Genomic DNA, 72,089 nt, shown 5'->3' with positions numbered 1-72,089 from the left:
TAAAGAGATATCCTAGGAATGGACTCCAAGTGTAGAGACAAAATTCATTTATGTTCGATGTATACCTTATACACATAGTCTGAAGGTAGTTTTATGCCATATTTTAAAATAATTTTGTGTAAGGGAGAAAGTTTGTGTACACTGAAACATCAGAAAGCAGGAGTGTCACAATCTCATGTCAGCACTCAAAAAGATTCCGATTTTGGAGTACTTTGGATATTAGATTTTTGGTTTAGGGATTCTCATCCTGCATGAGCTACAATTATTAAAAGAAAAGAGAATGTGGTCAAAACATTCAAATCACGTCCAGTTCTCATCTTTTACTTTTCTCCTCTGATTCCTATTCACTGTCAATTTCTTTCTCAAATCTAGAATACCAGGATATGAAAAACAAAAAATATTGTATTTTATACAATCTTTCATATTGATAAGCTGGGAGAGGTAACCACTCATTCTGCCTCAAGTTGTACCACATTTCTCAAAGTAATATTGCAAGAATAAAGTAGAACAATGTTTATAAAATTCTTAGCACACAAATGACGTAAGAAATGAGATCAATCATCACCATGTTCAGCAGAAATTTTCACACTAGCTTATAAACAGTCTTGTTGGGGCTTGGTTAACTTACCTCTTAGTACTGATCTGAATAGTGTGTATTTTCAATGAGACTGTAGGTTCCTGGGAAGGCAAAAATATATAAATATCTTACATGTCTTTATATTTCCATCATCAGAAGAAAAGCACCTAACTTACAATGGGTATCTTTATTGTTATTGAAAAATCAAAGGAGACAAAAACTTAAATTTTTAGCCCTTGGGGAATCCATTCCCTTGTCTTTAATTATCAAAGTTTGTATTTCCTTCTATCTCCTCTTCTAGGTCATGAAGCAGAATTAGCTTCCTTTTCTTGAAAATACTACAAAGATAATGATGACTCTTTCCTTGCAGATTAGTGTAAACTTTCTGAAACCTCTCCTTCCTCTCTCTCACATGATGAGGTAAAAAACACCAAGTGCTTTCTGTGCAACTGGCACTGTGGTTTAAAAAAAAACGGTTTGTAAATTCACATAACACCTACAACCATCGTGTGTATCAGATACCCTTATTAGACACCTGAATATATTGTTATATATTATCTTTAATTATATTCTCATTTTTTTGCATGATGAAACTAAGGGCAGAAGCTTAAGTAAATTGCCCGAAGTTGCAAATTCAGTAGCAAATGGCAGTCAGGGCGTTCCAGAGCTGGTTCGTCCCTCTTCTACGGCTTATCTTCACTCTCCCTTCTGCTCCATCATCAAAGCAAGATATGCTTAGGTAGAATTGGCATTTTTAACATCTTGATGTTCTCAACATAATTCTAATTTTATTTATATGTTCCTTATATGTTTTCTATCCCTTAAAACGACTGTATATATTTTCTGTAAAATTTATTCTTATTAAATAGAAATGTTCATGGGTATTTTATATTTTGTTGCTGTAGTGTATGGAATATTGTTTCTATTACTTCTTCTATTTGTTTTTGTTAATATGTAGAAATCTATTAATTGTTTGTAGATCTTGAATCTTAGAATGTCGTTTTTATTTTTGTATTTCTTATTGCAGAGAAAAATTTTACATACAATGGATAAAACAACTTCATATTTCTTTCCAATCTTATCTATTTTTTCTTACATCATTTGATTAAAATATATATAATTAAAAGTTTGAAGAATAATATTAGTGAGTAGGTGACCTTTAGCAATTATGGTTCACCGTTGGGTATAGTGTTTGTCTGAGGTTTTGGTAGATATATTCACCAATTTAGCAAAATCCCATTTTATTTCTTTTACCAATGCTTTGTTCAACAAATGTTGACTGAATCGTATTGAATGATGTCCTGCTTTTACTGAGATAGTTGTATTGTTTTTCTTAAATTGTTCTAAGCCTGAATTACAATGATAGCTATTTTGTATCTTTAGAAATATTTCACCGGAAGAAAATGTATAAAATACGAAATGCCAATGTACTCATCACCAGCTTAGAATAAAATATTAGAAGCTGGGCACGTTGCCTCACACCTGTAATCCCGGCGCTTTGGGAGGTTGAGGCGGGCAGATCACTTGAGGTCAGGGGTTCAAGACCAGCCTGGCCAATATGGTGAAACCCTGTCTCTACTAAAAATACAAAAATTAGCCAGCATGGTGGCACAGGCCTTTAATCTTAGCTACTTGGGAGGAGAATCTCTTGAACTTGGGAGGTGGAGATTGCAGTGAGCTGAGATGGCACGATTAATATTAAAGAGTATTAAACCACATGGTTACAAGGTCCCACAGTAGGTCGTCTGAAGCTGAGGAGCAAGGAAGCCAGTTCAAGTCCCAAAGTTGAAGAACTCGGGAGTCCAATATTTGAGGGCAGGAATCATCCAGCACGGGAGCGAGGTGTAGGCATGGAAAGCCAAGCCAGTCTAGGTCTTTCACATTCTTCTGCCTGTTTTTTATTCTGGCAGAGCTGGCAGCTGATTAGATTCTGCCCACCCAGATTAAGAGTGTGTCTGCGTTTTCTGACACACTGACCCAAATGTGCGTCTCCTCTGGTAACACCCTCAAAAATACACCCAGGATCAATACTTTGCATCCTTCATCCAATCAAGGTGACATTCAGTATTAACCGTCACAACAGAAAATACAAAACTGCAGTTATTACATTGATTTGTATCTAGCAACATTACTAAATTTACATTTAGTAATCTAAGTTTAGCATTTAAATGTAAATGCTAAAAGAATTTTATTATCTTTAGCAGTACTTTTTTTGCATCTTACTAAACTTTTAAAGCCAGGATCAACTAGTAGTCTTCAATTTTACATTTTCTAGTGGAGAAAATATAAATTGCTTCTTGTACTATGGAAAATGTAATTTTAATTTTATAGCAAATGATATCTTTATTCAGATATTATGTAGTTTTAAAGCTTTTTTGGAAACATTCTCAAAGTTATTCAAAAGTTGCAATAACTACACAAAATTTTTCTTCTCTGAACCATTGGAGATTTGATCCATTGCTCTCTAATATCTTAGTGGCTTTCCTACAAAAGAGATCTTTCTCCTACTGCCCAAATCTGAAGCTATCCTCAATACTTTACCACCCTCTGGTCCACAGACCCCATTAAATTTTTCCAACTATCCCAATAATGCCTCTCATATAGCAAAATAATCAAAGTCAGATGAAGAGTTGCCTTTCTTTGTTATGCCTCTTAAGTGTCCCTTACTCAGGAAAAGTACCTGAGTCTGTCTTTAATGAGATACTGTTTTTTAGTTTTGTTTTTTGTTCTTGTGATAAAATATACAGAATATTAAATAATCTTAATTATTTTTAAGTATACAGTTCAATAATGTAAAGTACATTGACATGGTTGAACAAACAATCTCCAGACATTTTTCATTATATGCAACAAGGGTCTCCAACCCTCGGGCCACAGAGGTGTGCTGGTCAATGGCCTGTTAGGAAGCAGGCTGCACAGCAGGAGGTCAGCAGAAAGCAAGCATTGCTGCCTGAGCTCTGACTCTTGTCAGATCAGCACTAGCATTCAATTCTCATAGGAGCCTGAACCCTATTGTGAACTATGCATGGGAGGGATCTAGGTTCCTGGCTCCATATGAGAAGCTAATAAATGACTGATGATCTAAGGTGGAAGAGTTTCATCCTGAAACCATCTCCTGCCAGCCCCTGCCACATAAGTGGAAAAATTGTATTCCATGAAACCACTCCCTGGTGCCTAAAAGGTTGGGGACTGCTGGTAGATGACATTGAACTGTACCCTCTAAACAAAAACCACACAATTCCTTTCTTTCCTTACCTTTGGCAGCCACCATTCTACTGTCCATCTCTATGAATTTGAGGTTCCCTAGGTACCTCATATAAGTAAAATCACACCATATTCGCCCATTTGTAACTGGCTTATTCTACTTTGTGAAACGGTTTCCTTGTCTCGGGTAAATACCTACCTGAGGTTCATTGTCTCAGGGTCAAGGAAATCAAGGATGTGGACACACAAAGAGTTAGGTTAAGAGTGGAACTTCAATAGGCGAAAGAAAGAGAATAGTTCTCTTGCTGCAGAGAGGGGTCCCGGAGAAATTAGTACCAGATCTGTGGTAAAAGGCAAGATTTTATGGATGCCTGGGGAAGAGATGGTGTTTGATTTACATAGGGTACAAATGATTGGTTGGACCAGGTGTGCTATTTGCATAGGGTGCAAAAAACTGGTTAGAAGTAAGTGTTCCATTTGCATAGGGCATGAATTGCTGACCACCTCCACTCTAATCTTTTATTATGCAGGCTAATTTTTGTATTTTTAGTACAGACAGTGTTTCACCATATTGGCCAGGCTGGTCTTGAACTCCTGGCCTCAATTGGTCTGCACCATGTAGCCCATTCCTTTATTGTACATGTGATAACAAAAAAAAGGGAGGATGGAGCCTCCATTTTGGACTTGCCTGGCCCCCAGGTAGCCCTTTTTCCTATTGGCATAGCAGCCAGCATTTCCTCGTGCAAGCTTCAGCTGGCATATCTGCGTTTGCAGCTCTGATTTTTCAGACTGCTCTTTGTTTAAAAAAATAATTTATTGGGCTGCTTTTAGTTAAAAGGAAAGCTCTACTGAGGACTCTTTTACCATCACTATCTGACTAAATAATTTCTTTCTAACTCCTGTATCATGATAGCCTCAAAGTTTACCCATGTTATATAGCATGTATCAGAATTTCATTTTTAAAGCTAAATATTTTTCCATTGTCTGGATCCACCACAGTTTGTTTATCCATTCATTTGTTGATGAACACTTGGGTTGCTTCCACCTTTTTGCTACTGAAAATAATGTTGCTATACTATTGAAAATAATGTTGCTATAAACATGAGTGTACAAATATCTCTTTTAATTCCTCCTTTCAAATTTTTGGAGTATGTACCCAGAAATGAAATTGCTGGATCATATGAAAATTCTGTAATATTTTTAATGTATCTACTATAATGTTTTCCCTAGCAGCAGCACCACCTTACACTCCTATATTTCCATCAACAGTGCACAAGTGTTCCATTTTTTCTACATCCTTGCCAACATTTGCCTTTTTCTGTATTGTTAGTTGGTTTTTATAGTAGCCATTCTTACTGGTGTGGAGTGTTATCTTACCGTGGTTTTGATTTGCATTCCCCTAGTGTCTTAGACTATTCAGACTGCTATAACAAAATACCATAACCTGGGTAGTTTATAAACAACAGGAAATTATTTTTCATAATTCTGAAGAATGGGAAGTCCATGACCAAGGTACTGGCAGATTGGATGTCTTCTAAGGGCCGACTTACTGGTGTATGGATAGTGACTTCTTGTATCTTCACATGGCAGAAGGTGCTAGCTAGCTCTCTGGGGTCTTTTTAATGAAAGCACTTATCCCACTCATGAGGGCATCCCTCATGAACTAATTGTCTCCCCAAGGCCTCATCTTCTAATACCATCACCTTGAAAATTAGGATTTCAACATATGAATGGGGGTGGGGGTATAAGTGGTGAGTACCTTGCACCTAATGATAAGAGATGTTGAATATCTTTTCATGTGTTTATTGACCACTTGTACATCATTTGTGGAGGAAATGTCTCTTCTGTCATTTTCCCATTTTGGAATAGGATTATTTGTTTTTATGTTGTTGAGTAGTAGCAGTTTGTTTTATATATACTGGAAATTATGCACTTGTTGGATATAAGATTTGCAAATATTTGCTTCTATTTTATGAAATTTCTTTTCACTCTATTGATTGTGATTTTATGCATGAAAAATTTAAATTTAATGTACACTAATTTATCAATTTTTTTGCTCCCAAAACTTTTGGTGTCATATCCAATAAATCATTGCCAAATCCAGTGTCATGAAACTTTCTCCCTATGTACTTTTCTAAAAGTTTTACACTTGTCATTATTAAATTTAGAATTTGGTCCATTTTTTAAAATCTTAATTAACACATAATAATTGTACATACTTATAGGATTCAGAGTGATACTTCAATACATGTATACACTGTGTAATGATAAAATCAATGTAGTTAGCATATTTATTAGCTCCAAAATTTTATTATTTATTCATGTTGTAAACATTCAATATCCTCTCTTCTAGCTTTTAGAAAATATGCATTATTGTTCATCGTATTCAACCTAGATAACTATAGAACACTAGAACTGATTCCTTTTCTCTAGCTGTAGCTTTTTATGTACTTTTTTAAAAATTTACTTCAGTAGTTTTTTAGGGACGAGTGATCTTTGGTTACATAGATAAGTTCTTTTGTGGTGATTTCTGAGATTTTGGTGGACCCATTACCCAAGAAGTGTGCACTGTACCTGGTTGTAGTTTTTTCATGCCTCACCACCCTCCCACCCTTCCCCTGACTCCCCAAATTCCATGATATCATGCTTATGCCTTTGCACCCTCATAGCTCAGTTCCCACTTGTGAGAACATGTGATATTTGTTTTTTTATTTCTGAATAATGATCCTAGAATAATGATCTCCAGCTCCACCCAAGTTGCTGCAAATGATATTTCATTCTGTTTTATGGCTGAGTAGTATTCCAAAGTATATATTTACTACATTTTCTTTATCCACTGTTTCATGCGTATCCGTGTGAAGAGACCAGCAAACAGGCTTTGTGTGAGCAATAAAGCTTTTAATCACCTGGGTGCAGGCGGGCTGAGTCCGAAGAGTCAGCGAAGGGAGATAAGGATGGGGCCATTGTACAGGATTTGGGTAGATAAAGGAAAATTACAGTCAAACGGGGGTTGTTCTCTGGCAGGCAGAGGGGGTCACAAGGTGCTCAGTAGGGGAGCTTTTGAGCCAGGATGAGCCAGAAGCAGGAAGTTCACAAGACAATGTCATCAGTTAAGGCAGGAACCGGCCATCTGGATGTGTACGTGCAGGTCACAGGGGATATGATGGCTTAGCCTGGGCTCAGAGGCCTGACATTCCTGTCCTCTTATATTAATAAGAAAAATAAAATGAAATAGTGGTAAAGTGTTGGGACAGTGAAAATTTTTGGGGGTGGTATGGAGAGATAATGGGCGATGTTTCTCAGGGCTGCTTCCAGTGGGATTAGGGGTGGCATGGGAACCTAGAGTGGGAGAAATTAAGCTGAAGGAAGATTTTGTGGTAAGGGGTGATATTGTAGGACTGTTAGAAGAAACATTTGTCATTTAGAATTATTGGTGATGGCCTGGATACGGTTTTGTATGAATTGAAAAACTAAACAGAGTAAGAGAAGGAGAAAAACAGGTATTAAACATCTAAGAATTGGGAGGACCTAGTATATCTAATTAGAGTGCCTAAGGAGATTCAGCATAGTCCTGCCAGCAAAGATTATTTATTTACTTCAAGAGTTAACAGTGGCAGTTTGGAGATAGCACGGGGAGATATCATCTGTGATGGCTTGGAGAAACAGTGTAAACCGGCAGTGTAAACAAGAGCAGGGCATGTATGAGTAGTTGAGAATGGTGAATACGAGCATGACTAGACAGAAGACAGTACGGATGACAAGATTTTTGGGGCACAGTCCAAGTTGGTCTGGTGTCTGGAATGAGACTGGGGCCTAATAAAAAGGAGTGTCCGTATAGGAGCTCAAATGGGCTGTACCCTGTAGCATTCCAAGGACAGGCCTGAATTCTGAGAAGGGAAAGTGCTGAAAGTATTGTCCAGTCCTCTTTAAGTTGGTGGCTGAGCTTGGTGAGGTGTGTTTTTAAAAGACCGTTAGTCTGTTCTACCTTTCTGAAGACTGAGGACTGTAAGGGATATAAAGGCTTCACTGAATACTAAGAACCTGAAAAAATGCTTGGCTGATTTGACTAATAAAGGCTGGTCTGCTATCAGACTGTATAGAGGTGGGAAGGCCAAACCAAGGAATTATGTCTGACAGAAGGGAAGAAATGACTGCGGTGGCCTTCTTAGACCCTGTAGGAAAGGTCTCTACCCATCCAGTGAAAGTGTCTATCTAGACTAAGAGGTATGTTAGTTTCCTGACTTGGGGCATGTGAGTAAAGTCAATTTGCCAGTCCTGGGCATGGGCAAATCCCCGAGCTTGATGTGTAGGAAAGGGAGGAGGCCTGAACAATCCCTGAGGGGTGGTAGAATAACAAATGGAACACTGAGAAGTGATTTCCTTGAGGATAGATTTCCAGGATGGAAAGGAAATGAGAGGTTCTAAGAGACGGGCTAGTGGCTCGTAATCTACATGGAAGAGGTTATGAAATGACGACAGAATAGAATGGGCCTGTGAGGCTGGAAAGAGATATTTTCCTGGGTCTAAGAACCTTTGCCTTGTGTGGGAAAAGATTGATAGGTGGAAGTTTCAGTGGGGGAGTAGGTGGGAGTGACTGATGTGAAGGAGAAAAACTGGCGTGAGGGACAGAATTTGGAACGCTAGCTGCTTCTTTAGCTACCTTATCAGCATAAGCATTGCCCTGAGCAATGGGATCTGATGCCTTTTGATGGCCTTTGCACTGAATGACTCCAGCTTCCTTTGGAAGTAAAGCGACCTTGAGCAGAGTTTTTCTTACAGAGGCATTAATGATGCAGGACCCTTGTGTAGTGAGGAAACCTCTTTCAGCCTATATAACAGCATGGTGGTGGAGAATATGAAAGGCATATTTAGTCAGTATAAATATTGATGCATAGTGCTTTTGCAAGAGTGAGGGCCTGAGTTAAGGCAACTAGTTCGGCTTGCTGAGAGTTAGTGGAGGGGGGCAGAGCAGTAGCCTCAATGATAGATGTGGAAGATACTATAGCATAGCCTGCCTTTGCTGGTGAGTGGCGATTAGGCCTGGTGGAACTGCCATCAATAAACTAAATGTGATCAGGGTGAGGAACAGGAAAGAAGGAAATATGGGGAAATGGGGTGAATGTCAGGTGGATCAGAGAGATACAGTCATGAGGGTCAGGTGTGGTATCCAGAATAATGTGGGAGGCCGGATTGAAGTCTGGGCCAGGAACAATGGTAATTATGGGAGACTCAACAAAGAGTGAGTACAGCTGAAGGAGCCAGGGAGCAGAAAGTATATGCGTCAGGTATGATGAAGAAAATAGATTTTGGAAGTTATAAGAAATGTAGAGAGTGAGTTGAGCATAGTTTGTGATTTTTAGGGCCTCTAAAAGTATTAAAGCAGTGGCAGCTGCTGCATGCAGACATGAGGGCTAGGCTAAAACAGTAAGATCAAGTTGTTTGGACAGAAAGGCTACAGGGTGTGGTCCTGGCTCTTGTGTAAGAATTCTGACTGCACTAACCATGCCTAGGAAGGAAAGGAGCTGTTGTTTTGTAAGGGATTGAGGTTTGGGAGATTAATCAGACACAATCAGCAGGGAGAGCACGTGTGTTTTTATGAGAATTATGCCGAGATAGGTAACAGATGAGGATGAAATTTGGGCTTGACTGAAGTAATGGGGGCTGTCTGTGAAGCTTGTGGCAGTACAGCACAGGTAATTTGCTGAGCCTAATGGGTGTCAGGGTCAGTCTAAGTGAAAGTGAAGAGAGGCTGGAATGAAGAGTGCAAAGGAATAGTAAAGAAAGCATGTTTGAGATCCAGAACAGAATAATGGGTTGTAGAGGGAGGTATTGAGGATAGGAGAGTATATGGGTTTGGCACCATGGGGTGGATAGGCAAAACAATTTGGTTGATAAGGCACAGATTCTGAACTAACCTGTAAGCCTTGTCTGGTTTTAGGACAGATAAAATGGGGGAATGGTACGGAGGGTTTATAGGCTTTAAAAGGCCATGCTGTAACAGGCGAGTGATAACAGGCTTTAATCCTTTCAAAGTATGCTGTGGGATGCGAAACTGGCATTGAGTGGGGTAAGAGTGATTAGGTTTTAATGGGATGGTAAGGGGTGCATGATCGGTCACTAAGGAGGGAGTAGAGGTATCTTATACTTGTGGGTTAAGGTGGGGAGATACAAGGGGAGGATGTGAAGGAGGCTTTGAACTGGGGGAAAAGGTGGCGATGAGGTGTGGCTGTAGCCCAGGAATAGTCAGGGAAGCAGATAATTTAGTTAAAGTGTCTCGGCCTAATAAGGGAACTGGGCAGGTGGGGATAACTAAAAGGAGTGCTTAAAAGAGTATTGCCTAAGTTGGCACCAGAGTTGGGGAGTTTTAAGAGGTTTAGAAGCCTGGCCGTCAATACCTACACCAGTTATGGAGGCAAGGGAAACAGGCCCTTGAAAAGAAGGTAATGTGGAGTGGGTAGCCTCCGTATTGATTAAGAAGGGGACGGACTTACTTTCCACCGTGAGAGTTACTCAAAACTCGGCGTCCATGATGGTCTAGGGGGCTTCCGAGGTGATTGGGCAGTGTCAGTCCTCAGCCGCTAAGCCGAGAAGATCTGGGAAGGAGTCAGTCAGGGCGCCTTGAGCCAGAGTTCCAGGGGCTCTAGGAGTGGCTGCCAGGTGAGTTGAACAGTCTGATTTTCAGTGGGGTCCCACACAGATGGGACGCGGCTTAGGAGGAATCCCGGGCAGCGGGCATTCCTTGGCCCAGTGGCCAGATTTCCGACGCTTATAGCAAGCTCCTGGGGGAGGAGGTTCTGGAGGAACACCTGGCCACTGCGGTTCAGGCGTTTGGAAGTTCTTGTGTGCTGGAGATGTGGCTGGGGTTTGTCTCACAGTGGAGGCAAGGAATTGCAACTTTTTTCTATTATTGTACACCTTGAAGGCCAGGTTAATTAAGTCCTGTTGTGGGGTTTGAGGGCTGGAATTTAATTTTTGGAGCTTTATTTAAAGTCAGGAGCGGATTGGGTAATAAAATGTATATTGAGAATAAGACGGCCTTTTGACCTTTTAGGGTCTAGGGCTGTAAAGCGTCTCAGGGTTGCTGCCAAATGAGCCATGAACTGGGCTGGGTTTTTCATATTTGATGAAAAAGAGCCTAAACGCTAACTGATTTTGGGAGAGGTCGGATAAAGAAAAAGGAGCATTAACCTTGACTATGCCTTTAGCTCCAGCCACTTTTTAAAAGGAAATTGCTGGGCAGGTGGGGGAAGGCTAGTCGAGGAACGAAACTGTAAGCTGGACCGGGTGTGAGGAGGGGAGGTGATAAAAGGATTATAGGGTGGAGGAGTGGAGACTTGCCGCTAAGGGTGAAGGACTAAGGCAGGCGTCCCTGCGTGGTCTGACACCTCTGAAACATGGGTGGATAATCAGAGACGTGTCCCTGCAATGATTAAACACCAAGGGAAGGCTGCCTTCCCAGTTCGTCACCAGTGCCAGAGTTTTGGGTCCACGGATAAAATGTGTCTCCTTTGTCACTACCAGAAAATGAAAGGAATTGAAATTAAGAGAAGGGAGAGATTGAAGTGTGGCACCAAGATTGAAAGGAGAAAGAGGTTGAGGGATAGTGAGGGAGGTTGGAGGAGAGAGTAAAAAGAGGCTGCTTACCGGATTTGAAATTGGTGAGATGTTTCCTGTGCTGGTCGGTCTGAGGACCTGAGGTCGTAGGTGGATCTTTCTCATGGAGCAAAGAGCAGGAGGACAGGGGTTGATCTCCCAAGGGAGGTCCCTGATCCCAGTCACGGCACCAAATTCCATGTGCATCCGTTTGAAGAGACCACCAAACAGGCTTTGTGTGAGCAACAAAGCTTTTAATCACCTGGGTGCAGGCGGGCTGAGTCCGACAAGAGAGTCAGCAAAGGGAGATAAGGGTGGGGTCGTTGTATAGGATTTGGGTAGATAAAGGAAAATTACAGTCAAAGGGGGATTGTTCTCTGGCGGGAAGAGTGGGGGTCACAAGGTGCTCAGTAGGGGAGCTTTTGAGCCAGGATGGGCCAGGAGAAGGAATTTCACAAGACAGTGTCATCAGTTAAGGCAGGAACAGGCCATTTTCACTTCTTTTGTGGTGGAATGTCATCTGTTAAGGCAGGAACCAGCCATCTGGATGTGTACGTGCAGGTGACAGGGGATATGATGGCTTAGCTTGGGCTCAGAGGCCTGACACCCTGTTCAGTTGATGGACATTTAGGTTGGTTCCACATTTTTGCAATTGCAATTGCAAAATATGGAACTACGCATCTTTTTCCTATAATGACTTCTTTTCCTTTGGGTAGATACACAGTAGTGGGATTGCTGAATCAAATAGTACTTCTATTTCTAGTTCTTTAAGGAATCTCCATACTGTTTTCCACTGTGGTTGTATTAGTTTACATTCCCATGATCTAGTTGTTCCTTTGTGTCTGTTAACAAACCTCTCTATTGTCTCCTCCCCCAACCTTCCAAGACTCTAATAATCACAATTCTACCCTCTACTTCTGTAAGTTAATTTTTTTAGCTCCCATATATTAGAAGGAACATATAGCATTTATCTTTTAGTGCTTGACTAGTTTCATTTAATATAATGTCCTCCAGGCTCATCCATGTTGCTGTGAATGACAAGATTTCATTTTTTGTGTGTGCCAGCATAGTATTCCATTGTGTATAAACATCACATTTTCTCTATTCATTTATGTGATGATGGACACATAGGTCAATTTCATATATTGGCTTTTGTGAATAGTGCAATCTCAGATCACTGCAACCTCTGCTTCCCAGGTTCAAGCGATTCTCATTTCTCAGCCTCCCGAGTAGCTGGGATTACAGACTTGTGCCACCATGCCTGGATAATTGTTGTTATTTCTAGAAGGAATGGGGTTTTGCCATGTTGGCTAGGCTGGTCTCTAACTCCTGGCCTCAGCCACCCAAAGAACTGGGATTGCAGGCATTAGCCATTGTACCTGGCCAATTTTTAGTGTTTTGAGGAACCTCTAAACTGTTTTCTGCAGTGGTTGCACCAATTTACATTCTTATGAAGTGTGCAAGGGTTTCTTTTTCTCCACATCCTCACCAGCATTTGTTATTGCCTGACGGTTGGATAAAAGCTATTCTAACTGGAGTGAGATGGTATCTCATTGCTGTTTTAACTTGTATTTCTCAGATAATTGATGATGTTGAGCACCTTTTCATACACCATTTTGCCATTTGTATGTCTTCTTTGTAGAAAATTTTCTCAGATCTTTTTCCCATTTTTAAATTGGATTATTAGACTTTTTCCTATAGAGTTGTTTGAGCCCCTTATAAATTCTGGTTACTAATCCCTTGTCAGATGGATAGTTTTAAAATATTTTCTCTCATTCTATGGGTTGTCTCTTTACTTTGTTGATTGTTTCCTTTGTTCTGCAAATGCTTTTTATCTTAATTTGATCCCATTTGTGCACCTTTGCTTTGACTGCCTGTGCCTGCAGTGAATTGCTCAAGAAATCTTTGCCCAGTCCAATGTCCTGGAGAGTTTCCCCAATGTTTTCTGTTAGTAGTTTCATAATTTGAGGTCTTAAAGTCTTTAAATCATTTTGATTTTTTTATAAGCCAAGAAATAGGTATCTAGTTTCATTCTTCTGCATAAGGATATACAGTTTTCCTGGCACCATTTATTGAGGAGACTGTCTTTTCGCCTATGTATGTTCTTGGCATATTTATGAAAAATGAACTTCCTGTATGGATTTGTTTCTTGTTTCTCTCTTCCATTCATTAGTCCGTGTGTTTGTTTCCTGGTTATCTCTCCTGTTCTATTAGTCTATGTGTTTGTTTTTATGTCAGTATCATGCTGTGTTGATTACTATAGCTCCTTAGTATAATTTTAAGTCAGGCAATGTGATTTCTTGAGTTTTGTTCTATTTGCTCAGGATTGCTTTGTGTATTCTGGGTCTTTTAAGGTTCCATGTACATTTTAGCATTTTTTTTTATTTTTGTGAAGAATGTTGTTATTTTGATAGGGGTAATATTGAATCTGTAGATTGCTTTGGGTAGTATAGACATTTTAACAATATTGATTATTCAAATCTATCAACAAGAAATATGTTTTCTTTCTTGTGTGTCCTTTTCAATTTGTTGCATCAATGTCTTACTGTTTTCATTGTGGAAGGATATCAGTTTTAATTTAGATGTTGGCCAGTTGTACATAAATTCCAAAGGGAAGAGAATATAAGGAGGCATTTTCAACCTGCACTGGCTTTCCATTATGGACTGAACTATATTTTCCACTTTAGGTTGGAATGCCCTTGGCAGAGAGGGAGGTTCATCAGTCAGTTGGTGGCTTAGGGGTTCTATAAGTAAAGATTGAGAGATTAGGTAATCGTCCAATTTGCAGCAAAGGTAGTTTTGCTGAGGTTTAACACAGTTTTTTCTAGATCATAACGTCTCAATAACATTTATGCTTTTCTCTTGCAATCCTTCTGAATAATGAGGTTGTCAAGGCTTTCTTCATTTTCTTACTACTGTGAGTGTTGAAAAGCCATGAATTTGAGAGATATTACATTTATCTGTGTTAGTATTTCCAGATGTACAAAACCAGTGTCCAAATGTACACTTTAATTTAACCAAATTCATTTAACATTGAGACGATGTTCTGAGCTCCTCCTGGGACTCTGGTGACTTGTAGAGGTTTAGGATTGTATTCCTAAAAGACTTGCTAGGAATGTTGTAGTAATTGCAACATACTTATATAAACGTAAACCTGATGACTGTAGTTACACAATAGAATTCGTACTGAAGTCTTTACATGAAGAAACACTGATGTTTCTGTCAGTCCTTTGAAAAATTGGTTGATCTACATTTGATCACTTTATGTGACAAAAGCTATTGTTAAAGGACGTGATCCTATATCTAGAATATGAACATAGTGAGTATTTATTCTTATTATTTATTATTAATATTATGATCATCATGCCTTTTCTTGACTCTATTTTTTTTTTCTTTTTTTGAGACAAGATCTCTGTTACTTAGGCTGGAGTGCAGGGTACAATCTTGGTTCACTGCAGCCTCAACCTCCCTCACTCAAGCGATCCTCCTGCCTCAGCCACTCAAGTAGCTGGGATCACAGGAGTGCACCATCACACACAGATAATTTTTGTATTTTTTATAGAGATAGGGTTTGTCAGGGCTTGTCTTGAACTCATGGACTCAAGGGACTGGCCTGCCTTGGCCCCCCACAGTGCCTGGATTACAGATGTGAGCCACTGCAGCTGGCCCCTTGCCTCTATTTGATGCTTTCTGCTCACTCCTTTGCATTCTTTTTAAATTCTATTCAGGAAGATATAATGAATTACAGTTGAAAGCAAAACTATCTAAAGTTGCTGACATAACTCATCTAGTTTACAATTTTAGTGAAAAATCACTCAAACTAGTCCATAAAAGTGAATGGTTCATTCAATGTGAAAAACAAACACACAGGTAAACTGTGGCCATGAGCTGGAATAAAGCAATGAATCAACAGGCCAAGTGCCACCCCCATTCCTATTATTTCTGAGACTGTGAGTTAACGCAGTTAAGGCGGCCAGAATAAAATAGGTAGTTTTCTTTCTGGTAACCGTCAATTAAAATTTAAAAAATCATTTATTGACTGTATGTAGTCTCTGAGCAGTGTAATCGGGGGAGTGCATCTAAGAAGACTTAGTCATCTAAGATTGAACTTGAAAAGGAAAATTATAATTTGAAAGTAAGACAAAGAAATATAATATACAGCATAAAAAGTAGAATATTGTAAATATTCTAAGACATTTTTAAGATGGGTTACATTGTGTGTATATAGCTGTGATTTAAATACCATGTTAAAAACCAGATTAAAATCTTATTCACTGTTCAATACCTTGCATCAGATCATGAAGTGAGAAATGTCAGACTCAGTCATAATTTGTTGAGTGATAAATAAATGAATATATGAGTAGATGAGTAATTTCATGAGTAATTTAATTAAAATTCTGATCAATTAATTTTCTTCTTTAAGTTCTACAAGATAGAAAAAAAATTCTTCTATATTGTTTCACAGAAGAGTATATGTATTATGTATTTATTTTCTATTAAGGAAAATGCAGTCTATTTAATGGCCATGTGGAGAACATTTATTCAATCATTCCACTTGGTCAAAATCACTACTTTAGGGTTTTTTTAAGAGAAAGATAAAAATATTATCTATATGGACAAATTTGCTTACCTAGAGTATTTAAGTTGTAATTGATCAATGTAGGAAATGAAATTTTCAAATATATAATTTGATCATTTTGTTAATTTGAGGTAAGAATTATAATTTATGAGGAAATACCTACCATACTACATGAGCGATAAGTTGAAGAATTTTCTTTACAGTACCTACCATTTTAATTGTATGATAGTTTTGGAAATGTTTATATATAGTAAAGTTTTAAGACCTGTATCACCATCATGTTTGATGGTTAAGATTATTGAGAATAATTTAGAGAGCTAGTAAGTGGTTTAGGCAAGAAGCAAACCCTATTTTTTAGTCCAAAATTTTCTACTCTTGGAATTATGTTATGTTGCCACATAGAAAGTCAAGTTTAAGGCCCCTATTATTATTGTACTGCAGTCTAGATCTTCCTTTAAATCCTTTAATATTTGTTTTACATATTTAGGTGCTCTGATGTTAGGTGCATAAACATTTACAATTGTTATATCCTATTGATGAATTGACCCTTTAATCAACAAAATAAAGTTTAAACCAGAGTTTATATCATAAATAACAAAATAGAAGAAATGAAATGATATTTCAAATGTTTAATGACTTCAACTTGTGGCAATGTGTAGCATTTTACCAACTTTAATATATTTACAGAGATTTAAGGTTGTGCTAGCAGAAGTCCATTTTCAGAAGACTTCAAACATCTACATATAAAAGCACAGAAATATAAGTACTTCTTACCAGGTCGAGTGATCTATTTTGACAAAACTAATGTAATTTGTTTAAATCAATTATTTAAAAAACAAACTGTTTACTGATGGTGAATGACTACGAAATTCAGAAAACTTTGAAGTGCAAATTCTATTTCTTTATTTTGATTATCAATAAATATTGCTCCTATGGAGAAAAATAGCTAGGTTGCTTAAATCTGGGATATAGGAATTACACATGTAGAGTAAAATTATAATTTATTCAAAATACAGGCACAAATGTTTGTATATATGCAAATAGCAACACAATATTCAATCTTAATAAATGTTACTGAATTCCACATACTAGGCTTTCTTCTCTAATCATGGATTTCCATACACTGGATGTGCTCAGTCTACACCTCTTCTTTCAATGGGGGCCAGTTGTAGTAACTTTTCTAGTCATAACAACTCTTTAGCTCTTAAATGAAAGGAATATAAGGTTATTTTCCATAAATGCAGAGATTTATAAGCAGTATAGTTATAGTGGTAATGTTTCAATAAAACAAATTGTGGCTTCATTTGAAAGTGTTCCAGTTAAAACTTAAAAAAATACTTGCAGAGTATCAAAACTTTAAGGTATACTAATTGATATAACAAGGGATTCCCTTGTAATTTTACGTATCTATCTATCTGTCTATCTATCTATCATCTATCTGTCTATTATCTGTCTAACAATCAATCGATTGATATATCTATCAGCATAAGTCTTCAGATTTGCCAATTCAGACTTTTACTAGCAAGAAGAAAAATCTTTAGAATAATAAAATTTTAGACTAAAAATTAATCAAATTTTAAAAGCATTATTTGTTGTCATAATCTTAGTTCTCTCAGGGTTAGATTATTATGTCAACGAGTGTTTTAAGTTTTATTCTAGCTTCATAATTCAGTCTCTCAAACTAATGTGTACAGAAGTCAAGTCAGAGTAGCAAAAGTGCGAATTATTATTTGGTTTGGAAATACCAAGTTTAGTATAATTTATTAAATCAACTCAACAGATACACAGTGTGCTTCTCTTTATATAAAGCAAACAGAAAACCTTAGTTTGGAGTGAGAGTGAAAATATGTGTTATATTTTCATAGCAGTTTGCTGGCTTCCAAGCACTTCCACTTAACTAATCAACTCCTGTTCTTCCCTCAGCCACACACACCCTTTCTCATCCAGCATGTTACCTTGTGAGTTTTTGTCAAAGCACTTAAAACTTTCTGGAATATTTTATTCTTTCTCACATGTTTAACAGTTCAGTGTCAGTATTTTCTAATAAAATTTAAATTTCATGAGATTTAGGCACTTATTCTGTTTCATTTATTCACAAAACTCCTGTGATAGCAGCGTTAGGTGTATATATTGATTGAACAATCAGTGAATCAAGGAATACATCACTGAATGAGCCCATATTTTTTAAATTGATCACAGTAGTACACACCATGATTCTGCTTTTACAGATGGAGGGAATTTTCCTTGGGTGAAGAATGTTGCCAACTTTACATGGCTGGTAAGTGGGAGTGATACAGCCCAAGCCTCCTGTCTCCCTCTTCTACAGTGAAGGTTCTGCTGAACCTTCCATGTGATAATTTGTCCTGCTTAAAAATATTTTGGACACATACTGTATTTACCTAATACAATAATACATGAAACTTATAGATGGTAAAATTCTAATTGGATCATCAACATAAAAGTATAAGAAAAAATTATCATTAGCTCATCATCATGAAAATATGAAGCCATTCTTTTTTCCCCCTTTTTTTAAAAATTAGCCTATATTTTAAGTTCAGAGGTACATGTGCAGGTTTGTTATATAAGTAAACTTGTGTCACAGGTGTTTGTTGTACAGATTATTTCATCACCCAGTTATTAATCCTAGTAGCCACTAGTTATTTTTCCTGATCCTGTTATTTGAAAACTGACAGTCATTCAATTGGGCACAGTCTCCAAGTTATCTGCTGAATGCAACTGGTGCATAATAAGCACACGAGGTGGATGACTGTGGTGAAAGAGCAGCTGTTCAATATGGACAGGTTTTTGCTTCCTGTGAAAAGAGAATAAAATACTAACTTTCAGGATTATTGAGAGTCTTAAATTGATATGTGAATTTTATCTAGAACACGTCTGGTAGTAGTATGTGCCCTCAAAATATTCCTACATAGCAATAACAATATCGATGTTTTTGAAAATAATAACAAGAGACATTTAAGGAACATTCATGATGTCCCAGACAATTTCCTAAGGATTTTATAAATATTGTCTCATCCTGACGAAGCACTATGACAGAAAGAACATTTTTTAGAGTTCTATAAAGGAATGGAGACTAAGCCTGTAACTAAAATGCCCATTTCACACTATGATGGAGACCAGTACTTTGAAGTAGCTAAGTAAAAATCAAAGCTAGGATTTTAATCACTACAAATTATTGTGTATTTCCCCTCTATCTAAAGAACCTCAAGAAAGTATCCAGAACATAGATTTGTTCATTCAATTCTTAAGCATATAAAGACAATATCTTGGTGATGTGGGTGAACAGTTTTGTTCTCTGTATCAGAATCTGTATTGATAAATAACTAGCGATAAGTATATTTGAGTGAAATAACTTATTATTAAAATATTTATTTAATATCAAATATAAGTAAATAACTTTATCTGACCCACGGAGGACACTAAGTTGCATAAAATTTAATTTTGAACAACTTCTAAACAGCAGAAACAACAACAAAGCATCTGCCCAATTTGAATATAAAGAATATTATGTAGGTTCATAGAGGACCACTTGATTTGCCTTCAAAAATGTAAGGACCAACAATGTAGATTACAACTAGAAAGGGATCAAGACTACGATATTTAAGGACCATCTTTCCATCATTTGATTCTTCGTGAGTGTTCAGGATTTCTGTTTCCCAGGTCCAAGCTGCATCATCCACCGATGCCCAATTCAACCACCGTGATGGAATTTCTCCTCATGAGGTTTTCTGATGTGTGGACACTACGGATTTTACATTCTGCATCCTTCTTTATGTTGTATTTGGTAACTCTAATGGGAAACATCCTCATTGTGACCGTCACCACCTGTGACAGCAGCCTTCACATGCCCATGTACTTCTTCCTCAGGAATCTGTCTGTCTTGGATGCCTGCTACATTTCTGTTACAGTCCCTACCTCATGTGTCAATTCCCTACTGGACAGCACCACCATTTCTAAGGCGGGATGTGTAGCTCAGGTCTTCCTCGTGGTTTTTTTTGCATATGTGGAGCTTCTGTTTCTCACCATTATGGCTCATGACCGCTATGTGGCTGTCTGCCAGCCACTTCACTACCCTGTGATCGTGAACTCTCGAATCTGCATCCAGATGACACTGGCCTCCCTACTCAGTGGTCTTGTCTATGCAGGCGTGCACACTGGCAGCACATTCCAGCTGCCCTTCTGTCGGTCCAACGTTATTCATCAATTCTTCTGTGACATCCCCTCTCTGCTGAAGCTCTCTTGCTCTGACACCTTCAGCAATGAGGTCATGATTGTTGTCTCTGCTCTGGGGGTAGGTGGTGGCTGTTTCATCTTTATCATCAGGTCTTACATTCACATCTTTTCAACCGTGCTCAGGTTTCCAAGAGGAGCAGACAGAACAAAGGCCTTTTCCACCTGCATCCCTCACATCCTGGTGGTGTCAGTCTTCCTCAGTTCATGCTCTTCTGTGTACCTCAGGCCATCTGCGATATCTGCAGCCACCCAGGATGTGATCCTTTCTGGTTTTTGTTCCGTAATGCCTCCCCTCTTTAACCCTATTATTTACAGTCTTAGAAATAAGCAAATAAAGGTGGCCATCAAGAAAATCATGAAGAGAATTTTTTATTCAGAAAATGTGTAAGAAACCCGAGACGCTCACCCTAGGCTGTTTTGTGATATTCATGTTTGCAGGAATAAGTTGTAATAATTGATTGTGGTTATTAGATAAAATTAGTGTAAATTTAATAAATAAGGCTACTAAAATCATCATGTATCAAAATCGATATTTCCTTTCAAAAGTTTTTGAATAATTTTAATATGCCATTGGGTAAAAAAATCTGGTGTTATGAAGAAGACAATTCTAATAGTACATGTTTTTCAAGTTAATGACTCACTAAAAAAAATCGTAAAGCCTAAAATATTATCTTTAAAAGTATTTTGTGTTAAAGTTCTGTTCTGTATTCATCCACTCTTCAACTTTGGTAAGTCCAAAATAAAGATGGTGTCAATTAATTTTCAAAAGCCATATTTAGTATTATAGAAGAAATGAAAACATTCAGTTGTGCATTCATTCAAAGTTAAAGATGAGAAATGTATGTTCTTTTGAGGACCATAAGAATATGAGTGAAATGTATACTGTGAAAAGATAAGTGGATTTGGCAGGTCATAGATGAGGGGATTAGTAACACTTTACATAGCTTCCTTTTATGTTAAAGAAAAGCTCTAGATACATCATACTTATCAGCCCACGATTTTACTAAAAATGCATTCAAGTGCTTTGGGGATACATTTATTTGATTATATGTTTTAAGTGGCTCACACTGTATATTCCAATTTATTATCACCTTCTTCTCCATACATCCATTAAGGCCTTTGAGGAGTTAATAGTATTGTCTTGTTTTGTGATGGTGTCATGTATCTGAAAGATTTATTTTGATGGCCAATAGTAACAGCCGTTATCTGGTAGCTTATATTGCAATAATCAGTAATCCCAAATTCTTAGTAGGATAATATAACAAAGGTTTACTTCTAGTTTATAGTATCTTTCAAATTCAGATCGTAAGCAGGGCTCTCTGTACTGTATATCCTTGAAAAATAAAATGCAAGATAAGAAGCCAGTCACACTGAAACATGATTTTAAGCATTGACCCAAAAAATGCCAGTTGGAAAAGGTGATGGGAGCACCCACCTCAAAGCCTAAGCGACTATTTCATCTTAGAGCTGAACACATCAGCTTTATGAGTTCTTTTGTGAATATGGAAATAACCCAAAGTATCCCCCTGCATGCCTTACCTGACTGTTTTGGCATCTGCTGTGGAAAGAGACCCTTGAGCTCACAAGCAAATGAACAATTGATAATATTTAAAAAGCAATCCAAGTCTTCATTTTGACAATAAGAGTTAATAATGAGTAATGTAAAACATATATTTGAAATAAAGATTTGAATATACATTATGACTTCAAGGGTCATCACAGTTAAAGGATAAAGCACTCAGGTGAAATGAAATCCTAATGTACCTTTGAAAACAAAGGAAGTCATAAAGGAGTTTTAACTTTCAGAAAATGATATTCATTTATTTTGAGTATTGGAAGGTAAATTTCCACAGGCAGGAACTGGTTACCCAAATGAAGAGAACACGGAAAAGTGCACACTGGTTTTGATGCCTGTCCCAGTCATTTGACCCAGTGCATTACATGGCCGTACCTCCTGCAGAGGCGAGGGTGTTGACAGTTTCCCCACACCTGCAAAAAAAATGGTGGGGATCAATGATGCCAGTGAGTGCTGTGAATGATCAATATCGCCCTAAATGAAAATATAAAATGTCAGATTCTGAATGTCTGTTGCTCATGCAATTCTACTATCCTGTATCCTGTATGTATCCTGATACAATGTGCGCATTTGTATCAGCAATTTTAAACCGTAAAATCTTTAGCATATTGCGACAAGAACTGTGCAACGTTCTTCAAATGCATTATCTTAGGCAACACTTTGATAACTTCATGTGATGGATAATAATGCTACCTCATTGAGCAAATGAGTTTCTGAGTTTAGAAATATAATGCAAGATAGTCAATAGTACTCAGTTTGGAAACAGCCATATTTTGGATTCCTGATGCTGTTTATTGCCATGTAAGCTTCATCTTTTAACTTCTCTTGTTTTTGCTTATTTCTGTTGTTGTTTGTGCTTATTGAATATATGTTTCATCCAGAAGTGACAGTCACTCCATTGAGGGTAAAGATTAGGGAGGTTTAGCCTCAACCTTTACACTTTTCTTTGAATACCATATAACAAAGTGAAATTTCAGTTTTGAATTTTCTCCAAAACTCTTAAATTTCATTCCAGGCTCATTGATACAACTATAATGTTGGCTCCAACAATAAAATTTCACCACATATGTTCAGTTTCACTTGAAGAACACGGGGATTTAGGAAATCAATGTCTTTCTATGAATTCCACTGTGAGTCCAACATGGTTCTCCAAACTTATGCATTATCTCATCAACCTACACAGTGGCACTTTGTTAGAATAATCATCTTTAGCATGCATATGAGAAACAGGAGGCAATAGGAATAAATTTGTTAGAAGTTGAATAAAACCAAAATTTAATTTTACTCCAAATCTCCTTCTTTAGAGAATGCAATTTATTGGTTACATCCTGAAATATATATATACACACACATCTTATATATGCAAAATATGTATAACATTACATATATAACTATATTACATATGTTTATATACATATTTACATACTATATATTTACATATGTAATATGTATATGTAGATATATGTAATATTTATGTATTTAAGTATTTACATATGTAAATATGTGCAAATACATATTATGTATTACATATATAGGATGTATATATATTATATCACAGAATGAAACCAATAAATTGCATCTCTAAAGAAGGAGATTTGGAGTAAATTTAAATTTTGGTTTTATTCAACTTTAACAAATTTATTCCTATTACCTCCTGTTTCCCATATGCATGCTAAAGATGATTGTTCTAACAATGTGCTACCATGTGGGTATGTAAATGTAGATATGTACATATATACATATAAAACATATAATATTACATATTAATATGTAGTAGAATTATATATGTGTATACGTATATTAGATTATGTATAATTATCTATGTTCTCTGAAGTCCACTGATACTCAATGTCATGACTCAGGGTATCAGTAGAATTTAGAGATGAGGACGTAAAAATGTGTTAGGAGAGAAACAACTCACAAGGGGAAGACAGAAGGGAAGACACAAGGGAAAGACAAAGCACCTATTTATAGTTTCTTCTTGTGGCTTGGAAATTTTCACCACGTGGTGGCCTAAGTTTAGGAAGACTACTTTACATGATCGCTAAAAGTTTTAGGAATTGCTGTTCTAGTGAGTGAAGCAGAAGTTGCTTCATCTTTATAACCTAGTCTTGGAAGTTACAAAGTATATTGTATTGGCTCAAACAGTCACAAAAACCTGACTAGTTTTAAGGAGACAGGTCATAAAATGATGAAGATTTTTATAATCTTTAGAAACATCAAAGTGCCTCAAAACCCAAAATAGGTAAAAATAGATTTAGACATAAAACAATAAGCAAAATACTACATTTAAAATGTCACTTTTGAGAGATAATATCATACTATTTGATATATATCAGGAGCCAAAAACATAAATTTGAATTTTAAGGATCCATGTCCATCAGTGCAAATTATCATAGTACTAGGCAAAAAGAGGAATTTCATATGGCTTTCTTAGCATAAAATGAAAATAACTTGGTAATATTCTATATATATATATTATAATAAGTCATAGAACACTAGACAAAGAATGGAAATAAAGTCCGGTGATGCTTAACAATGGGATATATTTGAGGAATGCATTGTTAGATAATTAAGTCATTGTGTGAGCATCATAGAATGTACTTACACACACCTAGATGACATAGCCTACTACACATTTGGCTATACGGTATGGCCTAGTATTCCTAGGCTACAAACCTGTGCAGAATGTTCCTGTACTGAATATTGTACATAATTATAAAACCACTGTAAATATATATATATATACACACACATACCTAAACATAGAAAAGGTACAAGAAAAATATGGTATAAATGACATAAAATGATGTGTATACCTGTGTAGGGCCACTCCATTATATTCTTATGGGGCACTTCGTACATGTGGTCCATTGTGGACAGAAATGTTCTTATGCAGTGCATGCATGTACTTAAGGTACCAAAGTTTACATAAAGATTGATACATTTATTTTACAATTAGAATTAAGATGGGAATGATCACTATGACCACCATTGCTTAAAATTTTGATGAATGTCTTTTAGAGAAAAACACTAAATTAACAGATACTCTATTAAACCAAGAAGATAGTTTATCAAGACCAGTCTATAAAATGATGTAACATTTTTTCTATGCCAGCGATAATGATTTGAGAAACATATAATACAGTACTTGATAACAAAAACAAGTGTATAATATATAAAAATTAATATAACATAGAATGCAAAAATCTGCCTCAATAGATACAATTTAAAAGTGTAATAAAAGACTTACTAGAATATTGGAAGAAGTAGGTATTCTGTATTCAAGGATGGGATCACAATATAACCTTGTAAATTCCACTCAATACGAATTTCTAAATATTTAATTATTTTAAAGATCTAATACAGCTTACTACATTATTCCTTATTATAAATTAACTAAGAGATAATAAACGTCCAAAATAACTTAGTAAATGTTGAAAAGTAAAGAACAAAGATGAGTAGTTTTCCTAATACCTATTGCTATATAACATAAAGTCATATTTATAACATCATCCTGATACATCGTAATATACACATCTCTATAATCAAATATAGAGAAACAGTTGGGACACTATTGCTCTCAAAAGTCAACTTACAATATATGAAACAGTATCTAATAAAGGAGAAATTTTATATTGAAAGAACAAAACATGCTATTACTCAGTGTAGGGAAAACTTGCTCAACAACTAAAGAAAAAAATTATATTTCTATTTAAAAATATATAGAAACTAGACTTCAGATTAAGACTTAAATACATAACGTAATGCTATACAGTTACTTGAACATAATAGAAAATAATCTCTTTCTCATAAAGTGGAAGGGACACATAATTTCAACAGCAAAAGATTAATGAAATATATTTAATTACATAAAAATTAATAATATTTATCTAGTGAATGACATCATGGGCAAACAACATACTAATACAAATTGAAAGAAGATAATTTGCATCTCAGAGACAAATAAGCCAATAAAACCTAAAATATTCAATGTATTCCTACACATCTTAGGATGCCCATTTTAATTAGTAATCAGATAATTACTTAATCAGAGAATTAATTACTTAATCAGAGAATTACTTAAGACGCCCAGTGTAATTTGTAATCAGAGAAGGGGCAATTAAACACAATAAAATATTACTTTAGATCCAATAAATTAGCAACATTTCAGGAGCTGAATAATGCTAAATGGTGCAAAAGATGTGAATGAATAAGAACACTTGGAACTACATTTGAAAACATGATCCGATGTTGGTATCTTTCTTTTTTTTTCTTTTATTTTGAGAAAGTCTCACTCTGTCATCCAGGCTGGAGTGCAGTGGCACAATCTTAGCTCACTGCAACCTCCGCCCTCTGGGTTCAAGCGATTCTCCTGCCTCAGCTTCCCAAGTAGCGAGGATTACAGGTTCATGCTACCATGCCCAGCTAATTTTTGTATTTTTAGTAGAGACAGGGTTTTGTGATGTTGATATCTTGAAAAGCAATCTGCTGGTGTCTAGGAAATTTATATTTTCATATCAATTAGAAGTCAGCAATTCTGCCTAAGCTCATTTATACCAAACAAATTCTCAGAAAGGTCCAGAATAAAGAAAGTAATCCAATCAAGTTAAATATTATTTTTAGTTATAAATAAGTTATCAATAATAACATGGAATTAAAGCACAAAATTGTGATTTTTTAAAAACAAAGCCAAGATTTAAGTAGCTTACGATGGAAAATAAAGCATAAAGAATGCTTAATGCATTTTTTTTTTGACATGGGGTCTGGCTCTGTCACTCAGCCTGGAGTGCAGTGGTGAGATTATAGCTCATGGCAGCCTAGAACTCCTAAGCTCAGTCTCCTGAGTAGCAAGGACTACAAGTATGCGCCACCACACCCAACAAATTTTTAAATTTTTTTTGTAGAGATGGGGTCTTGTTATGCTGCCCAGCCTGGTCTCAAATTCCTGGACTCAAGTGATTATCCCACCTCAGCCTCCCCAAATAGTAAGATTATAGATATAAGCCACTGTGCCCAGCCTGGAATGCTTAATACTGTAAAAGCAAATAAAATAATGACACAAGATAACACATCTTCAGTAACATCAAGATTTGTTTATAAGCTACAGAAATAAAAACCAGGTAGGGGGTTGGGGGAAAGAGGAGGGAAAGCATTAGGACAAATACCTAATGCATGCGGGAGTTAAAACCTAGATGATGGGTTGATAGGTGCAGCAAACCACCATGGCACATGTATACCTATGTAACAAACCTGCACATTCAGTACATGTATCCCAGAACTTAAGGTAAAATATAAATAAATAAATAAATAAACAAACCAAGTAATACTCTAAAAATAAGACTCTTAGGCACGCCAGGCACGGTGGCTCACACCTGTAATCTCAGCACTTTGGGAGGCCGAGGTGGGCGGATCACCTGAGGTCAGGAGTTCGAGACCGGCCTCAACATGGAGAAACTCCGTCTCTACTAAAAATACAGAGTTAGCCAAGCGTGGTGGTACATGCCTGCAATCCCAGCTACTCAGGAGGCTGAGGCAGGAGAACTGCTTGAACCTGGGAGGCGGAGGTTGCAGTGAGCCAAGATCGCACCATTGCACTCCCTCCTGGGCAACAAGAGCAAAACTCCACCTCAAAAAAAGAAAAAAAAAGACTCTTGGGCTACAAATCTGTACAGAATGTCACTGTACTGAATACTGTACACAATTATAAAACAATGGCAAGTATTTGTATATCTAAACATAGAAAAGGTACAGAAAACATGTAGTATAAATGATATAAAATCATACATATGCCTGTATAGGGCAGCTTCATTATATTCTTATAGGGCCATCCGGATTCTTATATGGATCATAGATTGCAATTGCATGGGAATGTAATCAGTTTTTTAAATAGAGAGAAGCCTAGACTTTCTGAAGTCTAGTTATATTCTATTATCCATAAGTGTGTTATGGCACATACAGTATAGGTGTTATTGTAATTTTATTATTCTTTATATAAAATTTAGTGCAATTCCGGTGGTTTGTATATTCTTATGAGAAACAACCCCTATACTTTAATAAGGTTTTAACTGTTCTCTTAAAAATTTGTTGTAACATCCTCATTATATTCATTTTATTTTGCTGCATTAACAATTACCACCAACCTAGCAGCTCTAAATAGCAAGTAATTATCATGTCACAGTATACATGGGTCAAAAGTCCTGGCAGGCTCAGCTGGTCTTCTGCTTAGCATCTTCAAAGGTTCAATCCAGGGATTGGCTGAGGTTGCAGTTTCATGTGAAGCTCAGGGTCGTCTTTTAAGCTCAAGTCATCGTTTAAATAATTTATTTCATTGCCGATGAATACCTCATGGTAGTCTGATTCTTCAAGGCCAGCAAGAGATTGTCTCTGTCCTTGTGGAAGGCTTTAATCCACTTTTTTTTTTTGGGACGGAGTTTTACTCTTGTTGCCCAGCCTGGAGTGCAGTGGCATAATCTTGGCTCACTGCAACCTCTGCCTCTGGGTTCAAGTGATTCTCCTGCCTCAGCCTTTTGAGTAGCTGGGATTATAGGCGCGCACCACCAAGCCCAGCTAATTTTTTGTATTTTTAGTTGAGATGGGGTTTCATCATGTTGGCCAGGCTAGTCTCGAACTCCTGACCTCAGGTGACCCACCTGCCTCGGCCTCCCAAAGTGCAGTTATTACAGGCATGAGCCACCAGGCCCGGCCACCTCAATCCACTTGTAAAGGTTCATTGACTGGTCAGATCAAGCCTATCTAGGATAATCTCTCTTAGATTACTCAAAGTTAACAAATTTGAAAACTTAATTACATCTTTACACTTCAATCTTGCCTGATGGTATAATCTAATCATGGGAGTAACATCAGGAAATATAGATGATGGGGTAAAGTTCAGAATTCTCCCTACTGCATACACACAGATAACTTATAGAATTTTGTCTATAAAAGACACAAAAATATATAATTGCAATAGCTCTTCTTGTCATATATGTAAGAAAATTTTGGTAATGTCCTAATTATTGACTAAAGTATGTCAGTTTTTAGAAGCTATTTTATGGACAAAAGGATAGAAAATAAAGGTTGTGGTCAAGGTGAAGGGCTTGGAGTGGAAAAGTTTGACTAAATTTGAGTCTAAGTAAAGTGTTTTCTAGATGGGTGTGGTGGATCACACCTGTAATCCAATCACTTTGGGACGCCAAGGTGGGTGGATTGCTTGAGCCTGGGCAACACAGTGAGACTCTGTCTCTACAAAAAAAAAAAATAAATTAGCCAGGCATCATGGCACGTGCCTATAGTCCCAGCGACTTGGGAGGCTAAGGTGGGAGGATCGCTTGAGCTTGGGAGGTCGAAGCTGCAGGGAGACGTGATCATGCCACTGCACTCCAGCCTGGGCGAGTGACAGATTGAGACTGTCTCAAATAAGTAAATAAATAAATAAAAATTTGAAAAGAGTTTTCTACTTTCTTGTCTTTTCCTCTCATAATGAGGTCTGTGTAGAGGCATGTGAAGACTTCTGCTCAAGGCCTGACAGAGACCCAGAAAACAATTCACCAGTGCTAGAAATGCAAACATGTGTAAGAACATGACCGGTCTGTGGGTTCTGAGTCTTTGACTTGCAACTTCCTGCAGAGACTGCAGTGTATTGGCTGTATGGGGAGAGCAGCTTTCTTTCTTTCATGTGTAGAGTATATACATTTTCTTCAAATACATAATTCAAATGCATAATTTGGATATATAAATATATTAATATTCATAATGTTATAGAATATTTGGCAGCGGTGGCCTGTCTAGAGCAGCTGCTGCCATGATGTTGGCTGCAGGGAGGGAGGCGCAACTGGGGCTGAGCACTCCATGGAGCTGGCAGGACCCAGGAATAGGCGGAAGCCCCACCCCCTTCTGAGTTGGCAGGATGGGAGCTTCGCTCACTCCTGGGAGAAGCTGCAGCTGCTCAGCTGTGGCTGCAGACCTAGTCCTCCTTGTGTTCTTGGGGGCCAGGTGCAGACAGGATCCCCACTCTCCTGGGCACAGCTTCAGCCAATCTAGCCACAACTGTGGACCCAGGCCTCCCTGTGCTCCTAGAGGCTGGGAGCAGGACTCCAAGCTGCAGCTATGGACTCAAGAATCTTTGCACTCTTGGAGGCACAAGAAGGTCTCCCCTGCCCCCACAGGCTCAGAAATGCCTGCTCCTGCTGCCTGTCCTCTCCTGGCTCCCAGTGCCTGCTCCATCTCTGAGCAAAGTTGAGGCCAAGCCAGGGCACTGTTGCAACCTGGCCAGGTGTGCGCACCCTTGAGGCACTGCTGATATGCCAGCCCTCTGCCAGCTTGGCCCCCCTCTTGACTTTGGGTTCTGAGGAGCACAGGAGGGAGGCCAAGGGGGTGCTGAAGGCCTGCAGGTGCCCCTCAGCATGAACAGCCTGGGTACCATCAACAGCTGCAGGAGGAAGGCAGGTTCCTGGGTGGAAAGTGGTGGGTCCCTGGTGAAGCCCCACCTTCAAGCCAGGGAAGGCCTGAAGCTTGGGGACCAGGCTGTCAGCCCCATGGATGGGATTGAGAACTTATGGTGCTTTTTCCAAACCCACCCATGGCCACTTATGGACCAATCAGCACACACTTCCCCCGCTCTGAATTCCATAAAAACCCTGGACTTAGTCAGACTCGGGTAGATGATAATGATGACCAGCTGCAGAGAGGAGCTACTCGTCCCAGGGCCTCCTCTCTGCTGATTGCCTAGGAGACAATGGGACAACCAGCTGTGGAGAAGAGCTACCCACCTCAGAGTCTCCTCTCCGCTGAGAGCTGAACAGACAGTGGGACAACCAGCTGTGGAAAGGAGCAACCCACCCTAGGTTCTCCTCTCTGCTGAGAGCTGATGGGATGACCAGCTGCAGAGAGGAGCTACCCACACCACGGTCTCCTCTCTGCTATGAGCTGAACACTCATCAGGACACCCTGGCTGTGGAGAGGAGCTATCCACTGCCAGTATCCTCTGAGCTATTTCATCACTCAATAAAGCTCCTCTTCACCTAATTCACCTCCACTTCACCACATACCTCATTCTTCCTGGGCATAGGACAAGAACTCGGGATCCATCAAATTGCAGGTCTGAAAGAGCTGTAACACAAACAAGGCTGAAACATGCTCCTGGCTCACCACATCATGGGTGACAAGAAGGAGAGAATAGCTGCATCCCTTTCAGGATCCCAGATCTAGGAACTCCCTGAGCCAGAGCTGTGACATCTTCTTTGGGGCTCTGTGGTTCCTGGTGTCTCCAAGTTCCTGGACACCACCATATTCCCTGGTGCCAGCCATGGAAGCTGCTTGCTTGATGCCTGGTCTGGCCGCAGCCTTGCAGAGGGCCACACCTGTGACACCTCCTAGAGCTGCCCACCCCACTGCAGTTAGCGTGCCTGGCTGTGCACAGTGGCTGGACCCCGCACTTGCTCGCTCACATACCCATCACCACTCCACTCACCCTTGGCAGGCATGGGATCCAGGCCAGTAATGCGAGCCAAGTGCAGCCTGCCAGGCCAAGTGAACACAGCAGGCTCAAGCAAAACTCAGGCAAAGGCACTACTGGCCATAGAGGTTTCTAGCTGAGGAACTGACATCCCTAGGAAGTCATAACAGTATAATATTGAAATATATACTTCAAATACATGATTTTCTTCAATTTTTTGGTTTTGTTGCAATTGCTGTTGGCATTTTCATCATGAAATATTTGCCATTTCCTTTATCCAGAATGGTATTGCTTAGGTTGTTTTCAAGGATTTTCATAGTTTTGAGTTTTACATCTAAGTCTTTATTTAATCTTGGTTAGTTTTTGTATATTGTGTAAGAAAAAGGTCCAGTTTTGATCTTCTGCATATGGCTAGCCAGTTATTCCAGCACTGTTCATTAAATAAGGAGTCCTTTTCCCATTGTTTGTTTTTGTCAGGTTTGTCAAGGATTAAACATTTGTAGGTGTGTGGCTTTGTTTCTGGGCTCTCTATTCTGTTTCATTGGTCTGTGTGTCTGTTTTTGTACCAGTATCATGCTGTTTTAGTTACTGTAGCTTTGCAGTATAGCTTGATGTCAGGTAGCTTGATGCCTCAAGCTTTGTTCTTTTTGCTTAGAATTGTCTTGGGTATTCAGGCTCTTTTTTGGTTCCATATGAATTTTAAAATAGTTTTTTCAAGTGTGTGAAGAATGTCTTTTGTAGTTTAAGAGAAATAGCATTGAATCTATAAATTGCTTTGAGCAGTATGGGCATTTTATCAATATTGATTCTTCCTACCCATGAGCATGGAATGTTTTTCCATTTATTTGTGTAATCTCTGATTTCTTTGAGCAGTGTTTTGTATTTCTCCTTGTAGAGATCTTTCACCTCCCTGGTTCACTGTGTTCCTAGGTATTTTATTCTTTTTCTCATGATTGTGAATGGGATTGTGTTTCTGATTTGGCTGTCAGCTCGGCTGTTGTTGTTTCATAGAAATGCTTGTGATTTTTGTACATTGATTTTGTATCCTGAGACTTTGCTGAAGTTATTTATCAGCTAAAGGAGGTTTTTGGCCAGGACTATGGGGTTTCTTTAAAATATAGAATCATAACATCTGCAAACAGGGATAGTTTGACTTCCTCTATTCCTATTTGGATGCACTTTATTTCTTTCTCTTGCCTGATTGCCCTAGCCAGAATATCCAATAATATGTTGAATAGGAGTGGTGAGACAGGGCATCCTTGTCTTGTGCCTATTTTTATGGGAAATGTTTCAGCTTTTACTCATTTGGTATGATGTTAGCTGTGAGTTTGCCATAGATGGCTCTTATTATTTTGATGTATGTTTCTTTAATTTATTGAGAGTTTTTAACATGAATGGGTGTTGAATTTTATCAAAAGCCTTTTCTGCAGCTATTGAGGTAATCATGTGGTTTTTGTGTTTAGTTCTGTTTATACGATGAATAGCATTTATTGATCTTTGCATGTTGAACCAGCCTTGCATCCCAGAGATAAAGCATATTTGATCATAGTGGACAAGATTTTTGATGTGCTGCTGGATTCAGTTTGCCAGTATTTTGTTGAGGATCTTTACATTGATGATAATAAAAGATATTGGCCTAAAGTTTTCTTTAGTTGTTTTATCTCTCCCAGGTTTTGTTAACGAGACAATGCTGGCCCCATAGAATGAGTTAAGGAGTGGCCCCTCCTCTCTAATTTTTTGGAATAATTTCAGTAGGAATGGTACCAGCTGTTCTTTGTACCTCTGGTAGAATTCAGCCATGAATCCAGCTGGTCCTCGACATTTTTTTTTTTGGTCGATTTGTTAAGGCCCAAATTTCAGAATTCATTATTGGTCCCTTCAGGGATTCAATTTCTTCCTGGTTCAGTCTTGGAAGGGTGTAAGTACCTAGAAATTTATCCATTTCTTCTAGATTTTATAGTTTATGTGCATAGAGGTGTTCATAATATTCTATGATAGTTATTCACATTTCGGTGTAGTCAGTTTTAAATTATATATATTTATTTTTGTGGTGAGGGCACATAACATCCACTTTCTTTACATTTTGAAAGAATACAGTCATACATTACTTATGATGGAGATACTAAGTAATGCATTGTTAGGCAAGTTTATCATTGTACGGGAATCCTAAAGTGTACTTTCACAAACCTAAATACGGTGTCTGTGTGTGTGTGTGTGTGTATGAAAATCAAATGTCCTGGCATCATTACTATCAATTATTTCTCTTACTTGATCTGCAATGCCAATGTCAAGTGCTACATATGCTGCATTATAATCCTATGGGATCGCCATCATATATACAGTTGGTTCTTGACCAAAATATCATTGTGCAGTTCATGACTGTACAATATAATGTCATTTACTACAGTCACTTGTTGTACAATAGATCTTCTGTAATTTACCCCTCCTATCTAGCTGTGACTATGTATTTACTGACAAACATCTATTTTTCTCTCATTGCAGCCTCTGGTAATCACTATTTTGCTCTTGACTTCCATTAGATCAACTTTTTTAGATTCCACATATGAGTGAGAGCATGTAGTATCTGAAATTCTATTTCTGATTTAGTTTACTTAATATAATGTCTTCTAGGTTCATCTATGTTGTTGTAAATGGCAAAATTTCATTCCTGTTTATGCGTGAATGAAAATCCATTGTGTATATATATCATGTTTTGTTTATTTCTTTATCCATTGATGGACATGTAGGTTGATTTCATATTTTGGGTATTTTTAAGCTGCTTCAATAAACATGGGAGTGCAAGTATCTGTTCAACATCCCAATTTCATTATCCTTGGATATATACCCAGTAGTAGTATTGCTGGATCATATACATAGTAGTTCTATTTTTAATTTTTTGAGAAACTGCCATATTGTTTTCCATAATGGCTGTACTAATTTACACCACCAACAACAGTGAATAAGGCTTCCCTATCCCCACATTCTTACCAACACTCGTTATCTTTTGTCTTTTTTTAATAGACGTTCTAACTGTGAAGCGATATCTCTTCTGTTTTTGATTTGTATTCTCCTTATCATTAGATGTGGACCACTTTTTATTTGCCTGTTGGCCACTTGTTTGCTTTCTTTTGAGAAATGTCTATTTAAGCCTTTTGACCATTTTTAACTGGGTTTCTTGCTTTATTTTCATTTTTTTTTGCTATTAATTTTCATACATATTTTGGATATTAACGCCTTATCAGATGTATATTTGGCAAATATTATCTCCCATTCCATAGGCTGTCTCTTCACTGTGTTGATTGTTCCTTTTTGCAGTTTAATGTAACCCCATCTGTCAATCTTTGCTTTTGTTGCCTGTGCTTTGAGGTCTTATTAAAAAAAATCCCCATATCAATGTTATTAAACATTTCCCTTATATTTTCTTCTAGTAGTTTCATTAATTGGAGTTTTCCATTTAAATCATTAAGCCACATAGAGTTAATTTTTGTATATGATGAAAGAAAAAGAGTATAATTTCATTCTGCATGTGGATATCCAGCTTTATACGAAAGCATTTATTGGAGAGACTGTCCTTTCCCCAGTGTATGTTGTTGGCATCTTTGTTGAAAATCAGTTGGAGATAAATGTTTAGATATATTTCTGGGCTCTCTATTTTGTTCCAATTGTCTATCAGTCTGTTTTTGTGTTAATAGTATGCTGTTTTGGTTATTATATCTTTATAGTATATTTTCAAGTCAAGTAGTGTAATGCCTTTAGCTTTGTTCTTTCCCTCAAGATTGCTTTGGCTAGTCAGGTTCTTTTGTGGTTCCATATGAAATTTAGACTTTTTTCTATTTTTATAAAGAATGCCATTAGAATTTTGTTAAGGATTTTATTGAATCTGTAGATTGCTTTAAGTAGTATGAACATTTTAATAATACTAGTTCTTCCGTTCCATGAACATGAGATATCTTCTCATTTAGTTGTGTCTTCAGCTTCTTTCATCAGTGTTTTATAGTTGTTATTGTAGTGACTTTTCACCTTCGGTTAAATTTATTTATTCATTGTGATGAGCTCCCTTATCATTTGTTTGTCTTCATCTGCCACTTGCAGAACAGATTTGCAGGGTACAGTATGCTTGGTTTGCAATCTTTTTTGTTTGTATACTTTGAATATGTCTCCCCACTTCTGATTGCAACATTTTTGTTTAGAAGTTCACTGATAGCCTTATGAGAGATCCTTTATGTGTGATAAGTTTCTTCTCTCTTGCTTTTTTCAAGAGTCTCACTTTGTCCTTGACTTAACAATTTGATTATAATATGCCTCTTAGTATTCTTTTTTAATTAATCTTGCTTTGATCCTTTGAATTTTCTGAATCTTTATGTCCATATTCCTTCCTAACTTCAGAAAGTATTCAGATAGAATTTTTTTCATAAGCTTTTTCTCTCTCTCTCTCCTCTCTTTCAGATGCTCCCATAATTTGTATATTTGTACATTTGATGGTGTCCCATATATTCCTTATTTTTGTTAACTCTTGAAATTTTTTGTTTCTCTAAATGACCTGGTTTTTGAATTCATTAATACTTTCTTCTGCATGATTGTGTTTCATGTGGGAACTCTATTGAAATTTTCAGTTCTGTCATTGTGTTCTTTAGCTCCAGTAATTCTTTTAGTTATTTTTTAAAAAGTTTTCTATTTATTATTTTAGAATTTCATTTGCCTCTTGCATTGTTTTTCTAAGTTTATGTAGTTGTTTATCTGTATTTTCTTGTATCTTAGTGAGCTTTGTTAAGATGATCATCTAGAATTCTTTTCCAAGCAATTTATATATCTCCATTTCCTTAGGGTTTATTATTGGAGCTTCATGAGTTTCCTTCGGTGGTATCATGTTTGTCTCATTCTATGTTAACATGTAGCCTTGTGTTGGCCTCTGAGCACACGAAGAAGCACACTCCTGTTTTAGTCTTACAGACTGGTAACAAGTTAAGTCTTTTCCAACTAGGGCTCCTGACTGTTGAAATTGCTTCTGAGATTGCAGTTGAGTGGGACTGGATCTGGGTATTGTGGTTGATACTAGTTCCATAGTGGAGGCCACAGTTGGTGGGGTTATTCCCATGAACTATACTGAGTGTATGTTGTATCTGGCTCCTGAATATACTGAAATGTCTCCAGGACCTTGGTCTGTGGGGCTGGTGGTCTGCTTCAGGGTTCACAGATGGCTGGATTTTATTAGGTATGCTGATAAATGTGACTTTCCCTAGATGTCTGGGAAGAGTCCCACTGAATCACTGGATGGGCCACTGAGCTGGTTGCACTGCTTCAGTCCATGCTGAGACATGCTGGAGCTGAGACACAGAGATGTTTTAGGTCCACAGCAACAACGATCTTCTATCCTGTCTCTTGGTTTGAGGATAGTTATGCCTCCCAGTGGGTTCTTGGGTGAGTAGCTCTGCTCTCAGGCTGCAGTTGAGAAAACCTGGAGTCAACATATATGGCCACTTCAATGTCCACAATGTGAACAAAATTCGGGCATTATCCTTCAGAAGCACTACCAGATGTGCCTCCCTCTGAGTCCCCAGGCAGGCAGACGTGGTCTCAGTCTGCAAACACAAGGCACCAGAACCAAAATCAATGACATTTGAGAACCTGGTGAGAAACAGAGGTTGGCAAGCCTGCCACAGGGACTCTGATTGTTGCCTCTCCCTCCAGGACTCTGGCTGTATATAAATGCTCCCAGACCATAGCTGGGAGGTGCTAAAACCAAGCTTCAGGACTAATTCAGAATCTGCTATGGGTTCTATGTTGACAAGCTTGACATGGCTGCACCAGCAGGCAAGACTCCAAGAAGTTCCCTATGTAGGCAGGATTGCATGTAGACTGCAGCTGAAAGAGGCTAGATCTGATAGTCAGGGCCCTTTCTAGAGCTGCTATCTTAAAAAAGCCAGAAATCTTCCCCAGTGATTCAGATGAGTGATTCTCCAAACAAATTCTCATGCCTTTGGGATAGCTTCCCAACTGCAGCAAGAGGAGCTGGATCTGAGATTAGACCCCTTTAGAATCTGCTGTTGGATGAAGGCTGGCAAGCCTGTGCCAGTGGATGAGAATCACACATTTCTCTGCAGTTTTCTGCATAAGTGGGAGAGTTCCCTGGCTATGGCAAACAGTGGCTGGAATCATGACAGGGCTTTTGTCAGGATCTTCTTGGGGTCAGAGATCAGCAAGCCTATTTCAGTGGCTGAGTCTCCCAGTAGTTTCCTACACAGGTAGGCAAACTCCCTGGGCTGAAGCAGAGTGGGGCTGGAGTTAAGACAGTATCTATTCAGAGTTTACTCTGGGACAGAGGCCAACAAGCCTGTCCTGGTTGCACAGAGGAGTGAGTCTCCCTTTTAATCCTCTTGTGAACAGTACAAAGCTGGGATTACACCCAAGAGCAGCTGGAGGCAAGTTACAGGAAAGCTTTCAGGCCCACGGCTGGGACTGATGCAGGCACGCAGATGAGCCTGTCTGCTAAGGCACTACTGGGCATGATTCCTTCTGGACTCCTTGGCAGATGGTTTTGGTCACAGACACAAGGCTGAACAGGGCTATAACCAAGCCCTTTGGGGGAATGGGGCGATTTCCAGGTTCGTACCTGGGAGTCTAATTGGTGTGTCTGCCACCTAAGTGTGGGTCTTCACTCTCAAAACAACCTCCTCTGTCTTGGGCTCCACCAGGATTTCACAACTTCCCACCCGAATTCCAAGGCTCTCACAAAGAGACCTTTATTTGCAGATGTGTGCAAAATTCTTGTGGTGGTGGTGGGATACAAGTGGGTGACCTCCTATTCTGCTTTCTTGCTTGGAAGTTCATATTATTCATCAAAAAAGTGACAAAAGCTTCTTTATTAAGCATGGGTGAATCATATTTTCAAGTTGGAAATGCAATTACATGAAGCTTTACAAGAAAAAGTGAATGTTAACTTAAAGTACTGTAATTAAAGCCAAGGGACCAAATATCCTGGAGGAATTGGAAAAGTAAATCACAGAGGACTCAGTATAATTGTGTTGCAAGGGTTATCTCTAGAAATTTAAACATTTTCAGCGATTTTGAAGCCATATATCCTGTTGAAGACATCTGGAAAGTAAGATTTTAGGGATGGAGTTTAGTCCAAAATATCTAAGGCATTCTGGAGTTCAACCACAATGAATGAAATTGCATTTTGTTCAAAGGTTCTATATCAAAAATTATGCTATTTTAAAGTCCTCAAAAGAGGAAAGTAAATGTTTCATGTTAATCTGCAACACATCTCTTTATAGTCTCTGTGAAATTAAAGCAGTGTATTTCTATATTTCTCACAGTTTTTGAAAAAGACTAAATGAAATAATACCTGTGAACGTGCTAAGTCAATGTAAGGTATTATTTACAGCAAATAGAAAATACCATAAGTTAAGAATCATTGTAAGACTCCACTGGATCTTTTCTATTTGTTTGTGCTTTCAATAATTATGGAGGATGAATAGACTCCATCACTGTGTAAACCTCTTGTTTAAGAGCACATAAGAAATAAGCATATAGCTTACCAACAATCTAGTAAGAAAAACAGTATATCTTCAAAAATATTTTCTGTTGAGTAACAGTGAAGCTTATTGCAAGATTACCAAAAAATGTGTGACAAGATGTATATAATGACGGTAACAGTCAGCTGATGAATGCCTACTGTGATACAGTTATTTTAAGGAAAAAAATTTAAAGAAATAATTCATTATTCTTCATAGCAATTCTGTCATTGATGAGAAAATTTTTTTAAAAATCTCAGATATATTATTTAACTTGCCTGGTGGCAAGATTGTTGGTTCTAGAGCAGAAAGGTAAGCCCAGGTTTATCTAATTTAAAGGTTTTTGACATTTGCAATTTGTGTAAAACAGATAGTGTCCACATGTCTTCTGTGAGTTGAATAAGGCAGAGCTTGCTATCTGCAGAATGATGAAACAAGCATGGAGAAAAATGCATGTGTGCTGTAACTGGAAGAAGACATATGATTTACAGAGGTAAAGGATTATGGAGAAGAAAGATAATTTCGAGCAAGACAACCCTTCTGAGAAAGACCTAAGCTCATATTTTTGTATCATAGAGATCTGTAAGTAGAAATGCAAAGGAATTGTATTAGAAAAAGAGAACTGATGACTTGAAATAGAGGCTTGAACAATTTTCTGAAATTCCTCACAAACAAGATCAATAAGGAATGTAATCTGTTCTGTAAAAAAATTGAGACATTGAATGCCTTTGAGGAGAGTGCTATTAATAGAATCAAATGGTGTTTGGAGAAATTTAAAAATAATGTATTGTGATAGACTGAAGAATGTAAGATTAGTTTTATCCATAATCTCCAGGGGGTACAGATGCAAAGATTTTTGTCAAAGTACTTATGAACCTTTTTAAAAGACACCAGCAATCTTTTTTGTGAAATGTGATTTGAGGTTTCTGTCTGTAGGCAGCGGGGTGTATGTGATGGATAATTTCTAAGTTTCAGCAAGGATATTTTTTGCATGGCATTTTTGTCTAGAATGTAGTACCTGGTTTTCGCATCTATGTTTGGAAGTGGGGAGTGATTTGTCTATTGGCACAATGAAGCACATCTAGGGCAGACATGGAGCTTAGTTACCAACATTGAAGGACTGCTTCTTGCCTCATTTTCCTCTCCTTTGCTCCCTGTTCCTCTCAGTTTCTCTACAGCACCAACATTTCTTCTTTCAGTGTGAATTGCCTTTTGATACTCTGTCTATACTCAGTCAACATTGCTTCTTTTCTCTCTTCTTACTTCACGAACTTAAATTCCCCTTTCCTCAGACTATCTTTGTAAAACCCTTTTTAGCCTATATTTATAATTATTAAAAACCCAAACAAGCTGTTTAAAGTTGAATCTTAGATTCAAAATCTCATTAAGATATTTGGGACAAAGGTTACTAATTCCACACTACAAGAGATTTCACAAGAATCTATGATATGAACTTGTGACTAAATTTTCACAAAATTTATAAACAATGTTGTATTATACATTACGTTTTAAGCGTGCAACTCCAATGTCCATACTAACCTTTCATGCTAGTATAGCTCTAAATAAATGCGTCCTTCCGAATATCACTTAACTAGCTTTCACTAAGACATTGCTTATGTGAGGCTGAAGTGAAGGAGACAGCTGAGTGCTCAGAACTAAGTGCCTTGACAACCAGGAAACACTATTTACTTTAGTCTTCCACGATAGGACAGTAAAGAAAAGGATAATTTGTAAGATTGGCTTTGGCAAAAAGTGAGGTAATACAATGTAACACAATATAAATATATTCTTCTATGCAAACTAACCTTGAAAATATCTGAACTATGAAAATATTAGAGGAATATATAGGTTGAATCTCTCCATCTGCTACACTGTAGATATGTATTTCTTTACTAGGAACTAACAACTGAAAAATGTTTCTCAATTAATAAGAGAACAGCTCGGCTTGATCAGCTCTACCATCCCACACTGCTATTCTTCAGGTGGGTCCTAATATGGACTAAAGTGAACAGATAATTTTACATAAGTAGACAGAATGTGACAAGGTATACATTTAAAATATGCTGCAGTTTGTTGTTAATACAGTTGGCATGAAAAACAACTGTCAGCAAAAATGCGGATGTAAAATTAAACCTAATTAGAGTCAGGTCCTGTAATTGGTTAATAATGGGGACCAGGACATTTTAGTTCCCTCTATGATTCAAGCTATGTGTGTAGGGTTGTGATGAAACAGAAGAATAAGTCCCTGGCTAGGCAAAAACATAAATAAGGAGACAAATACAGGTCAAAAGGAACATGATCTACGGCGTTCCGCAGGATGCACCGCTTCCTTAAATTACTAATCTAATTTAGGTACAACTGGAAAGAATTGATGTTTAAGGTTCTTATTGTCTTTCAAGGATGCAGCACATTGGATTGAATGTTTTTTTTTTCTTTTTTTTTCTTTTTTTTTATTATTTCTTTTTCTTTTTCTTTTTTTTTTTTATTATACTTTAAGTTTTAGGGTACATGTGCACATTGTGCAGGTTAGTTACATATGTATACATGTGCCATGCTGGTGCACTGCACCCACTAACTCATCATCTAGCATTAGGTATATCTCCCAATGCTATCCCTCCCCACTCCCCCCACCCCACCACAGTCCCCAGAGTGTGATGTTCCCCTTCCTGTGTCCATGTGATCTCATTGTTCAATTCCCACCTATGAGTGAGAATATGCGGTGTTTGGTTTTTTGTTCTTGCAACAGTTAACTGAGAATCATGATTTCCAATTTCATCCATGTCCCTACAAAGGACATGAACTCATCATTTTTTATGGCTGCATAGTATTCCATGGTGTATATGTGCCACATTTTCTTAATCCAGTCTATCCTTGTTGGACATTTGGGTTGGTTCCAAGTCTTTGCTATTGTGAATAATGCCGCAATAAACATATGTGTGCATGTGTCTTTATAGCAGCATGATTTATAGTCCTTTGGGTATATACCCAGTAATGGGATGGCTGGGTCAAATGGTATTTCTAGTTCTAGATCCCTGAGGAATCGCCACACTGACTTCCACAATGGTTGAACTAGTTTACAGTCCCACCAACAGTGTAAAAGTGTTCCTATTTCTCCACATCCTCTCCAGCACCTGTTGTTTCCTGACTTTTTAATGATTGCCATTCTAACTGGTGTGAGATGGTATCTCATTGTGGTTTTGATTTGCATTTCTCTGATGGCCAGTGATGATGAGCATTTTTTCATGTGTTTTTTGGCTGCATAAATGTCTTCTTTTGAGAAGTGTCTGTTCATGTCCTTCACCCACTTTTTGATGGGGTTGTTTGTTTTTTTCTTGTAAATTAGTTTGAGTTCATTGTAGATTCTGGATATTAGCCCTTTGTCAGATAAGTAGGTTGCGAAAATTTTCTCCCATTTTGTAGGTTGCCTGATCACTCTGATGGTAGTTTCTTTTGCTGTGCAGAAGCGCTTTAGTTTAATTAGATCCCATTTGTCAATTTTGTCTTTTGTTGCCATCGCTTTTGGTGTTTTAGACATGAAGTCCTTGCCCATGCCTATGTCCTGAATGGTAATGCCTAGGTTTTCTTCTAGGGTTTTTATGGTTTTAGGTCTAATGTTTAGGTCTTTAATCCATCTTGAATTGATTCTTGTATAAGGTGTAAGGAAGGGATCCAATTTCAGCTTTCTACATATGGCTAGCCAGTTTTCCCAGCACCATTTATTAAATAGTGAATCCTTTCCCCATTGCTTGTTTTTCTCAGGTTTGTCAAAGATCAGATAGTTGTAGATACGCAGCATTATTTTTGAGGGCTCTGTTCTGTTCCATTGATCTATGTCTCTGTTTTGGTACCAGTACCATGCTGTTTTGGTTACTGTAGCCTTGTAGTATAGTTTGAAGTCAGGTAGTGTGATGCCTCCAGCTTTGTTCTTTTGGCTTAGGATTGACTTGGCAATGCGGGCTCTTTTTTGGTTCCATATGAACTTTAAAGTAGTTTTTTCCAATTCTGTGAAGAAAGTCATTGGTAGCTTTATGGGAATGGCATTGAATCCGTAAATTACCTTGGGCAGTATGGCCATTTTCATGATATTGATTCTTCCTACCCATGAGCATGGAATGTTCTTCCATTTCTTTGTATCCTCTTTTATTTCCTTGAGCAGTGGTTTGGAGTTCTCCTTGAAGAGGTCCTTCACATCCCTTGTAAGTTGGATTCCTAGGTATTTTATTCTCTTTGAAGCAATGGTGAATGGGAGTTCACTCATGATTTAGCTCTCTGTTTGTCTGTTGTTGGTGTGTAAGAATGCTTGTGACTTTTGTACATTGATTTTGTATCCTGAGACTTTGCTGAAGTTGCTTATCAGCTTAAGGAGATTTTGGGCTGAGACAATGGGGTTTTCCAGATATACAATCATGTCATCTGCAAACAGGGACAATTTGACTTCCTCTTTTCCTAATCGAATACCCTTTATTTCCTTCTCTTGCCTAATTGCCCTGGCCAGAACTTCCAACACTATGTTGAATAGGAGTGGTGAGAGAGGGCATCCCTGTCTTGTGCCAGTTTTCAAAGGGAATGCTTCCAGTTTTTGCCCATTCAGTATGATATTGGCTGTGGGTTTGTCATAGATAGCTCTTATTATTTTGAAATACGTCCCATCAATACCTAATTTATTGAGAGTTTTTAGCATGAAGGGTTGTTGAATTTTGTCAAAGGCTTTTTCTGCATCTATTGAGATAATCATGTGGTTTTGTCTTTGGCTCTGTTTATATGCTGGATTACATTTATTGATTTGCGTATATTGAACCAGCCTTGCATCCCAGGGATGAAGCCCACTTGATCATGGTGGATAAGCTTTTTGATGTGCTGCTGGATTCGTTTTGCCAGAATTTTGTTGAGGATTTTTGCATCAATGTTCATGAAGGATATTGGTCTAAAATTCTCTTTTTTGGTTGTGTCTCTGCCAGGCTTTGCTATCAGAATGATGCTGGCCTCATAAAATGAGTTAGGGAGGATTCCCTCTTTTTCTATTGATTGGAATAGTTTCAGAAGGAATGGTACCAGTTCCTCCTTGTACCTCTGGTAGAATTCAGCTGTGAATCCATCTGGTCCTGGACTCTTTTTGGTTGGTAAACTATTGATTATTGCCATAATTTCAGCTCCTGTTATTGGTCTATTCAGAGATTCAACTTCTTCCTGGTTTAGTCTTGGGAGAGTGTATGTGTCGAGGAATTTATCCATTTCTTCTAGATTTTCTAGTTTATTTGCATAGAGGTGTTTATAGTATTACCTGATGGTAGTTTGTATTTCTGTGGGATCAGTGGTGATATCCCCTTTATCATTTTTTATTGTGTCTATTTGATTCTTCTCTCTTTTTTTCTTTATTAGTCTTGCTAGCCATCTATCAATTTTGTTGATCCTTTCAAAAAACCAGCTCCTGGATTCATTAATTTTTTGAAGGGTTTTTTGTGTCTCTATTTCCTTCAGTTCTGCTCTGATTTTAGTTATTTCTTGCCTGCGGCTAGCTTTTGAATGTGTTTGCTCTTGCTTTTCTAGTTCTTTTAATTGTGATGTTAGGGTGTCAATTTTGGATCTTTTCTGCTTTCTCTTGTGGGCATTTAGTGCTATAAATTTCCCTCTACACACTGCTTTGAATGCGTCCCAGAGATTCTGGTATGTTGTGTCTTTGTTCTTGTTGGTTTCAAAGAACATCTTTATTTCTGCCTTCATTTCGTTATGTATCCAGTAGTCATTCAGGAGCAGGTTGTTCAGTTTCCATGTAGTTGAGCAGTTTTGAGTGAGATTCTGAATCCTGAGTTCTAGTTTGATTGCACTGTGGTCTGAGAGACAGATTGTTACAATCTCTGTTCTTTTACATTTGCTGAGGAGAGCTTTACTTCCAAGTATGTGGTCAATTTTGGAATAGGTGTGGTGTGGTGCTGAAAAAAATGTATATTCTGTTGATTTGGGGTGGAGAATTCTGTAGATGTCTATTAGGTCCCCTTGGTGCAGAGCTGAGTTCAATTCCTGGGTATCCTTGTTAACTTTCTGTCTCGTTGATCTGTCTAATGTTGACAGTGGGGTGTTAAAGTCTCCCATTATTAATGTGTGGGAGTCTAAGTCTCTTTGTAGGTCACTCAGGACTTGCTTTATGAATCTGGATGCTCCTGTATTGGGTGCATATATATTTAGGATAGTTAGCTCTTCTTGTTGAATTGATCCCTTTACCATTATGTAATGGCCTTCTTTGTCTCTTTTGATCTTTGTTGGTTGAAAGTCTGTTTTATCAGAGACTAGGATTGCAACCCCTGCCTTTTTTTGTTTTCCATTTGCTTGGTAGATCTTCCTCCATCCTTTTATTTTGAGCCTATGTGTGTCTCTGCACGTGAGATGGGTTTCCTGAATACAGCACACTGATGGGTCTTGACTCTTTATCCAATTTTCCAGTCTGTGTCTTTTAATTGGAGCATTTAGTCCATTTACATTTAAAGTTAATATTGTTATGTGTGAATTTGATCCTGTCATTATGATGTTAGCTGGTTATTTTGCTCGTTAGTTGATGCAGTTTCTTCCTAGTCTCGATGGTCTTTATATTTTGGCATGATTTTGCAGCGGCTGGTACCGGTTGTTCCTTTCCATGTTTAGCACTTCCTTCAGGAGCTCTTTTAGGGCAGGCCTGGTGGTGACAAAATCTCTCAGCATTTGCTTGTCTGTAAAGTATTTTATTTCTCCTTCACTTATGAAGCTTAGTTTGGCTGGATATGAAATTCTGGGTTGAAAATTCTTTTCTTTAAGAATGTTGAATATTGGCCCCCACTCTCTTCTGGCTTGTAGGGTTTCTGCCGAGAGATCTGCTGTTAGTCTGATGGGCTTCCCTTTGAGGGTAACCTGACCTTTCTCTCTGGCTGCCCTTAACATTTTTTCCTTCATTTCAACTTTGGTGAATCTGACAATGATGTGTCTTGGAGTTGCTCTTCTCGAGGAGTATCTCTGTGGCGTTCTCTGTATTTCCTGAATCTGAACGTTGGCCTGCCTTGCTAGATTGGGGAAGTTCTCCTGGATAATATCCTGCAGAGTGTTTTCCAACTTGGTTCCATTCTCCTCATCACTTTCAGGTACACCAATCAGACGTAGATTTGGTCTTTTCACATAGTCCCATATTTCTTGGAGGCTTTGCTCATTTCTTTTTATTCTTTTTTCTCTAAACTTCCCTTCTCGCTTCATTTCATTTATTTCATCTTCCATTGCTGATACCCTTTCTTCCAGTTGATCGCATCGGCTCCTGAGGCTTCTGCATTCTTCACGTAGTTCTCAAGCCTTGGTTTTCAGCTCCATCAGCTCCTTTAAGCACTTCTCTGTATTGGTTATTCTAGTTATACATTCTTCTAAATTTTTTTCAAAGTTTTCAACTTCTTTGCCTTTGGTTTGAATTTCCTCCTGTAGCTCAGAGTAATTTGATCGTCTGAAGCCTTCTTCTCTCAGCTCGTCAAAGTCATTCTCCATCCAGCTTCATTCCATTGCTGGTGAGGAACTGCGTTCCTTTGGAGGAGGAGAGGTGCTCTGCGTTTTAGAGTTTCCAGTTTTTCTGTTCTGTTTTTTCCCCATCTTTGTGGTTTTATCTACTTTTGGTCTTTGATGATGGTGATGTACAGATGTGTTTTTGGTGTGGATGTCCTTTCTGTTTGTTAGTTTTCCTTCTAACAGACAGGACCCTCAGCTGCAGGTCTGTTGGAATACCCTGCCGTGTGAGGTGTCAGTGTGCCCCTGCTGGGGGGGTGCCTCCCAGTTAGGCTGCTCGGGGGTCAGGGGTCAGGGACCCACTTGAGGAGGCAGTCTGCCCGTTCTCAGATCTCCAGCTGCATACTGGGAGAACCACTGCTCTCTTCAAAGCTGTCAGACAGGGACATTTAAGTCTGCAGAGGTTACTGCTGTCTTTTTGTTTGTCTGTGCCCTGCCCTAGAGTTGGAGCCTACAGAGGCAGGCAGGCCTCCTTGAGCTGTGGTGGGCTCCACCCAGTTCGAGCTTCCTGGCTGCTTTGTTTACCTAAGCAAGCCTGGGCAATGGCGGGTGCCCCTCCCCCAGCCTCGCTGCCGCCTTGCAGTTTGATCTCAGACTGCTGTGCTAGCAATCAGCGAGACTCCGTGGGCATAGGACCCTCTGAGCCAGGTGTGGGATATAATCTCGTGGTGTGCAGTTTTTTAAGCCGGTCCGAAAAGCGCAATATTCAGGTGGGAGTGACCCTATTTTCCAGGTGGGTCCGTCACCCCTTTCTTTGACTCGGAAAGGGAACTCCCTGACCCCTGGTGCTTCCCGAGTGAGGCAATGCCTCGCCCTGCTTTGGCTGGCGCACGGTGCGCGCACCCACTGACCCGCGCCTACTGTCTGGCACTCCCTAGTGAGATGAACCCGGTACCTCAGATGGAAATGCAGAAATCATCCGTCTTCTGCGTCGCTCATGCTCTTGATTGAATGTTTGTTCAACTGAAATATTGTTTTGTACAAAATGGAAAAAGTAGCACTTTTAGGAGCTGATATGTTAAATGTTGATTTTCCATAAATTTTTAGTATTTATGTTTCAGAACATGGGGAGAGAGATAATTTCACACAAGTATAACAACATGGATGAACTTGAAATAAAAAATACATATTGTTCATTAGAGGGACTGTAATTGAGCCAAGCAATGTGGTAATTTTCACTGGGCAATAAGTGTTAATCAACAAACATAAAAAATTATGGATATTTAAAAATGTTTTGGCCGGGCGCAGTGGCTCACGCCTGTAATCCCAGCACTTTGGGAGGCCGAGGTGGGTGGATCACGAGGTCAGGAGATCGAGACCATCTTGGCCAACACGGTGAAACCCCGTCTCTACTAAAAATACAAAAAATTAGCCAGGCGTGGTGGTGGGCACCTGTAATCCCAGCTACTCGGGAGGCTGAGGCAGGAGAATCGCTTGAACCTGGGAGTCGGAGGTTGCAGTGAGCCAAGATCGCCACTGCACTCCAGCATGGGCGACAGAGTGAGACTCTGTCTCTCTCTCTCTCTCTCTCTCTCTCTCTCTCTCTATATATATATATATATATATTGCAGAGTTTTCTGTGGGATGTATATTGAAAGGTTTGCACTAGGATGAACGATAGAAGAACATTTTAGAAAATATAATTAGTGATTGTTTTAAGAAAAGTGGGAGAAGTCAAAATATCTGAAAAAATTAAGTAGCATGTGTTTACACAATATGGGTTGAGTTTTTTAATAGCACTGTAAATGTGAAAAACATTTTAGAGAATTTAGAACTGATTAGGAATTTAGGATGTGGTGAACTCTAGAGTTATAACTAGAATATTGTTATATTCACAGAACTGGTGATTACTACATAGATAAAAATATTAAAAATTAACAAGACAGTGTGAACAATTTGTTCAAAGGGTATCAGGAGAGAAATAAAGGAAGCCAATTCCTTAATCCATGGAGAAAGAGGCACAAGAAGGAAACAAAATGAATGTAAAAATAGAAAATTAAAAGGATGCTACTTTTTAGCCACAAGAATGCTCTTAAAAGTGTCTTTCTAAAGACAACGAAGATCTTTTTTTTCTTAAACTAGGAATAGACTGTACTCCCTCCAATAGTATTTAATTTCAAAGGTTTGTGTTGTACAAACCATATCCCATGTAATGTTCTAAATACTTTAAAATCTAATTGCGTTTAGTCTTTATAACACCTTATAGATATTGTAAATATCAAACGTATGGAGTAGAAAACAGAGCTTACAGAAAATAATCACCCAACGTCACACAGCTGAAAGAGTTTGAAATTTGCTCTGATACTCTTGTGTAGCCTGGTTCTTCAGGAAAATAGACTATGCCTGACTGTCTTATGGACATATTTAATTTTTAGGGACCAGGGCCTATTGGTGAGCACCTTCTGCTGAAACTTACAGTTATTAGCAATAAGGATCAAGTAGCATACTCCTCATGTTGGTATTTTAATTTGTTCTCATTACCTGGCATTCAACTAATCATGTATCATTTTAGTTGTTTCCATCTACACTTTCCTAGGTGAAATTTTGTTAGCATCATAGTGTGAGGTGATTAGTTTCTGTGGGAAATACAATAGTAATGTAATGAAATTCCCCCAAACTCATGAGTATTTTCATGATTTCGGTGTAATTATAAAGGGATAATTTACATTACCTTTTTTTAAATTCTGGTAATATTTTAATTTAATTTAATTTTATTATTATTATACTTTAAGTTTTAGGGTACAGGTGCACAATGTGCAGGTTAGTTACATATGTATACATGTGCCATGTTGGTGTGCTGCACCCATTAACTCGTCATTTAGCATTAGGTATATCTCCTAAGGCTATCCCTCCCCCCTTCCCCCACCCCACAACAGTCCCCAGAGTGTGATGTTCCCCTTCCTGTGTCCATGTGTTCTCACTGTTCAGTTCCCACCTATGAGTGAGAACGTGCATTACATTACATTTTTTAGCTGACTTGTTGCTCAACTAGATTATAGAACTTGAGAAAAATCCCATGTTTTTACTATGAAACCTATCATATCCATTAGCTATGTACTGTGCATTAAAAAATCACATCAAGCTAAAAATAATTCTTAAAATTCCTAGTCTACAAATAAAAAATTTGATGCCCAGACAAATAATGTCCCCATGTTTGCATCGTGTAGACGTGTTGTTCTCCGAGGGAAATCCTTGATATTTCTGTGACGTAATTCTGGTTATTTCTCACACGTTGTATTCTCCACAGTGAACATATTGATCATGGCGTGGGAGAATCAGACCTTCATCTCTGACTTCATCCTCCTGGGAATCTTTAATCACAGCCCCACTCACACTTTTCTCTTCACTCTGGTCTTGGGCATCTTCTCAGTGACCTTCATGGGGAACTCTGCCATGGTTCTCCTCATCTATTTGGACACCCAGCTCCACACACCCATGTACCTCCTCCTCAGCCAACTGTCCCTCATGGACCTCATGCTCATCTGCACCACTGTACCCAAGATGGCCTTCAACTACTTGTCTGGAAAAAATTTTATCTCTCTGGCAAGTTGTGGAACTCAGATATTCTTCTATGTGTCCCTGCTTGGAGCTGAATGTTTCCTCTTGGCTGCAATGGCCTATGATCGGTATGTTGCCATTTGCCACCCATTAAGATACCCAGTCCTCATGAGCCAAAAAATCTGTGGTCTCATGGCTGCTGCTTCTTGGATTCTTGGCTCCCTTGATGGCATAACTGAAGTTGCAGTTGCACTGTCCTTCTCATACTGTGGTGCCCGGGAAATACGCCATTTTTTCTGTGACGTACCTGCCCTTCTTACTCTTTCATGCAATGACACCTTGATGTTTGAAAGGATGATATTCATCTGCTGTGTAATTATGCTTCTCTTCCCTGTAGCAATTATCATTGCTTCCTATGCTCGAGTTATGCTGGCTGTCATTCACATGGGATCTGGGGAGGGCCGCCGCAAAGCTTTTGCTACCTGCTCCTCCCACCTCATGGTTGTGGGAATGTACTATGGAGCGGCCATGTTTATGTACATGCGACCCACATCTGAACGTTCACCCACCCAGGACAAGATGGTATCTGTATTCTACACCATCCTCACTCCCATGCTGAATCCCCTCATCTACAGCCTCCGGAACAAAGAAGTGGCCAGAGGGTTCATGAAGATATTTGGGAAGGGCAAGTCTGAAGAGTAAATTGCCTAATTATATTTTGCTTTTTTCTTACATACTTTGCTTTATGCTTAAATTTATGTATTGAATTAAAGTAATCCAGAACCTAATATGTACTCATTTGTATATATTTACAGGTAGTAACATAAGATTAAGAAATTGCAAAAATTGTTTGCATTCTTGTTCATTCAAATATTTCATATTTTTGTTGTGATTAGTTCAATATATGGCTATAAGTATATATTTTTTCCAATAGAAAATGTACCTCCACATATTTTTTCCTTTTTAATATCATCTAACAAATGAGAGACATTTGTCAATCATAGTACCTCACTGTTTGACTGCATGTATTAAATCTGGTGTCTTTTAACATACATAGATTTATCCTTGAAAAACAAAGAATTCTACTAAGTTCAGTACCACACTTTGGACTAATCATTGTGTTAGTATGAATCACAAATTATTTATCTACTAAAAAGTATGCCTTTAGAATCATTATAAAAATGAAATGTAACTTAGATGGAGAAAAAAGATACGTAAGACTGAGGTTTGGGCATATTGTGCATGTCTTGTAATGGACACTGTCTTCCTTCAGGGTGTTGGAGAATTGAGAAGATCTCATTTATTTCCTTCTTCCACAGGCACTAAATTATGCACAAGAGACTAAACTGAGAATAAAAATTCTCTCAGTGTGAATTTTACATTCTTAGATATGCTAATCTTTATAAGAGTAGTGTACTGCAATCGCATAACATTAATTTTTGATGGATTTATTAGTAATTTTATCTAATTTAATAAAGAAGTCTATATTTTCTGAAGTCTTCATGTTTTCCATAATTTGATATATAGCATTACCATAGATATTGTTGTAATGATATTTATATGAGAATAAATGTAATTATGGACATTCTTATATCTTTCATGAGAAAAAACTGCCATTCCCTAATATAGAATATTAACTGTTGTGTTAAAAAATCTATGGTAACAGCCGGGCATGGTGGTTCACACCTGTAATCCCAGCACTTTGGGAGGCCAGGATGGGCAGATCACAAGGTCAGGAGATCGAGACCATCCTGGCTAACAAGGTGAAACCCCATCTCTACTAAAAATACAAAAAATTAGCCGGGCATGGTGGTGGGTGCCTGTAGTCCCAGCTACTCAGGAGGCTGAGGCAGGAGAATGGTGTGAACCCAGGAGGCGGAGCTTGCAGTGAGCCGAGATCACGCCACTGCACTCCAGCCTGGGGGAGAGAGTGAGACTCAGTCTCAAAAAAAAAAAAGAAAAGTCTATGGTAACATTCCCACCATATTAGCTTTCTTTTTCTGCATGACAAGTACAGCAAACTTAGCAGCTGTAAATTGCAACTATTCATTTAGTTACAATTTATATGGGTCAGAAGTCCCTACGTGTCTTGGCAGGGTATTCTGCTTAAGGTATTATAAGATTGCAATCCAGTTGTTGGCTGGGGCTGCAGTGTCGTATAAAGCTAAGAGTCATATTCCAAGCTCAAGTGGTGGTTGAAATCATTCATTTTTTTCAGCTGAATGACTCCTGGTACCTTGTTTTTCCAGGTCCACAGAAGAGCCTTTCTCACCTCAGGGAAAGCCTCAGTCCTCTTTTAAAGGTATTCCAACAAGTTAAATCAAGCTGCAATTGATTAATGCCGGTCCTGATGGGCCACAACAAGTTTTAACCAGTTTAGACCAGTTTCAGCTGGTCACAGCCAGTTTGGACTAGTTCTGACCAGCTTCGTGGTTAGATCGCTTACTTGTAGAATTTGTTTCCTTATGTCAGCCTTTGCAGTTTTCTTTTGAGAGGCTCCTTACCAAATGGGGAATATGCATATGATTAGAACAAGAGCCCACAAACAAGAAACACAGATACCTCTTTGAGAAGAGGGTCACTATTATAGATTAAAGGGGATCTTTTAAATTTTCCTTTTGATCTTTTCATGTTCTCATTGTAAAACCTTGAGCAGACACAGAACACTAAAAGGCACTCTAAAACCAGAAAGAGCATTCCATTAAGCCAAGGGGACTTTTACTAATGGGTCACAGTTAATTTAGATGTGTTTAGATAAGCCACAACTGGTTTAGTTATAATGAACCACAACCAGCTGTGACTGAGTTTAACTGGCTTCGACTAGCCGAAACTTGTTTGGACACCTTCTGGACAAGCATGGCTAGCTCCAAATGATTTAGAATGGTTTTAACTACCAACATCTGCTTTAGGTTAGTTCTGGCCAATGCAACCAATTTAGCCTGGCTACCGCTGGCCACAACCAGTTTGAAAGGGTTGTGACCCACCTTAAGCATTAGGCCAGTCTAGATCAACTGTGAGCAGTTTTGGTGGCTATCCATTTGTCATGGCTGGTTACAACTGGGTTTCAACTGGCTCCAACTGCTTTAGACCAGTTCTTTTCAGCACAACTGGTTTAGATTGCTTTAGATTGGACATAACCAGCTTTGAGTGCTTATAACTGACCACAATTAGTTTTGACTGGCCAAAGTCAGTTTTGGCCGGTTCTGACTAGTCATGGTCACTTATTCTTGGTGTAAAACAGTTTCAACATGTTATAATGTTTAGACTAGTTCTGACTGGAGGCAATGGTTTAGACTGGTTTGTGCTGACCTGTTTATAATGATTCTGTCTTCCCATGGCTAATTCTGATCTTTTCAGACTGGTATCAGCTGCCACCAATGGTTTGAGCCACTTAAAAATGGCTGAAAATGGTTTAAGTTGGTTTCAACTGGACACAAATGGTTTGGACCAGATATGACCGGTCATGACTGGATTTGACCAGTTTTGACTAAACGTAATCAGTTTATGCCAGTTATGACCAAAGATGGCTAGTTCCAACTCATTTTATTCTGCTTCAACTAAACACAACTAGTTGAAACTAGCTATGCCAGTCTTGACTGGTTTTAACTGGTTTTGATTGGCCACAATCATTTTCTGCCAATTCTGATCGGTCATGACCAGTTCAGAATGGTGTAGACTGGTTTCCACTGGCCACAATGGGCTTAGATTAGTTATCATCATTAACAACTAGTTAGGGTTGGTTTCAAATGGCCATTACTGCTTTGGATTGATTATGACCAGCCACACCACTTTTTATCATATTTAAGCAGCCACAATCCATTTCTGCCAGTTCTGACTGGTCATGTCTGGCTCTGACTGGTTTAGACTGGTTTCAGTTGGCCACAAGTGGCTCTGACTGGCTGGGAGCAGCCTCAACCAAGCTTGATTAATTGCAACCAGCTAAAATAAGTTTATATGGGTTCTGACTAGTCATGCTCTTGTCAGTTTTCTTTTGAGACACTTCTTACTAACACCAGTATGACAAGAACTGAAACACACAATCAAGAAATGCTCACATCTCTTTAGGGGAAAGGTCATTACTAGAGACTAAACGGGCCTTTTACATTTTCTCTTTGACCTTAGAAACCTTTTTACTTTCCTATTATATAATCTTGAACAGATGTGTCATTTTACCTAACTTGCCATTGTTAAACACTAAAAGGCACTGCAGGACCAGAAAGAGTGTTCTATTAAGCCAAAGGAACTGGTATGGCTGGGTCATGACTGGTTTAGGTTGATTTAGACTAGCCACAATTGGTTTAGGTCAGTTTTGACTGGGCAAAGTTGATGCTGGTTCTGAGTCATCATATCCATTTCTAAATGGTGTAGGCCAGTTTCAACTGATCTCAATTTGGACTGGTTCTGACAGGCTGCAAGTGGTTTAGGCTTGTTTCAACTAGCCACAACAAGTTTGCACTGATTATGATGTGCCATGACTGATTGTGACTAATTTTTGACTAGCCAGAATTTAGATTATGCCAGTTGTCACTGGTCTTGGCTGGTTCTGACCATTTTATACTGTTTTCTGTAGGTCAAAGTGTTCATACTATCCAAAGCAATCTACACATTCAATGCAATCCCTACCAAACACCAATGACATTCCACACAGATATAGCAATATTAATTCTAATATTTATATGGAACTAAAAAATACTCAGATTAGCCAAAGCAAAACTGAGTTAAAAGAACGATGCTGGCCGGGCACGGTGGTTCACGCCTGTAATCCCAGAACTTTGGGAGGCTGAGGCAGGTGGATTACAAGGTCAGGAGTTCGAGACCATCCTGCCTAACACAGTGAAACCCCATCTCTACTAAAAATACAAAAAAATTAGCCAGGCGTGGTGGCGGGCACCTGTAGTCCCAGCTACTCAGGAGGCTGAGGCAGGAGAATGGCATGAACCTGGGAGGCGGAGCTTGCAGTGAGCTGAGATCCCGCCACTGCGCTCCAGCCTGGGAGACAGAGCGAGACTCCGTCTCAAAAACAAACAAACAAAAAAGAACAATGCTAGAGGTATCACACTACCAGACTTTAAAATGTTGTATGAAGCTGTAGAAACCAAAATTGCATGGCACTGGTATAAGAACAGACATGTAGATCAATAGAAAAGAATAGAGAACTCAGAAATAAATCCACAGATATACAGTAAAGTCATTTTCAACAAAGGCATCAAGAACATGCACTGGGGAGAAGACAGTCTCAATAAACGGTTCTGGGAAAACAGGATCAGTCCTGTCAGCTTCCATTTTATTCTATATGCTTGTCAAATACATACACTTCTTTATATTTGGAGAAAAGAAAACATTATATACTACATGCCTATGTTTCTTAAAAATTCTAAACTATAACTCAGCACAGATAATAAATAACATATTTCAAGAAAATACAAGACTCAGAAACTATAGCTGTTATTTTAGCTTAATATCATTATGTGTTTTTGTCTCCATCGTGTGTTTAAAAATACCAAATGCATCATCCACAAATACATTTATAAGTTTTAAACCATTGAAAAATATTATTTCCAGGAGGTTAGCTAACATTTATTGAGAGATTACAATATGTGGCCACTGTTTTCAAAGCTCTATATATACTAACTCTTTTAATCCTTAAAACAGCTCTATGAGGTAGGTACTAATATTATCTCCATAATACAGATAGAGAAACGGACACAGAGCAAAAGTCAGAAGGGTAGGTTAAGCTGCCATAACTAGCCCTAAAACTTCAATCTTCAAAAAAGCGAAAGATTGTCTCTTCCTCCTGCAAAGTGGGTGGTGGGACTTGGTGGCTCTCCTGAGCAGCAATTCTCCATGTGCTCGCTTGGAATTCCAGGTTGTTTTCATCATCTGTCATCTCAGAAACAATATATGCTTCTATAGTCACCATGGTGGGGAAAAGAGGAACGGGGAGAAGCCTGCTGTGGTTTGTAAAAGCTTCCACCTGCAGTGATACATGTCTCTTCTCATATTTCATCAGCTGAAGGAAGTCCTAGGGCAAAGCCTTACTGCAAGAGCCAGAGAAATAGGATCCTCTCATATGCCCAGAGGAGACAAGCCCCAAATGTTTGGTGACGGCCCTGAAGTCACCATGGTATGTACCTAAGCTCTAGCTCTAATATTGACCTTCAGCAGGCCCCTGAGCACAGGCAAATTCCTATATAAAGTCACAGAATCATTTCAGACATTTTCTGATTATTTTTATGTGTACTAATCCATAACAAAATAAGTCTGTGCTCAGGAGAAAGTGAAGTATCTGTCCTTCTCATCATGCTCCCCCAACAGTGAGAGAGCAGATAATAAGTTTAATCAAAGGTTTTATTTGGGATTATAGTTCATATGGAGGAAGGCTTGATCTCTGACAAGTTACACTTTTATATGTAAACAGGAAGGTCAGGCCAGTCAGGGGCAAAATGGGGTAGTCTTTAAAATTTTCCATTGTGATCACCTGAGACAATTTCCAGTATAAATCTTTTCATATGTCTTTATATATCCTATTGTTTTTGTTTTTCTGGAGATCCTTGAGGAACACAAATAGCAAATACTAACTTGTTTTGTCTCGATGGATTTGCCTGTTCTGGATCTTACATATAATAGCAGTCATACCATATATGACCTTTTATGTGTGTCTTTTTGATACTTTGCTTTTAAGGTTCATCATTTTTATGTCTGAATATTATTGTAATAAGTATTATTTAATTAGTATGTAATAAATTTCATGTATACATAAAAATTTGTTTATATACTTATCAGATAAGTATTTGAGTTACTTCTGCCTTTTGACTATTGTAAATAGCATTGCTGTAAATATTTTGGTATAAGGGTCTATGTGAATATACTCATTTATTTATCTTGGGCATATACCTAAACATGTAATTGCTAAATTAGATGTAATACCATATTTAAGCTTTCAGGGACTTCTAAACTACTTTCCTGACTGGCTGCTCTATTTTACATGCCTGCAAACAATAATTAAGTATTCTAATTTCTCTACATCTTTACCAACCCTTACTTTTTCACTTTTTAAAAATTCTAGTCATACTAGCAGGTGTGAATCAGGGTCTTATTGTGGTTTTGATTTTTATTTCCAAATTCAACAATGATAGTAAGCATCTTCTTGATTGGCCATTTGTACACATTCTTTGGAATAATGTCTATTCAAGTCCATTACACATTTTCTAATTGGTTTGCTTGTGTATTTATTGTTGAGTTGTGTGTGTTCTTATATACCCTGCCTATAAAAATCTTTATTAGATATATGTTGTATAAATATTTTCTCAGTCTGTAGGCAGCTTTTTTATTTTCTTGACAATATGTTTTGATGTAAGCATGTTTTAAATTTTGAGTAAGTCCAGTTCGTCTACTTTTTTGTTGTTGGTCATGTTTTTCGTGTCAAACCTAAGAACCAATTGCCAAAATCAAGGTCAAGAATACCTCTACATTTGTTATACTATTTCTACAGTTTTAGATATTATATTTAGGCCATTGATACATTTTGAGTTACTTTTTGTGTATAAAGTGAGGTAAAGTTCAAACTTTATCCTTTAGCATGCAGTTAGCTGTGGTTTTGGCAATGTTTTTGAAAAGACAATTCTTTTCCCCTTTGAAAAGTGTTGGTGTGGCTTGTCAAAATTTAATTGGGAACTCTGAGAACATAATTTGGGCTTAGAAAAAAAGTTCATTTGGTCAGAAATTTTCGTATTATATTTGTTTTGTTTTGTTTCTATAATTTCAACTTTTATTTTAGATTCAGAGTGTACATGTGCAGGTTTGTTGCATGGGTATACTGCATGATGCTATATGGGGTAGAAATGATCCTATGACAATCTCCAATAAGGACTTTTTCAGCTCTTGCTCCCCACCTTCTCTCTCCACTCTAATACTCCCCAGTGTCTGTTGTTTCCATCTGTATGTCCATGTGTACCCAATGTGAAGCTCCCACTTGTAAGTGAAAGCACGTGGTATTTGATTTTCTGTCGTGCATTAATTTGTTTAGGATAATGATCTCTACCTGTGTCCATGTTGCTGCAAAGGACATCAGGACATTCTTTTTTATGGCCACATAGTATTGTATGGAGTATATGTACCACGTTTTCTGTTTCTAATCCACCACTGATGCGCAACTAAGTTTATTCTATGCCTTTGTTATTGTGAAATACTGCAATTAACATACAAGTGCATGTGTCTTTTTGGTACAATTTATTTTCTTTCAGGTATATACTTTGTAATGAGATTGCTCAATCAAATGGTAGTTTTATTTTAAGTTCTTTGGGAAATCTACAGACTGTTTTTCATAGTGGCTAAACTATTTTGCATTCCCACTAACAGTGTGTAAGCATTCCCTTTTCTCCATAGCCTCTCCTACATCTGTTGTCTTTTGACTTTTTAATAAGAGCCATTCTGAGTGGTGTGAGATGGTACCTCACTGCGGTTTTAGCTTGAGTTTCTCTGGTGACCAGTGATGTTGAGTTTTGTTTTGTTTTTTTCCATATTTGTAATGGGGTTCGTTTTTGCTTGTTGAATTGCTTAAATTCCTTATAGATTCTGGATATTAGACCTTTGTGAATGCATAGTTTGTATTATTTTCTCCCATTCTGTACACTGTTTACTCTGTTGATAGTTTATTTTACTGTGCAGGAACTCTTTAGTTTAATTAGGTTTGGCTTATCAATTTTTTGTAACTGCTTTTGAAAACTGAGTCATAAATTCTTTGCCAAAGCTGATGTCCAAAATGGTATTTTTGAGGTTTTCTTCTGGTATTTTTATAGTTTGAGGCCTTACATTTAAGGCTTTAATCTGTTTTTAGTTAATTTTTTATATGGTTGAAGGGGTCCAGTTTTACTATTCTGCATATGGCTAGCCAGTTATCCCAGTACCATTTATTGAATAGGTGTCCTTTTCCCTTTGCTTATTATTAACAACTTGGTTGAAAATCACGTGGTCATAGGTGTGCAGCCTTATTTCTGGGTCCTCTATACTGTTTCATTGCTCTAAGCATCTGTTTTTGTACCACAACGATGTTGTTTTGTTTACTGTAGCCTTGTAGTATAGTTTGAGGTTGGGTAAAAGATCTCCTTGTAAATATCTTTTACCTTCTTGGTTTGATATTTTCCTATGTATTTTATTTTTTGTGGCTCCTGTAAATGGAATTGTGTTCCTGATTTGGCACTCAGCTTGAATGTTATTGGTGTATAGAAATGCTACTGATTTTTGTACATTGATTTTGTATCCTGAAACTTTGCTGAAGTCATTTATCAGTTCTAAGAGATTTTGCCAGAGTCTTTAGAATTTTTTAGGCATAGAATCATGTCATCAATAAAAACAGATAATTTGACTTATTTTCCTATTTGGATGCCTTTTATTTCTTTTTCTTGCCTTATTTCTGTGGCTAAAAGTTCCAGTACTATGTCGAATAGGAGTAGTGAGAGTAGACATTCTTGTCTTGTTTTAGGTTTTAAGGAAAATACTTCCAGCTTTTGCCCATTTAGTATGATGTTGGCTGTGGATTTGTCACAGATGGCTCTTTTATTTGAAGGTATGCTCCTTTGATATCTAATTTGTTGAGGCTTTTCTTTTTTATTATGAAGGAATGTTACATTTCTTTGTAAGCTTTTTCTGCAACTATTGGAAAATCACGTGGAATTTGCTTTTAATTCTGACTATGTGATAGATCACATTTTTGATATGCATATATTAAACCAACCTTGCATTCCAGGAATAAAATCTATTTGATCATGGTAAATTAACTTTTTAATGTGCTGCTGGATTCTGTTTGATAGTTTGAGAGTTCGTTGGGGATTTTTGCATCTATGTTTATCAGAGATATTAGCTTGTCGTTTTATTTTTCACTGTGTCATTTTTAGGTTTTGATATCAGAGTGATGCTGGCTTGAGTGATGCTGGCTTCACTGAATCAGTAAGAGAGGAGTCCCTCCTTGATTTTTTGGGGGAATAGTTTCAAGTGAAATTGGTACTAGATCTCCTTTGTACATCTGGTAGAATTCAGCTGTGAATCTGTCTCATCCAGGGCTTTTTTAGTTGGTAGGTTTTTAATTACCGATTCAACTTTGGGACTAAATATTAGTCAGTTAAGGACTTCAATTTCTTCCTGTTTCTATCTTGGGAGATTGTGTGTTTCCAGGAACTTGTCCATTTCCTCTACATTTTCTAGTTTGTGTGCGTACAGATGTTTATAATAGTCACTGAGTCTTGTTAAACTGAACATTTTATTATTATGTAAGGTCCTTCTTTGTCCTTTTTGACTGTGGCGGTTTTATATCAAGCTTTGTGGTTTGACCTATAGGCCAATATATGACACTTATGGTTAAGAGCCAGCTGCAGCCAAAACAGATAGATATATGCTTGGTTCTTCTACACCGGGATAAACTCTGTTGCCTTATGTGATGGTCTGATCCATGGAGTTCACAGTGATCTGATCTTCCTGCTCCACCTTGGAGAGGGGGACAAAGATGGGCAGGGCTGGATGAGGCAAATCCACCTGCAGGTCCCTCAGTGGCAGAAACAAGCACCAGCACTGATGAGGAGTCCAGTGGGTGGCCACCGCACCCAGAAGTTTGCCTTGGTGTGGAGCTGGGAATCTTTCTTGTCTCCAAATTCTCTGCACAAGGAAGGAGGGTGGCCTAAACTCCTACTCTGGGATAGTAGATATTCTGACTGCCTGAAGATCTGCCTGATTGTGGAGCATAAAGGGGCCTGTTATACTATAATTTCTGAATAGGAAGGGTGAGGAGATTCAGGCTACTAATCCAGATGAGCATATGTTCAACTGCCTGGAAGTCTGCCTGGGCATGAAGCAGAGAGGGCCCTGCTTTACCACAGTGTCTGCACAGAAATAGTAGGCAACTCACACTGCTGATCCAGGTGAGTGGGTGCTCCAAATGCCTGTAGATCTGCCTGGGTTTGGAGCAGAGAGGGCCCTACTGCACAACAATCTATGTCCAGGAAGGGTAGAGCAGCTCAGGCTGCTGACCTAGACAAGCAGATGTTTCAAATGCCTGGAGATCTGCCTGGACATGGAGTGGAGAGGGACTCGCTACACCATGGTCTCTGCTCAGGAAGAATGGGGCAGCTTAAGCTGTTGATCAGGTGAATGGGTGCTCTGAATATCTGGAGATATGCCCAGGAGTGGAGCAGAGGGCTCCACTGTACAGCAACTTTAGGGGAGCACACTGGAACACCCAGCAATGACATATGCAGACCGGTTTCAAGTTGCCAAGCTGGCTATGAATGCAAGTCTCATCACCCAGGAGTAACTGTGACTACAGCAGCTCTCCTCAGGCCACAGATCCGTGATGAAAGAGCACCAATCCAGCGCCTACTACTGGTGCACTTTCCACACTCACCACTGAATTCTGGCTTTGGAGTCCCCTACCTTGCTTGAGACTATGTGCTACAATCTCTGCATGGTCATGCTGCTGGATTGCCAAATAATGACTGACGTTGTATGAGCCTGGATTAAAAATGGCATCCTTTTCACAGTCCTGGGTCTGGGAAAAATGCCTGTAGCTTTCCTGGATGCTTTCCCTTTGAGAATCTCCAAGTGTCTCCCCAAGTTAACTCCAGGGTTTGAGGGAAAAAAAGTGCCCTTCGTTGGCCCAGATTCCAGGGATCCCCAGTGGAAATATGAGTCACAGAGAGAGACTTCCTGCTGTTCTCCTGTACTGAGGCTTCACTAACTTTTATCAGCCAGATACCATCATGGGACCATTTGCCCACCTCCTTCCCAGGATATGGGGTGCCCTTCACTATTCTGGAGGATTTCCATTTTCCTTGTTGTATTAAAGCTCAAAGAGTTAGTCTTTATGCATGATTTTGCATTTCCAAGTGGCTGAGGCATGCTAAAAGCTTCTTCTGCCATCTTGAGAAAAAAATGGTACTCTTTTTGGCCTATCAGTTGTATTCCATTGATCTACATGCCTATCTTTGTGTCAGTACCACAGTATGTTAGTAAGTTTTTAAATGGAAGTGATTGGCCCTCCAACTTTGGATTTCTTTTTAAATATTGACTTGACTATTTAAAGCCCCTTAAAATTTCATAATAATTTGAGGATTGGCTTTTCCATTTCTGAAAAAAAAATCTATTGCATCGTAACTGTAGATATCTTTGGGGAATACTGCCAAATGATAAACATGAGACATGTATACTTTAATTAGGAGAGTGAGTAAAAATTAAGAATGAAGAGAAAAAAGCAAAAATATTTATATTTTTACTTTTCATAAAATAATAATAAATTTTAAAACTCAGATACTTAAGACAGCTTAGAAAACATTATAAAATTATTTATGCCTTTATTTAATCACCATGCAATCGCATACCTATTGAATGTGCCATCTCAAACAGATAATCACATATTTAGCTTACTTCACATGAATAGCAGATTATTTCCCTATTGAGGCCAAACTCTCAAAAAGTCATTGGCCTAATGAAGATGACCATCATACATCTCTTTCTCCAAAACTACTTATCCCACAACTAGTAATAGAACAAAATTATGAATAAATTTTAGGCCTCACCAAATAGTATAATTAAAATATTTGAGACCAATTTAAACATTTATCACAATTGTATTAATCACATATTATATCACCATATAAGTAAGATGAAGGAAAAACATTTCATAAAATGATCATGGTCATATAATTAATCGAGAGAGTCAGGTTCCAAGTCCAGAACTTCTAGCCCCAGAACCTGTGATGGCGATACCTTTGTGTACTAGTTACCCTTATTATTATTGAACACTCAATAAGACATGATATCTAAAACAGTTATATGTAGTAAATATAGGTGGCATGTATTTCATATATATTAGATATATATTAGTATTTTCCACCATATAGATGGCATGAACATTGGAAAGAAGATGGCACAGAGATCTTTTGTATAAGAGACTTATTTCAACCAGTAGTTCTGTGATGCACTAACAGCAATCAAGCTGAGAATTGAATCAAGAACTCAACCCTTTTAACAATAGCTGCAAAAAATAAAACAAAATGCTGAGGAATACACTTAACCAAGGAAGTGAAAGACCTCCACAAGGAAAACTACAGAACACTGCTGAAAGACATCATAGATGATACAAACAAATGGAAACACATCCCATGATCATGGATGGATAGAATCAATATTGTGAAAATGACCATACTACCAAAGTCAATCTACAAATTCAATGTAATTCCCATCAAAATACCACCATCATTCTTCACAGAACTAGAAAAAACAATCCTAAAATTTATATGGAATCAAAAAAAGCCCACATAGTGAAAGCAAGACTAAGCAGAAAGAACAAACCTGGAGGCATCAGATTACCTGATTTCAAACTATATTATAATGCCATAGTCAGCAAAACAGCATGGTACTGGTATAAAAATAGGCACCTCGACCAATGGAACAGAATAGAGAACCCAGAAATAAACCCAAATACTTACAGCCAACGGATCTTTGACAAAGGAAACAAAAACATAAAGTGGGGAAAGAACACCCTACTCAACAAATGGTGCTGGGATAATTGGCAAGCTGCATGTTGGAGAATGAAACTGGGTCCACATCTCTCACCTTATACAAAAATCAACTCAAGATGAATGAAGAACTTAAATCTAAGACCTGAAACTATAAAAATTCTAGAAGATAACATCAGAAAACCCTTCTAGACATTGGCTTAGGCAAGGATTTCATGACCAAGAGCCCAAAAGCAAATGCGATAAAAACAATGATAAAGAGCTCAAACTTAATTAAACTTATAAGCTTTTGCACAGCAAAAGAAACAGTCAACAGACAACCCACAGAGTGAGAGTGGGAGAAAATCTTCACAATCTATACACCTCACAAATAACTAATATTCAGAATCTACAATGAACTTAAAACAAATTAGCAACAAACAAACAAACAAACAGAACAAACAAAAAACAATCCCATCAAAAAGTGGGTTAAGGACTTGAATAGACATTCTCAAAAGAAGTTATTCAAGCAGGCAACAAACATATGAAAAAATGCACAACATCACCAATGATTAGGAAAATGCAAATCAAAACCACAATGCAATACCACCTTACTTCTACAAGAATAGCCATAATCAAAAAATAAAAAAAAATAGATGTTGGGGGTGGATGTGGTGAACAGGGAACACTTCTACACTGCTGATATGAGTGTAAACTAGTACAGCCACTATGGAAAACAGTGTGGAGATTCCTTAAAGAACTAAAAGTAGAACTACCATTTGATCCAGAAACCCCACTGCTGGGTATCTACTCAGAGGAAAAGAAGCCATTACATGAAAAAGATACTTGCACACACATTTATAGCAGCACAATTCCCAATTGCAAAAATGTGGAACCAACCCAAATGCCCATCAATCAATGAGTGGATAAATGTATATGTATATATACATATATGATATATATCATATATGTACATATATGATATATATCATATATGTACATATATGATATATATCATATATGTACATATATGATGGAATATTACTCAGCCATAAAAAGAAATGAATTAGTGGCATTTGCAGCAACCTGGATGAGATTGGAGACTATCATTGTAAGTGAAGTAACTCAGGAATGGAATGGAAAACCAAACATCATATATTCCCATTCATAAGTAGGAGCTAAGCTATAAGGATGCAAAGGCATAAGAATGACACGATGGACTTTGGGGACTCAGGGGGAAAGGGTGGTAAGGGGGTAAAGGATGTAAAGGATAAAAGACTACAAGTTGGATGCAGTGTATACTGCTCAGTTGATGGGTACACCAAAATTTCACAAATCGCCATTAAAGAAGGTACTCATTTAAGCAAACACCACCTGTTCCCCAACAACCTACGGAAACAAAATTTTTTTTAAATAAATTTATTTCTTTGGAAAATACAAAATAAGATAAAAATGATAAAAATAATGAACTCAGTAAAGTGTCCATGGACAAATTCATAATATTATATGAAATGAAATATAATGAATAATAAAATGAAAAAATAAAATAATTATTCTGTGCACAAACAAAAAAGTGTTTAGAAGAATTATGTTTAAAACTGTTAATTTAGTAAGACACAAATATCTGTAAAATATCTGATAATTAAATTAACAATAAGCAAGCAAAAGGTAAATCTGAATAATTTATTAAAATACTATCAGGAGGGGCTAGTAAGCTTTAAAAGTTTGAGAAATAAAGTATGAACTTACCTGGCAATATCAGCAATATGTCAATGTTATTCTAGCTTTGAAAAGTCATAGAGGAGTTTGTATGTTTATATTCAAGTATCATTAAAATAACATGTAGTTGTTTCCTAAATGTTTATGAAATTTTTTAAGATTCCTGTCTTTTTGGTAGTAGTTGATATTTTGAAGAGATTTATTTGTTCAGGAAATATGGGTGATGGCAATAACCTCAATAATTTTTGTGTGTAGCTTCAAGAATATGAGCAAACAAGAGCTTCTGATGAAGAAAAAGACTAGGGAAATGGTGGCAGGAAAAAAATCAATGTCTGCTTATTAAAAGCCAATAACAGGAACTGTTTCAGGAGTGAGTGGTACAAAACTCACACTCTTCTGCCTTCAGGGACCTTATATTTTATAGAGAGCATAGTTTTATGTCCAGGTAAGATGAGATGAATAATTCACAGCATTAGATTAACTACTCTGGTAGTGTTTTCTGTATAATATGTGCGGAGAAAAATAAAAATTATTGGGCAAGTCCTGTGAATGATGTATTATTATGTTCTAATCAAAGTATAATATTAATTTTGTATAAAAAGCAAAACTAATGAACATAATTGCAGTTCAAATGTCAAATGTATCAGATGAAACCCCAGTGCCATTACAGGCAACATTTGCAAAATATCTATAAAGGAGTTGAACTTCAACCACCAGTGAATATGGCAAACATGGGAAGAAACAGGCCAGGAGGATTTAGTTAGAAAATGTAAATTTGTAACTAGCTTTGAGTCACTTTTAAAAAATATATAAAATTTTACAAGTTTCACTTGTGGGACAAAATAAGTAATAATTAATTTAAAATTCATACAAATATGACCAATAATATAATAAGATAATGAAGAGATGTAGACACTTTTATAGATACTATGGTTTCTTTTGTTCTGGAAAAAGAAATGTTGTTTTCATATTCATCTGCATATGAAAGGAATGTAAAAAGTATAAATTAAAATGAAAAATACTGGAAGTAAGGTCAAGAACATACTTCATATACCTCAGCAGAGTTGATTACAGGAAGCCTGCTGACTAGTTAGCATGAGTTCTGGAGATGACCCGTACATCTTGGAGATGACCCTTGTTCTGGTTTTGCAGCAAAGTGTTCAAAAATGTGCATGGAAGACATTGGGATACTGCTGGATGCCCAAGAACCTTAACTTTCCATATAAAGTTCTATATAACTTTATAGAGTATATTCTATAACTCTGAGGTAAAATGCATCCCTTCATAGCAGTAGACCACCTCACATTCTGACCTGCTGTAGCCTTGCACATAGGACACCCAACCTCCAGAGAGGCTGCCTTGCTTAAAAATGTCAGGTGTCCATCTCACGTACTGAAATATGGGTACTCCCCACTACAATTTTGCAAAAGACTTTAATGAGGATTGTGTGGTTGAAAAGGTTTCAGCTGGCTCTGCCCTGGGCAATATTTCTGGTTTATCTGATGTGTGCAGCAAATTGCAAATATACCCTTGGTATGATTGCAAGTAACTAACTTATCACTTAGCCAAGGAGTATCTGTGTTGGTTTCACCAGCAATAAGAAATGTGTCATTCAGAGTTTTATCTCACATCAGGGCATACAGTTTAACATTAATAGATAGATTGACAAATAAATGAATGAAAAAATGATGAATAGATACATACGTACAAAATATATGCATACATGCATGTATATGTAGAGAGATAGATAGATCATCAGTACTATAAGCACACATACAAATACAGATAAGGTAAAGAACACTGACTATGGAATTGCGGAGTTATCAGTTACTACTATATTATACCTTCAAGATGTTACTTTTCCATATTATCTTCAAGTTTCTCAATCATTCTGTTTTAGGTATACTGGAATATAGCAAGGTTTTGATTTGTCATGGTAAATGTAAACTATAAATTATTATTGATATAAAACACAAGTGTACTCTTAGTTCTGGAACTTTTTATAACATTCTTTATATTTTGTGATTTTAGGGGGTTCTTTGTTTTATTGTATATACTTGTTTTATTGTGCATTTTCTTAAAACTTTTTCCTTGCAAGAAAATTTGGAATAAAAAGAGAACAGAGAGGGGGGCCAATGCAGTGAATTATTATGACTACTAAGGAAACACTAAGAAGTTATTAACTGTACTGACTAAAGGTTTCTGTTTTAGTAAATGTAAAGGGATCTTCTTAAGAATGACAAGCCTGGGTTTCTGAGGAGTCAAAAGGGAAATATTTCTAGTGTTCTTTATATAGTCACCAAGACAAATTTATCAAAGCTCTCCTGTAGGTAAGAATCCTCATTGTTTCCTTACATAATCTACTGGGGCTAATCATCAAAGTGTCCCTGTTGACCCTCTCCTGGGCTCCAAGAAGCTTATGTTTATACCTAATTTTAAAGTCATGTCCCAATTTCATTCTTAATTCCCTAATCACTTTTGTCACAAATATTAAAAGGGGAGAAGTCTAAATGAAGCTGGGATCTCTTTTCTTTGCAACATTACTGATTTAGGAGAAGAGAAGTTTACTACATTATGTGACCTTTCTTCTGTTGCACTCTCCCTTTAGACATTTGGCTTAATTTTATTTTATAGTACTTTTTAAGTTTCCATTTTTTCAAATACTGGGGGAATTAATACTGGAAATAATCATACAGGGAAAAAAATAACTTTGAAAAGTGACAAAGTTTGAAGCCCATCCAATATTTGTTGGAATATTTTTAAAAGTTAAATTCTGATGACCAACAGGTGTACTACTCAATACGTGTAAGTTGAAATTTTCATAATACCATGGGGGTGTTGGTGTTGGCAATGGTTGACAGAGTCTACTAGAGGCTAGAGAGTGAGACAAACAGGAGTGATCCTCTCTTGATCACTATATAACCTTTCTTTGACATATTTCCTTCTGTCTGATCATTATATTTGGTGTTCTTCTGTGTTGATTTGCTATCGCTCCCTGATCTCAGCCTTCTGTCCTCCTTTTTTTAGTCTGTACACTTGCAAATGTAATAGAAAAAGCAAATTTTCTTTTTATTTTTGAATTTTCAGGAATATAGGATCGAGCCTCATGCTAACCCACTGAGTTGGTATTTAATATGATTAGATAACATATTGACTTATGGCCTAGAAATTCTTTCTTCTCCTTTTTCATGAGACTTGTAAATAAAGTGCTTAGACACACTTCTTGTATTTATTTCACAATTGCAATGAAACCATTTATGTAGTTATCTTTTACTGAGGCTGTGAGGCAAGTGAGTTCATCCAGTGACATATCTGCTCATTGATAAAGATGACCATTGAGTTGTCTATTCTAACAGACTTTCCCCCCTTGGCTTAAGAGATACAGATTTTATTTCATTTTTTATTTTAGGAAGGTCATGGGGATGGTGGAGAGTGGCTAAGGTAAATGTGACAGATAACAAAAGATGACATCTCCAGGAGCTGTTACGCATAGAGTGAGAAAAGTAGATAAATTCAATTCATTCACTTAATAATTAGTTTTATTGGTACCATGATTTTGCTCTAACTTACCTCAAAAAAGAGTAAAAAATATGGGAGATGCAAGCCTCTGTTCTCCAACGTATTAAGGGTAGACAAATTAGAGATTATGAGAAAACTACTTTCAATACCCTGGTAGTTCTGTCTATAAAACCATTTTCTTTCTAATCCTAGCGAAACTGTGTCAAATCATACATCTGTGATTGCATTCCAACTCATGGGATTTTCTGACATTTGGTGGCAGCAGCTTATGTCTGGTGCGATGCTTTTACTAATTCTTCTGGTGGCTTTTATTGTCAATCTCCTTATTATCATGGTTTCCACCTTTGATCAGCATCTCCATAATCCCATGTACTTCTTCCTCAAACACTTGTCCTTCTTAGACCTCTGTTATACCTTGGTCACCCTTCCCAAGGCCATTGTGGGCAATGTGACCCACAGTAGCTCCATTTTTCTCTGGGGGTGCATCCTTCAGGTCTTCCTGGTGGTTTTCTTGGCCTGCACAGAGATGGCCTTGCTCACAGTGATGTCCTATGACAGATATGTGGCCATCTGCCGCCCTCTGCATTATGAGGTCATTATGAAGAGGGGTGCCTGCATCAACATGGTCACTTACTCTTGGTTCAGTGGTGGAGCGTCTGGAATCCTGCACACAGCCACAACGTTCTCTCTGCCCCTCAAGGCATCCAGGCTGGTGCATCAGTTCTTCTGTGAGATCCCTTAGTTACTCAAACTCTCTTGCTTAGATGAGTACTTGGCTGAAGTTGGAGCAGTCGCTGTCACCTCCTCATTGAGTTTTATCTGCTTTATCACCATTGCTCTCTCATATATCCACATCTTCTCTACAGTGCTGAAGATCCCATCTCTTCTGGGTCAGTCCAAAGCCTTTTCCACCTGTGTTCCTCACCTTGTTGTTGTGACTCTTTTTCTTGGTACTGCTGCAATGGCCTACTTGAAGCCAGCTGAAGATGTTCCCTCTGTTTCTGACCTTCTGGTGTCTGTGTTCTATACAGTAGTTTCCCAACCCTGAACCCTGTTATCTACAGCCTAAGGAACAAGGACATGAAAGCTGCTGTGCTGAAATATTTAAGGATCATATATTTTGGTCTTCCCACCTGCTGAATTTGTCAAAACCTAAGGAAGGTGACTGGAATTCTTGCCATCATTCCACTTTAATTTCTATGTATCATATTCTATGAATCTCTTTGTTTATTTTCTTAACATTCTAGTTTCTTCCATAATTCTCCTTGTTTGTCTTCCAGTTGCCTCAATTTTGTTCAATTCAGTTTTCTCTTGAATTTTCTTTCATTCAACTTTCTCTCTAATTTTTTACATTCGTATCTTCCTAAAATAAAATAGAAAACATACATAAGTAATTCTTCAAAATTAGAAAAAAAAATTATGCATTGACTTAAATGGATTCTTATTCAACACTATATGTTGATTTCCATATGTGTTAGGGGTTAGTCAAGGTACTTGGGCAACATCAGTAAATAAGACACACAAAATTCCTGACCATTGAGAGCTAAAATTCTACTGGGGAAAACAGATATTAACGGAGCAATATATTGTGTTAAAATTTAAAACACTATGGAAAAAACACAAAATATGAAATCTGCAAGAGAAAATACTTTGTGAGTTCATAGAGAATTATACTTTTCAAAGAGTCAGACCCTCAGAACTAGTAACATTTGGACAGATAATTGAAAGAAGGAAAGTCGTTAGCTACAAAAACATCTGTGGAGAGGGCACTCTGGGTAAACAGATTATTCAGGCAACAAGACAGGAAGAGGAAATAAGTGGTCTAATCAAGACCGAGAGAAAAAAACAGTAGAAGATCTGATCCAAGAAGAAATGAGCATCGTAGACTATATTTTTCAGTGCTTTGTAGACCATTGTGAGGACTCTGAGGAAAATCAAAGTCTCTGGAGAATTGCGAGAGTGGATAGATGAATGGCTTGTCAAGGTGAAACCAACAGGCCATGGCTGCAATGTTGGTAATAGATGGAAAGGAAGTAAGAATCTAGGGTTGAAAAAGTAGAGTTCCCATCTAGTGAGCTAGGTGGGAAACATTTGTGGGTGGATGGCATAAACATTTGTGGGTGGAGGCCAGTGTCATAATACTGAAACGTTCATTAGTCACTCAACTGCAGAATTGAATTAGGTTATTGAACATTTAAAGCCAGAGTTCAAAAAGGAGATTGGAAATGGAGATTCAAATTTGAGAGTAGATGGCATAGTGATGGCAAGAAAACATAGAGAAGAAAACACAGCTCTGAGGCAAGAGAAAGTTGCAAAATGCTTATTGGACTGTTTGCAAGATATCCCCCTAAAGATGGACCATGAGATTAAAGTTCTTAAGGAGAGAAGTTAGATCTAAGAGACGGTAAGAAATAAAGCAAAAGTAGAATGGAAAATAATAGTCACTCATGTGGTCAATGATTATTTTATTAGATGATATTAGAAAAATCCTTCTAATCACATACAAATTAAAAAGCAAATTAAAATGATACTCAGTAGTTGTATATTACATGCCAGTTGGTGAAATTGTATTAGCTAGTAGGTGTAAAAATTGATACTCTCATACCTTGCCAAGGAGAACATAAATTAGTTCAATATTAAATGCACAAATTTACTCAGGTGGCATTTCTATAATTTATCCTAGGATCACTCACATATGTGCAGTCTAAATTACACACAACATCATTCATTTGTAAAAAGTCTAAATATTTATCAACAGAAAATGGTAAAATATGTTTTATCTCTCCTTTTAATGATCTCTATGCAAATGCAAAGAATGTGCACAATCTTTAGATGGTAATTTTAAGTTAATAAAAGCATGACAGATTATAACAGATGACATAGCCACTTTTCACAGAAGCTAGATGAATACTTAGATAAAATGAGCTAAAAACATAGTAAATTATGAATTTTTGAGTCCATTGACAATGTACTTTCAAAATCACTTTCTCTTATGAAGAAAAATAAATCTGTAAAGCCAAGCACTTAAAATGTCAAAATTCAGTACATTATTGGAGCTTAGTAACAAACTGAGAATTTGATCTCTCTTGGAAATTGAAGATGCTCTAATCAGACTTAGCCAAGGGTCAAGAGCCTTTCTAACTTTTCACTAAATAGCTTCCGTCTTGTGTTTAATAACAAATTCTTCAGATTCTCAGCTTTGACATCTTAATAACTTCAGTATTAAAGCTTGGCAACTACCATCGGTTTCCTATTGAATACATGGAATTTTGTATGCCTTTACTAGAGAACTTTTGACAAAATGTTTAATCTAGTAAATTTATAATATAGCATTTTGTCTTTTTATCATGATCTCCTTCTCTTTAAGAAATGGGGAATTCAAATGTGACTGCAGAAACCAAGTGGAAAATGAGAATATAAGTATACATATGCTTGAAGATATCAGAGTGAACTAATGACTGATTACCATGCATTTTAATACTAATACAGAGACTCATGAAATAACAATGAAAAGTAAATGAATTCAATATGGCAAATGGTTCCACAAATAAAATCAAATAAATGCTATTACTATAATGAGTCCATTATTCTTAGGAATAGTATTAGGAT

General features: G+C 37.7%; 2 protein-coding genes across 2 annotated transcripts; both read left to right on the top strand.

Annotated features, from left to right (window-relative positions):
* The first annotated feature begins 19,653 nt into the window (after positions 1–19,653).
* On the top strand, positions 19,654–20,592 carry LOC100973979 (olfactory receptor 14C36). Its single transcript, XM_008968263.2, has one exon. It carries the CDS (start codon positions 19,654–19,656, stop codon positions 20,590–20,592), a length of 939 nt encoding a protein of 312 aa, XP_008966511.2.
* Positions 20,593–49,520: 28,928 nt separating this feature from the next.
* Positions 49,521–50,546, top strand: LOC100988794 (olfactory receptor 2M3-like). Its single transcript, XM_008968312.5, has one exon. It carries the CDS (start codon positions 49,522–49,524, stop codon positions 50,458–50,460), a length of 939 nt encoding a protein of 312 aa, XP_008966560.5. The 5' UTR covers position 49,521; the 3' UTR covers positions 50,461–50,546.
* Positions 50,547–72,089: the final 21,543 nt, after the last annotated feature.

This window comes from Pan paniscus, chromosome 1, assembly GCF_029289425.2.
Source record: "Pan paniscus chromosome 1, NHGRI_mPanPan1-v2.0_pri, whole genome shotgun sequence".
NCBI classification, from domain to species: domain Eukaryota; kingdom Metazoa; phylum Chordata; class Mammalia; order Primates; family Hominidae; genus Pan; species Pan paniscus.
This window is presented reverse-complemented; position numbering and strand designations above follow the sequence as displayed.

Coding starts and splice junctions, on each gene's coding strand:
- LOC100988794 (XM_008968312.5), top strand. CDS start 49,522: ATGGCGTGGGAGAATCAGACCTTCATCTCTGACTTCATCCTCCTGGGA.
- LOC100973979 (XM_008968263.2), top strand. CDS start 19,654: ATGCCCAATTCAACCACCGTGATGGAATTTCTCCTCATGAGGTTTTCT.